The sequence below is a fragment of the Leucoraja erinacea genome, chromosome 19, assembly GCF_028641065.1.
Source record: "Leucoraja erinacea ecotype New England chromosome 19, Leri_hhj_1, whole genome shotgun sequence".
Classification (NCBI taxonomy): Eukaryota; Metazoa; Chordata; class Chondrichthyes; order Rajiformes; family Rajidae; genus Leucoraja; species Leucoraja erinaceus.
In genome coordinates, this window is record NC_073395.1 from 39,482,709 (window position 1) to 39,554,797 (window position 72,089).

Below are 72,089 nucleotides of genomic sequence, written 5' to 3' on the forward strand. Positions count from 1 at the left end.
ATGTGTCAATGGCTCTAATTATGCCTCCAGGCTTAATTCAGATTCATCTTAAACAACAAATAATCCTTGCAAATACAATGCTGGGCGATCAACTCTCGAATTAAGAAAAAAAGGCAATTACTCACAACTTTATAATCAAAGTAATGCATGAATAAATGAAGACTTTGGCTCCTATGCCTGCTCCTTCATTCAGTGAGATCATTGCTGTAACTTCTTGCTCAGCATGACATTCCTGCTTAGGCATTTTGGTGTCTGAAGAAGGGGCTCAACCCAAAACATCACCCATTCCATCTCTGCAGAGATGATGCCTGACCCGCTGAGTTACTCCAGCATTTTATGTCCTTCCTTGACATTTTATCCCTTGAGCCAATAAAATCTTTCATAAGGTCATAAGTGATAGGAATAGAATTGGACCATTCAGCCCACCAAGTCTACTCCGTCATTCAATCATGGCTGATCTATCTCTCCCTCTAAACCCCATTCTCCTGCCTTCTCCTCATAACCTCTGACATCTGTACAAATCAAGAAATGATCTATCCTTGTCTTAAAAGTATCTACTGACGGCCTCCACAGCCTTGTGTGGCAAAGAATTTCACAGATTCACCACAGATTCACTTCAATCTAAGTCAGTCTTTATCTTGAAAGAAGAAGGGTCTCGACCCAAAACGTCACCCGTTCCTTCTCTCCAGAGATGCTGCCTGTCCCGCTGAGTTACTCTAGCATTATGTTTGTATCTTGAATATCTGTGATGGAGGCTCCAAACTGCTCACGAGTAGAGAAATGGTGAGGACATTTCATTTCATCTCCATCCTGAAGGGCAGTACTGTTACTTTGACACTCCTTCCCCTGGTTCTGGAAACACCAGCCAGAGAAAATATCAACTCAGCATCAATGGTGCCATGTCCTCTAAGAATTATAATTTATATGATATATATCCAAGTCCTTCCACAGATGCCGTCTGCAAGCTAAATTCCTCATACTCCTCGCACTTTGTTTTTCCCTCAAGATTCTAGCATCTGCAGTCTCTTGTGCCTCTTAGAATTATGTACATTTCAAAGACTTAACCTGGACTGAATTGGGTGTAAGACGTTGTAGAAGCTGAAATTTTGAGTAAAGACATAAAAGCCTGGAGATACTTAATGGGTCAGTCAGCATATGTGGAGGGAGTGGACAGATATCCAGGGATGGGATACATCTTCTCTCTTCCTTCTATCCTTCTGTTCTGCACCACTTCCCAGAGCCCTACCATTCACTGTGTAGATTCTGCCCCTGTTAGTGCTCCCAAAATGCAGCACCTCCCATTTCTCTATAAGTAGACACAACAAGTCTAAGAGAAGTGGACACAAGGAATTCTAGATGCTGGAATCTTGAGCAAGAAACACAAAATGCTGGAGTAACTTAGAACTTAACAAAATGCTGGAATAACTCAGGCAGCATCTCTGGAGAACATGGATACATGACATTTCGGGTTGGAACTCCGCTTCCCCCCCTACCACTCCGCTTCGTCCCTCTTGAAGAAGGGTTTCAACCTGAAACGTTGCCTACCCATGTTCTCCTGTAATGCTGACTAACTTGTTGAGTTACTCCAGCAATCGTGCATAATTGATTGGATTAAAGGCCGATAAATCCCCAGGGCCAGATAGGCTGCATCCCAGAGTACTTAAGGAAGTAGCCGCAGAAATAGTGGATGCATTAGTGATAATTTTTCAAAACTCTTTAGATTCTGGAGTAGTTCCTGAGGATTGGAGGATAGCTAATGTAACCCCTCCTTTTAAAAAGGGGAATTACAGACCAGTTAGTCTAACATCGGTAGTGGGGAAGCTGCTAGAGTCAGTTATTAAAGATGGGATAGCAGCACATTTGGAAAGTGGTGAAATCACTGGACAAAGTCATCATGGATTTATGAAAGGTAAATCATGTCTGACGAATCTTTCGAGGATGTAACTAGTAGCGTGGATAAGGGAGAACCAGTGGGTGTGTATATCTGGACTTCCAGAAGGCTTTCGACAAGGTCCCATATAAGAGATTAGTATACAAACTTAAAGCACACGGTTTGGGGGTTCAGTATTGATGTGGATAGAGAACTGGCTGGCAGACAGGAAGCAAAGAGTAGGAGTAAACAGATCCTTTTTACAATGGCAGGCAGGGACTAGTGGGGTACTGCAAGGCTCAGTGCTGGGACCCCAGCTATTTACAATATATATTAATGATTTGGACGAGGGAATGCAACATCTCCAAGTTTGCGGATGACACGAAGCTGGGGGGGCAGTGTTAGCTGTGAGGAGGATGCTAGGAGGCTGCAAGGTGACTTGGATAGGCTGGGTGAGTGGGCAAATGCATGGCAGGTGCAGTATAATGTGGATAAATGTGAGGTTATCCACTTTGGTGGCAAAAACAAGAAAGTAGACGATTATCTGAATGGTGGCCGATTAGGAAAAGGGGAGATGCAACGAGACCTGGGTGTCATGGTACACCAGTCATTGAAAGTAGGTATGCAGGTGCAGCATGCAGTGAAGAAAGCGAATGGTATGTTAGCATTCATAGCAAAAGGATTTGAGTATAGGAGCAAGGAGGTTCTACTGCAGTTGTACAGGGTCTTGGTGAGACCACACCTGGAGTATTGCGTACAGTTTTGGTCTCCTAATCTGAGGAAAGACATTCTTGCCATAGAGGGAGTACAGAGAAGGTTCACCAGACTGATTCCTGGGATGTCAGGACTTTCATATGAGGAAAGATTGGATAGACTCGGCTTGTACTCGCTAGGATTTAGAAGATTGAGGGGGGATCTTATAGAAACCTACAAAATTCTTAAGGGGTTGGACAGGCTAGATGCAGGAAGATTGTTCCCGATGTTGGGGAAGTCCAGAACAAGGGGTCACAGTTTAAGGATAAGGGGGAAATCTTTTAGGACCGAGATGAGAAAAACATTTTTCATACAGAGAGTGGTGAATCTCTAGAATTCTCTGCCACAGAAGGTAGTTGAGGTCAGTTCATTGGCTATATTTAAGAGGGAGTTAGACGTGGCCCTTGTGGCTAAAGGGATCAGGGGTATGGAGAGAAGGCAGGTACGGGATACTGAGTTGGATGATCATCCATGATTTTATTGAATGGCGGTGCAGGCTCGAAGGGCCGAATGGCCTACTCCTGCACCTATTTTCTATGTTTCTATAAGGGAAGAACAGAAGGCAGCACCAACACATGATCTTCTTCATTCATGCTAAAGCATTTTTACTCCCTCAATATGGATGGATTATGGAAGAACATTCTCAGGTTTGATACCACAGCATTTATGCTTGCTCATGAAAGCATGTGAGCCATGATCACAATCAACATGTCCACAATAGAGTCAATCTCAGTCAATAAAGGCTGTGTCATTGTCCTGACATTATCCCCGTTCATTCTTGCTGCATAAGACCATAAGACATTGGGCCATTCATGCCACTGTGTCTACCCTGCCGTTCAATCATGGCTGCTCTATTTTTCCTTCTCAACCCCATTCTCCTGCCTTCTCCCTGTTGCCTTTGATACCCTGAAGTCCCTGCAGCGCTGGTGGAAGGAGTGCATCACCACACCACAAACTATCCACCTGTCCGCCCCATGAGGCAGGTGCCTTATCTGTGTAAAAGCTTGTGGTTCACAAATTATTCTCATCTCTCACCCCAAAACCACAAAACGAAAGCAAATCACCCTCACTACTGAGAACTACCAGAGATGAAGATTAACCAAAGGACACTTTGAATACATTGCATTTTATGTAAGAAACGACTATTAGTATCTGCTATTTTTGTCCAGACGTATTCACGCATTTTATACATCTGGTGTTCTTTGGCAACTGCACTTTGAACATTTGTTTCATTTTGTGCTTGGGGCATGTTGGAGCATCGAGCACATTACAAACGTTTTTTTTATATATGAGGACTGCTATTTTTAGTTGCTAAAAGGCATAAGTTATGCAGCTTATTATAATGTTCCATGACATTAAACATTTTGTGTTCTTTATTATTTTGTAACAGATCCAGTTTTAGACTGTATTTTAGCATGGTAATTACAGGCAAATGTCAAGAGGTTCAATCTCAGATCAGGTTAGCTCAATCTCCAATGAATAGATTCTTCTCTTCTATGTCAACTGTGGAACTTTCAAGTATATTTACACTTGACAAGAACTTGGTTATTTAAAGCATGGAGCCTGAAAATGGGAGATTTTTTCATTGTAATTGACACCTGCAAGTGGATAAGTTTATGGGTGATTTTGCACAGTTGCGTTACTTATGCATTAATAAAAGATTTACGCAATGGTTTTGGATCATTTCATTTACAGTTCCATTAGTGTAGTGAATGATGCAAAAATTATATTTAAAAGCTGTTAAGTGTAATTTTCTGAAAAACATGGACATGAGATGTGTAGGAAGGAGCTACAGATGCAGGTATAAGCTGAAGATAGACACAAAAAAGCTGGAGTAAGTCAACGCGTCAGACAGCATCTCTGGAGACAAGGGATAGGTGATGTTTCGGGTCGAGACCCTTCTTCAGACCTCTGTCCGAAATGTCACCTCATAAAAGGATCTTATAGAAACATATAAATTTCTTAAGGGATTGGACAGGCTAGATGCAGGAAAAATGTTCCCGGTGTTGGGGGAGTCCACAACCATGGGTCATAGTTTAAGAATAAGGGGCAGGCCATTTAGGACTGAGATGAGGAAAAACCTTTTCACCCAAAGAGTTGTGAATCTGTGGAATTCTCTGCCACAGAATGCAGTGGAGGCCAATTCACTGGATGTTCTCAAGAGAGTGCTAGATTTAGTTCTTAGGGCTAACAGAATCAAGGGATATGGGGAAAAAGCAGGAAAAGCAGTGCCTAGATATGCTGCCTGTTCCTCTGAGTTACTCCAGCTTTTTGTGTCTATCTTTGGTTTAAACCAGTGTCTGCAGTTCCTTCTTATTGATTTTGGATGGTTAGCCATGATCATATTGAATGGCCGTGCTGGCACGAAGGGATGAATGGCCTACTCCTGCACAAAATTAACATTTTTGCTATGTTTTGTATGCTTCTATTGCTTTTCGCCAGAGATGCTGTCTGACCCACTATGTTACTCCTGCTTTTTCTGTCTATCTATGGAGATGAGATACCAGTGCCTGGCTCATGCTTGTCTCATGAAATTATTCTTGAGATTATTAAAGGATGACAATTACAACAGAGGCTGTCATATGATGTCATGCTAGGCTGCAGTGCATGGCGAAATGGCATGGAACAAAATGGCACCATTTCAACACAGTTGCATTGGCATAGAACTTTAACGGAACACAGAACTAGATATATTTCTGGGTGTCCTGAACAAGTAACTTGCCAGCAATGTCAGTCATGCCATGTGAAGGGTGGAGAAGAGATGTAATTCTAGACTTGGCGTTGTAGAAAGATTTAGTGGCCTTACGAGGGCAAGTTAAATAACACAGGGAAGATAGACACAAAAAGCTGAAGTAACTCAGCAGGACAGGCAGCATCTCTGGAGAAAAGGGATGGGTGACGTTTTGGGTTGAGACCCTTCTTCAGATTGAAAATAATAATACTGGGGTTACTTTCCGTTCTTGTCCTTTAACTTCCTCAGTGGCAGTACATGCTTGTCATACCACAAGGTGCACTTGCATTACTAACTCTTCATCATCCACTGCCCTTGATAACTGGATAGGGGGACCGTGTTGCAGCATTCTTCAATATTGCTATCCATGTCCCCTAACAGCATGGACCTGCACCACCTAAAATCCTTCTTCCAGTATATAGACTGACTGATTGCATACACCTCTTTGTCACATGAGGCACATTCACATCTGCTATTCTTATCAATAGTTAGTCTCCTTGCAAAATTGATATGCAGTTCCCATAAGAATCAGGCCGTTGTCAAAATGTCACAGGCCATGGGAAGAGATCATGGAAGCCTAATGAAAACATTTTGCTCTCGTCTTGGGCAATGATGACATTGGAGCCAACTGACCTACCAATACATCTCTTGTGGTTTTCGTGTGAAGATTGGCATTAACCAGATTCTCGATGTCCCCTTAATCTACTCCATTCTGAGTCCATTCTTATTTATCTATCTCTGTTCCTGATCATGGATCCGAGCAATAGAAGAGACACAAACTTCTTCAAAGTAGGTATACCCACAAGAGATTTTGCAGTGGAGAAGATGAACTGCAGATGCTGGTTTACACCAAAAATAGATGTATATCTACATGATCTCCTGGTTGTTAAACACTTGAACCCCCTCTCCCATTCCCACACTGACCTTTCTGTCCTGGGCCTCCTCCACTGTCAGAATGAGGCCAATCGCAAATTGGAGAAACAACACCTCATATTTCGTTTGGGCAGCTTATGACCCAGGGGATGATATTGATTTCTTTAACTTCAAGTAACCCTTGCTTATCCTCTCTCTGTCCCTCCCCAACCTAGTTCTCCGACTAGTTTCACTGTCCTGATTAATTTTACTGTGTGTATACCTTGTTATCGCTTTCCCCTCGGCCAACAGTGAACCATTCTCATTGTTGGCTTTGATCTGTCATTTTCACACCTCACACCATAGCTCTAGTTTCTCTCTCCCCTGACTCTCAGCCTGAAGAAGGGCCTTGACCCTTTTTAGTTGAGTTTATTGTCATGTTACCGAGGTAAGTGAATAGCTGTTGTTGCATGATAACCAGTCAGCGGAAAGACAATGCATTATTACAATCGAGTCATCCACAGTGTTGGAGTAGAGATTTAAAAACAATTGTAATGCGTGTGTGCAGATTTATGACCAGCACCCAAAGAGTCATCTGGCTTGGGCGCCATCTTGGAAGTGACAGGTTTCTACTTGGGAATTTCTTTATTGATCTATTCCTTCCGATTCCTTCATATCAAAATCTTACATCCTTGACTTGGTATACATATAATTTCATCTGAGGTGAACAGCTCATGGGAGACCACAGCTACCACTAGGTCAACTCATCCAAAAAACCAGTGCTACAAATGGAGTTGAACTCTCTTATAATATGGCCTGGGGCACTCTGCAGAAACTCATGGAGGCAACACTAGAATGACCAGGAAATAGCTTCAAGCAGCAGCTCGCTGCCATAAATAAGCTGCCAGAGCCCAGGATTGCTCAATGTCCCAACATGTTGTCGGAAGGAACTGCAGATGCTTGTTTAAACCAAAGACACAAAAAGGGTCTGAAGAAGGGCCTTGACCCGAAACATCACCTATTCCTTTTCTCCAGAGATGCTGTCTGACCCACTGAAGTACTCCTGATGTTTGTGTCCATCTTATGTTATGATGGAGATTAAGCCATCCTTGCCTCACAAACAGCTGCGGCTGGGTACAGCACATAATGGGAAAGAGAAATAGATTGTTAAGAATATAGTGGAAGCTATGTTTGAAAGAAATGGGTCTCCCAGTATTCATTGTGAAAAAATAAAATGCATGCTTATGTCTCACTTTATTTACAAAGATTCGAATCACACAGGAAAGACCATCTGCCTGCACTGCTTTCAGTTATAGTGTTTTGCTGCCATTTCTAGCAAAGTCACAGCAAGGTAGATCAATAACTGTGGGAATTTATTCCTATGTTCTTCCCCTTACATTAAAATTAAATCCCAATTAGATCTCAGTTCTTCTCTGATCCGAGTGCATTCAGCTGTTGTGAGCAGGCACCTTGTATGCCCTTTAAGTGCAGAACTTCATGTCTCGGGTCCTCCTAATCTAAATATTCCCTTATCTGTCCTATCCATACTTCCTCCAGGTCTTCAGAACCCTTTTCCCAGGGTGGAAATGCCAAAGACTAGAAAGCATAACTTTAAGGTAAGAGGGGCAAAATGTAAAGGAACTTTGCTGTCAAGTTTTTGTTACACGGAGTACAGTTCTATGTTCTATCCCAATGGTCTCAGATTGAGGGGGAAACCTTCCCCTGCCTATGGCCACTTTGGGTTCTGGAACTTCTGTGAAGATAGTTGTTGCTGAGAAAACAAACTAAATTCTATGATTTCAACTGTTAACCATCATCCTTTCACGTTTTGAAGATAGTTGCTTTTACCGCACAAGAATGTCCATAATTCATTAGGGGCGGCATGTGGGGCAGCGATAGAGTTGCTGCCTCACAGCACCCAAGATTCAGGTTCGATCCTGACTATGTACGGAGTTTATACGTTCTACCTGTGACCTCGTTGGTTTTCCCCAGATGCTCCGGTTTCCACCCACATTCCAAATGCGTGCAGGTTTGTAGGTTAATTGGCTTCTGTAAATTGACTCTGGTGTGTAGGATAGGACTAAAATATGGGTGATTGCTGGTTGGCACACACTCCATGGGCATGTTTCCAAACTTTATCTCTGAACTAAACCAAAAGCCAATGAGAAGCTTTTGAAGTGTAACATAAACTGTGAATCGGGGCAGCTATTTTTGCAGAGAAACCTCCTACAAAAAAAGACAATGTAATAATGATAAGATCTGTATTCCAGGGAAAAATATAGGCCAGTACTCCACTAATCCTCTTTGAAATAGGACCATTTTTTACCCAAGAACTGATGGGGCCTCATTTTAACATTCTAAAAAGGCAGAAGTCGTTAGGTTGTGGTCAGGTTGTTCGGTGTTTGGGTTGAATAAACCAGCAATATTTCAATTTGACTCAAGGTGAGTGGTGTGAATTAAGACACAACCACTTGAATAAGGAAATATTTGGATCAAGATTACAATAGTTGGTGATAGACACAAAATACTGGAGTAACTCAGCGGGACAGGTAGCACCTCTGGGGAGAAGGAATGGGTGTTGTTTCAGGAGATATGGAAGGGTAAGGTGTGAAAATGACAGATCAAAACGGACGATGATAAGGAAATGTAGAAATGGCTCATTGTGAGCTGAGGGAAAGGTGACGAGGAGGCATATAATCAGTAATATTAATCAGGAGGACAGTGAACCTAGTCAGAAATCTGGAGTGACGGAGGGAGAGGGGAAGCAAGGGTTACTTGAAGTTAGAGAAATCAATAGTCATACTGCTGTTTTGTAAGATGTCTAAGCAAAATGTGAGGTGTTGTTCCTCCAATTAGCAACGGGGAAATCATGTCAGCGTAGCCTGACTGAGCTGAGGCGTTCAGCAAAATGATCGCCGAGCCTGCGATCGCCGATATATAGGAGTCCACACCTGGAACAGCGGATACACTAGATGACGTTGGCGGAGGTGCAAGTGAACCTCTGCCTCATCTGAAAGGACTGTCGGGGTCCTTGGACGGAGTGGAGGGGGGAGGTATAGGGACAAATGTTCCATCTCTTGCGGTAGCAGGGGAAGGTACCATGGGAGGGGTTGGTTTGGGTGGAAAGGGGCGAGTTAACCAGGGAGTTGAGGAGGGGCCGGTCTCTGCGGAAAGGGGTGGAGATGGGAAGATGCGGCTAGTGGTGAGATCCCGTTGGAGATGGCGAAAATATCAGAGTATTATTTGCTATATACAACGGATAATGGTGTGAAAGGAGAGGACGAAGGGAACTCTGTCCCTGTTGCGACTAGGGGGAGGGGGAGCAAGAGCGGGGCTGCGGGGTACCGAGGAGTCCCATGTGAGGGCCTCATCTATGCTGGAAGTGGGGAACCCCCATTCTCTAAAGATTGAGGACATCTCGGATATATCTACTTTCCCCTGCAACAGTAGGAGATGCAACACCTGTCCCTGTAACTTCCATCTTATATGGGCGGTCACAGTGGCGTAACGGTACAGTTAGTGCCTTACAACGAATGCAGCGCCAGAGATCCAGGTTCGATCCTGACTATGGGTGCTATCTGTACGGAGTTTTGTACGTTCTCCCCATGACCTGAGTGGATTTTCACCGAGATCTTCGGTTTCCTCCCACACTCCAAAGATGTACAGGTTTGTAGGTTAATTGGTTTGCTGTAAATGTAAAAATTGTCCCTAGTGGGTGTTAATGAGCGGGGATCGCTGGTCGGCGCGGACCCGGTGGGCCGAAAGGCCTGTTTCCGCTCTGTATCTCTAAACTAAACTAAATCTTCTTTAATAGTGAACTGGAGCTTTTTGTACAGTCGGCAATCTGTCAAACATGCGCTCCATAAGTTGCATTGCGTAGAGTAGAAATGTTTAAATTCAAAACATAGATTTCCATGAAGCAGTTCATCTTTAAGTACATAATTTTGGTACCTAATATTAGTTGTTAGTTTGTACCCTTATCATTTATTGTTTAAGCATTGAATTAGTTAAATAAACATTAGAAGAGTTCAGCTGAGGCAGTTAAAATGACATGTAAAACAAATTATGTTTTTTTTCTGAAAACAGAAACTAGACATAATATTCCAAAGTTTCAATTTATTCAACCATTCAAAACATTACAATCTCGTCTTTCCAAAGCCATATTGTTGCCATCATAATTACCATCTATTTTCATCCCTGTAGTGTAATATCTCAACTTATTGGATGTCAAAAGCCATAACCACGTTTTTATTAACTGTGCACATGACATCTATAATGCTTACTTCATTCCTGGGATGTCAGGGCTGTCTTATGAAGAAAGACTGGATAGACTTGGTTTATACTCTCTAGAATTTAGGAGATTGAGAGGGGATCTTATAGAAACTTACAAAATTCTTAAAGGGTTGGACAGGCTAGATGCAGGAAGATTGTTCCCGATGTTGGGGAAGTCCAGGACAAGGGGTCACAGCTTAAGGATAAGGGGGGAATCCTTTAAAACCGAGATGAGAAGAACTTTTTTCACACAGAGAGTGGTGAATCTCTGGAACTCTCTGCCACAGAGGGTAGTTGAGGCCAGTTCATTGGCTATATTTAAGAGGGAGTTAGATGTGGCCCTTGTGGCTAAGGGGATCAGGGGGTATGGAGAGAAGGCAGGTACGGGATACTGAGTTGGATGATCAGCCATGATCATATTGAATGGCGGTGCAGGCTCGAAGGGCCGAATGGCCTACTCCTGCACCTAATTTCTATGTTTCTATGTTTCTATGTTTCATCATCCGTCCACCTTCCAACTTCTATAAGATTTAGCTTACTCAAAGCTCCTCCACCACATCCTAAACAGTACAACTCCTCTGTATCTATGAGCTCTGTATCTATGCTCACCTACATCAGCAACCAGCCCATCAGCACCTTAGATACACACAAAATGCTGGAGTAACTCAGTGGGGAAGGCAGCATTTCTGGATAGCTCTTTACATCCTTCTGCTCAAATCTCTCCGAAACCTTGTTCTTTCCCTGAAGTCTTTAATATTCTCAAACACTGCCATCATTGAGGTACCTTGGATTCCTTCAACTCTGGCAACTCCATTAATGACCATTTTAAATGTCTGTACACTCTAACATGTTGCTGCTCACAAAGGGAATAGGTAGAGTTGTCAATAGTATGATTTGTACAGAAGGCACGACAATAAACTCAACTAAGTGTGTGCGTGATATTCTGTGTGGGTAGTTCTTTGATAGATGTGGCACTTTAGCTGTTGCATGAATCCATGTTTGTGCAATCTTCTCTTTCCTTGACCAGGAAGAAATGTGAAGGGGAAGAGAGATAATGTTGTGAATAAGGATGAGAGCAGAAAAGGCTACAGAATGGATGGGGTCGGGGTGGGGGGCAATGTATCATGTTTACACACCTCTCCATTTATAGGTTCATAAGATATAGGGACCTTCTGAACATAATTAGGTCATTCGGCCCATCGTCCACTTTTAGTTTAGTTTAGTTTAGAGATACAGCGCGGAAACAGGCCCTTCAGCCCATGGGATTCGGGTTGACCAGCGATCCCTGCACATTCACACTATCCTACACACACTAGGGACAATTTATTATTATACCAGGCCAGTTAACCTACAAACCTGTACATCTCTGGAGAGTGCGAGGAAACCGGATATCCCGGGGAAAACCCACGCAGGTCAGGGGGAGAACGTACAAACGCCATAAAGACACTACCCATGGTCAGGAGTGAACCCGGGTCTCTGCCTCTGCAAGGCAGTAGCTGCACCATTGTGCCACCATTCAATCATGGCTGATCCATCTCTCCCTCTCAACCCCATTTTCCTGCCTTCACCCCATAACCCCTGACACCCGTACTAATCAAATCTGAGGTTACAACTTGGGAGGTTAATGGAATCAAGCCAAACATGAAAGTACTACTAAGTTTAACTTTGGGGAACAATAAATTAGATTGCATTTTGAACAATTTGTGCATTAAGACCATGCAGCCTAGTCTAGTTGATGAGAGTAACTTGAAATCAGAACAGTTAAATGAGCACTTTGGTTCTGTCTTCACTAATGAAGACGCAAAAAAATCTTCAGAAATACTAGGGGATTAAGGATCTAGTCTAATGGGAGGGAGAAACTGAACAGAATCCACATTAGTCAGGAAATGGTGTTTGGTAGATTGTTGGGACTGAGAGCAGATAAATCCCCAGGGACTGATGGTCTGCATCCCAGAGTACTCAAGGAGGTGGCCCTATAAATTGTGCATGCATTGGTAATCATTTTCCAATGTTCTCTCGACTTTGGATCAGTTCCCATGGACTGGAGGGTAGCCAATGTAACTCCACTTTTTAAGAAAGGAGGGAGAGAGAAAACAGGGAATTATAGACCAGTTAGGCTTACATCGGTAGTGGGGAAGATGCTTGAGTCAACTAAGTGTGTGCATGATATTTTGTTTGGGTTGTTTGATAGTGTATCACAGGCCATAGCAGTGCATTTGGAAAGCAGTGACAGGATCGGTCAAAGTCAGCATAGATTTATGAATGCATTTCGTTGCAATGCAAGTCAGCATGACAATTAAAATTGAATCTGAATCTGAATGAAGGGGAAATTATGCTTGACTAATCTTTTGCATTTAGTTGAGGATGTAACATGTAGAATGGATAAGGGAGAATCAGTGGATGTGGTGTATCTGGACTTTCAACAAGCGTTTGACAAGGTCCCACACTAGAGATTAGTGCACAAAATTTGAGTACATGGTATTGGGGGTAGGGTATGAACATGGATAGAGAACTAGTTGACAGAGAGAATCAGTATCAGATTTTATTCGCCAAGTATGTTTTGCAACATACGAGGAATTTCACTGGCCAGGTCAGTCATACAATTAAAAGCAACAGACTCAAAAACACATTTTAACATGAACATCCACCACAGTGACTCACACACATTCCTCACTGTGATGGAAGGCAAAATAAAGTTCAAGTCTTTCCTTTCGTTCTTCCTCGGTTGGAAGCAAAGACTAGGAATTAACGAGCCTTTTTCAGAATGGTAGGCAATGATTTGTGGGGCTCGGTGCAGGGACCCCAGTTACTTGCAAGATATATTAACGATTTAGTTGAGGGAATTAAATGTGACATCTCCAAGTTTGTGGATGACACTAAACTGGGTGGAAGTGTGAGTTGCGGGGAGGATGTTATGAGGCTCAAGGTGACTTGGATAGGTTGGGTAAGTGGGCAGATGTGTGGCAGATGCAGTATAATGTGGATAAATGTGAGGTTATCCACTTTAGTGGCACGAACAGGAAGGCAGATTATTATCTGAATGGTGTCAGATTAGGAAAAGGGGAGGTGCAACGAGACCTGGGTGTGCTTGTACATCAATCACTGAAAGTCAGCATGCAGGTACAGCAGGCAGCAAAGAAAGCTAATGGCTTGTTGGCATTCATTGCGAGAGGATCTGAGTTTAGGAGCAAGGACTTCCTACTACAGTTGTTCAGGGCCCTGGTGGGACCCCACCTGGAGTACTGTGTGAAGTTTAGGTCTCCTAATTTGAGTAAGAACATTATTGCTATTAAGGGAGTGCAGCGAGGGTTCACCAGGTTAATTCCCTATATGGCGGGCCTGACACATGATGAAAGAATGGGTCGACTGGGCTTGTAGTCGCTGGAATTTAGAAGGATGAGAGGGCATCTTATAGAAACATATAAAATTTTCAAAGGATTGGACAGGCTGGATGCACAATGTTGGCCTAGTCCAGAACCAGGGGTCACAGTTTAAGAATAAGGGGTAGGATATTTAGGACTGAGATGAGGAAAAACATTTTCACCCAGAGAGTTGGGAATCTGTGGAATTCTCTGCCATAGGATGTTTCATTGGATGTTTTCAAAAGATAGTTAGATTTAGCTCTTCGGGCTAGAGGAATCAAGGGATATGGGGAAAAAGCAGGAACGGGCTACTGATTTTAGATGATCAGCCATGATCATATTGAATGGCGGTGCTGGCTCAGAGGGCCAAATAGCCTACTCCTGCACTTATTTTTCTATACTTCTTCTATGTTTCTATAATAATAATAATAATAAATTTTATTTATGGGCGCCTTTCAAGAGTCTCAAGGACACCTTACAAAAATTTAGCAGGTAGAGGAAAAACATGTAAGGGGAATGAAATAAATAGTAGAGACATGGCTAGTACACAAAGTAAAGACATAATTCAATACAAAACACAATACGAGGCAATTAATGCACAGATGAAAAGGGACGGCACGTGGGGCTAAGGATAGGCAGAGGTGAAGAGATGGGTCTTGAGGCGGGACTGGAAGATGGTGAGGGACACGGAATTGCGGATCAGTTGGGGGAGGGAGTTCCAGAGCCTGGGAGCTGCCCTGGAGAAGGCTCTGTCCCCAAAACTGTGGAGGTTGGACTTGTGGATGGAGAGGAGACCGGCTGATGTGGATCTGAGGGACCGCGAGGGTTGGTAGGGGGAGAGGAGGCCAGCGGGATATGGGGGGGCCAGATGGTGGAGGGCCCCGTAGGTGAGGACCAGGACCCTGCAGGTGATCCGGTGGGAGATGGGAAGCCAGTGAAGCTGCCCGAGGACTGGAGTGATGTGATGCCAGGACCCGGCATGGGTGATGAGCCAGGCGGCTGCATTCTGGACCAGTTGGAGGCGTTGATGTAGTTGGAGCTGATGCCAAGGAGAAGCGAGCCGCAACAGTCCAGTCGGGAGGAGATGAAGGCATGGATGAGTCTTTCAGCAGCGGGCGGTGTGAGAGAGGATCTGAGTTTGGCGATGTTGCGGAGATGAAAGAAGGAGGCTCTAATGACATGGCGGATGTGAGGCTCAAGGGAGAGGGTGGAATCAAAGATCACGCCAAGGTTGCGGGTCTGGGGAGATGGGGAGACAGTTGCGCCGTCGATGGTGAGAGCGGGGCCACCTTTCTATGAAATGATGAGACTGGTGCAGAGGTATAATTGGGTGTCCTCTCTATGTACATGGAGGTTAACCACACAATACTTATTATGAAGAGCGGTAAGCCACCAGTACATTGAATAAGTCTTCTACAAGGTCTGCACTTCTATGGTTGGTAGAAATACTCTCCCAAAAAATTAGTCTGGTATGGTTTCGACCCGAAACGTTCCCCATTCCTTCTCTCCAGAGATGATGCCTGGCCCGTTGAGTTATTTCAGGATTTCGGGTCTATCTCCCACAAAAATAATTTAGTTGTTAATATAGGAATATTTTTGCTGGGTTTTTAAGAGAGAGCTTACATTGTAAAATGTGATGAACACATCCACCCTGAAAAATAGTACCCTCCCTCCATTCATCTCACTTTAAGACACCTGTGGCTGAGATTCGCATCTTTGCTGAGTCAGGAATGCAAATCCCATTTTAGAGGCTTGTGCAAGGATGCCTGAGCTGTGACTTCAATGCAGAATGAAGGAATGATACACTGTCAGGGAACAGTTTTTTAAATGAGATTTTACACAACATTCTAACTCATCTTTCTGGCCAATGTATATGAGGCCATCATATATTTCTTAAGAAAAATTTGGGATATTGATTCCTTAACTACAATAAAACAGATTATTTGGTAGCTTTGCTGTGACCAAAATTGATTGCTGCAATTCCTATTGAACAACTTCGGTTCAAAAATAACTTTATTGGCTCCAGAGCTCTTCAGGGTCGTCTGAGATAATGAAACTTCTTGTAAAAGTGCAAATCTGACACATTTCACACAGAGAGTTGTGTATTTGTGGAATTCTCTGCCTCAGAAGGTGGTGGAGGCTGGTTGTCTGGATGCTTTCAAGATTAGATAGAGCTCTTAAAGATAGCGGAGTCAAGGGATATGGATAGAAGGCAGGAACGGGGTACTGATTGAGGATGATCAGCCATGATCACATTGAATGGCGATGCTGGTTCGAAGGGCCGAATGGCCTACTCCTGAACATATTGTCATTTGCCTATTGTCTATCAGTCTGAAGAAGGGTCTCGACCCGAAATGTCACCCATTCCCTCTCTCCAGAGATGCTGCCTGTCCCGCTGAGTTACGCCAGCTTTTTGTGTCTTCCACCCAACATTATTTCCAGTGAAAGGTCTTCAATCTAAAACGTTTTCTTTTCACAATTGCTACCTGACCTGCTGAGTGTTCACTGCACTGTCTGCAGTTACTTGCCTTTATTTTTCTCTTTTGTATACTTGTCGTATACCTCGCACTCTGTCTTTACGACGGACACACTTGAATACAATGTAATTGCTAACTACACTCCCTCACCATTCAGGCTTCCTGGGATTCTCAAATCAGAGATTTTGCCCTGAATTTTCAGATGAATGTTTTAGTGACTGCCTTTGACCTTTTAACTAAAGAAGACAGAAAAGAGAATTGATAAAAGTGCGAAGAGTCTGGGTTAGAATTGCCCCAAAATTTGGCTTGCAGAAACCTTTGCAGTTTGTGGATCAAAGTTGGTCCCAGTTTTATTAATGCCTGAGATGGATTATTATACAAAGGTGGTGAACATATGCAGTGATGACAAAAAACATACAACATCATTGGCATCAAGTAGAACATTTTAACACATGAAAGCAAGACTTATATAACCATATAACCATATAACAATTACAGCATGGAAACAGGCCATCTCGACCCTTCTAGTCCGTGCCGAACACATATTCTCCCCTAGTCCCATATACCTGCGCTCAGACCATAACCTTCCATTCCCTTCCCGTCCATATAACTATCCAATTTATTTTTAAATGATAAAACCGAACCTGCCTCCACCACCTTCACTGGAAGCTCATTCCACACAGCCACCACTCTCTGAGTAAAGAAGTTCCCCCTCATGTTACCCTTAAACTTCAGTCCCTTAATTCTCAAGTCATGTCCCCTTGTTTGAATCTTCCCTACTCTCAGTGGGAAAAGCTTTTCCACGTCAACTCTGTCTATCCCTCTCATCATTTTAAAAACCTCTATCAAGTCCCCCCTTAACCTTCTGCGCTCCAAAGAATAAAACCCTAACTTGTTCAACCTTTCTCTGTAACTTAGTTGCTGAAACCCAGGCAAAATTCTAGTAAATCTCCTCTGTACTCTCTCTATTTTGTTGACATCCTTCCTATAATTAGGCGACCAAAATTGTACACCATACTCCAGAATTGGCCTCACCAATGCCTTGTACAATTTTAACATTACATCCCAACTTCTATAATCACTTAATAAAGGATTGAGGCCTGCTTCTTCGTTAGTTAACGGGTTACACTTTATCTGGTCCTATTGTAATCTGCTCTTATCCTCATCCCTACTGTCATCACCCTGTCACCTGTTGTCTGACTACCCCCCACCAATAATCCATTTGAAATACCCGCCCACCCTCCAATCATCATCGATCCGAGAATCTCCATTTCCACGAGGATTGTTTAACATCTGCCTTCATCCGGCAGCCAGCTTAATCATCAACCATTTTTGCCCGATCAACCACCGCCATCTACCTGGTCACATCTGATATCAACATCTCCATCTAGTTGAAACCCCAATGCATCACATTCCCACATAATCCTTTCTCTGATCTACCTGCCCCGAAGGTCTTCTCTCCAGCTCTACACTATTCCACGCTCTCTACTCCAACCCCCAAATCACATCCTCAACAATGTCGACAAACAGAAGGTCAAGGAGGAGGTCTTGTGTACCGTCGCATCAGTAAAATTAGCCACAAGATGCTGTGGGCCAAATACAAATTGCTTGGGTTAGAATCCCATTCCTATTCCTGGAAGAGTCGGGGTTAAAGGTATTTGACAAAATAAACCAAATGAGACATGTTCACACTGCAAGTAGTAATGATTTGGAATCATCGGAGTACAAACAAGTTTAATGGAGGCTGTCATAAAGTAATTGGATGCAGATTTGAAGGGAGAAAATAGGCAGGGGTGTAAGGAAAGAGCTGAAACTATTAATAGTTAAATTGTTCGATGAGCTTAGTTTAGTTTAGAGATATAGCACGGAAACAAGCTCTTCGGCCCACCATGTCCACGCCGACCAACAATCCTCGCACACTAACACTATCCTACACACACTAGGGACAATTATACTAAGCCAAGTAACCTATAAATCTGCATGTGTTTGGAATGTGGGCAGAAACCGGAGATCCTGGAGAAAATCCCACGCAGGTCGCGGGGAGAACGTACAAACTCCGTACAGACAAGCACCTGTAGTCAGGATCGAACCTGGGTCTCCAGTGCTGTAAGGCAGTAACGCTATTGCCGTGTCACTGTACTGAATGTCCCACGTCTATGCTGCTAAGATCCTATGATTTGGGTTTTACTCTACCACTCAAATGGAAGTACTTTATCTACTGAAACTCATTGCAATTTTAAATGGAGCATCTTCTCAATCCACATTTGGAGGAAAGCATTCCTTCTGGTGATGGTGGCCCTTCAGTTTTGGTTGAATCTTTGCGATTGATCTTGCAACCTTTTGAAATAAACACCAGAACTAAACACACATGTAACGTTCTCTGCGTTTAATCTGGAACAATAAAGTTAATAGTTACTAAAGGAAAAAAAATCTTCTTAATTTTATTTTCTTCTAATTTTTAAAGATGATCTTCAAAACACCAAAACTGTGCATTTCAGAAGAATACTGCACTTCAGAATGGGTTTTACAATTTTTGAAATATACACACAAGGAGCAAGAAATTGTAACTAGACACAATACTTTTAGGAAACACTGAAAGGACATCTGCATTGTACACTTCAGAAGACTTTATAAAAATTACTTTGGGATGTGCGATTTTTACACTTTGATGCAGAAGGTTTGCCCAGTTCTGAAAAAGAAACACGCAAATCGTTAAACAATTAATCTCATAAATTCAGAAGAGCATCTTTTATTAATCCTGCAGAAAAATATCTTCAGCATTTACATGGTATAAAAATCACACATCAACTCGAGTGTAGTATTCTGGTAGGTATAATAAAAAGTATGCCCTGAGGCTGGTTATAATGTAACAGCTAATCTAAGGAGCAAATTGAAAACGCACAATGTTATATTTTTTGTTTACAGTACTCGTATACTCGTACTGTTTTGAAGTCTATACCGATCAAAGTCTTGCCTTCTGTATGTAAATATAAACAATACAATGAGCTATAGAAATAAGTAATAAAAATGAGTGGAGCATGTTTTGAAAGTGGAAGAACAAACAGTGTATTATTCATGGTGACCCTGGAGGGAAATGTGGTATAAGACAGTCGGGTTAATGCTTGCTGCTCAATAACAAGGCAGAGGGGTGCTTTCTTGGTGGTGTGGCATTCATGATAAATACACTATGCAGAATTATTGTTGTCATCAAACTGAAGCAAAGTGACGTCTTTCTAAATAAGTAGCTCTCTGAAGTAGTTGTCACACTTATAATGAAAGAATGGACCAGTCTGTGCCAATTAGATCCGTAAGCATTCCTTGTGAGTTTATAAAGTCTTCTGCTTGGCTCTGTCGGTAGCACTGTTCTGAAGTCTGACTGTAGAAAGATAATTCTGGAGGGAGCTGAGGAGTTGCTGTCCTCACAAACTTCAAGTGAACCATGTTCTACTGATCCAGAAAATGCCACATACTGTACATCAGAATATGCAAATTACAAGGTGAGAATTAGATGCATTTTGATGAATGTTTACAGCTGATGATATCAATGATCTGCTAAGTGCAAATATTGTAATGCGTTAACATGTCCACTCATTAATTTCTCCCAACCCTCATCCTCCCTCCCGCCCCTATCTATCATCATCATCATCATCATCATCATCTCTACACTTCAGCAATGTACTAATTTCTAATGGCTCAATGGTGCCATAGAGGGTACTCTGTTTATTTCAGTGCCTCTTCTGGTCTGTAGCTCTGTTGTAGACAAGCAAGTGTGTCTAATTCACAACTGAGCTGCAGACGAGCAAGTGACCTCAACTGGATTCACAGGGTTATTATTATTAATACCCCTTTGGCTTAAAGATAAATCGCTCAATGTTTCAGAATAGTGTTTCCTTGTGAAAATAGAGGTTATTATGTTTCCCACGTTTAAATATGTAAGTATACCAATAATTTAACAGATTTTATTTTATAGTGAAAATTGTAGACTTCTGATCTATTCATAAAGAATGTTACAATGCAACAATTAACACAACTTTAGATTTGTTTTAAAAAAAAGCTTCTAAATTATAGACGCAACTCTTAAAAGAGAATCGGATATCATTCAGAGAGTTGTATTTTTGGACTCACTCATGACTGATAATCATTGTTCTACTCAAAACTGATTTTGGACATTCCAATAGATGAAAATGACAGCAGAAGAGTTGATTTTGGTAATATAACTATGACTGAATGATTTTGTTTATGATTTCCTTATATTTCTTTATCTTTGTTATTTGAAATCCAATACCAAAGTAAAAACACTCTTCGGAGAATGTGAAGGGTTAATGGTTCTATTGTGTGGAGCATCTGTGGACAAAAGTATGTTTCTATGTAATGTACGACCGCTGTTCACGTTGACACTATGCGGTTCTCTGCTCTATAAACAAGGTTTTCAAAGTTTGGCACGTTATTTTCAACAGGTCCAGACACACCTAGAAAACTCAACAAAGTACCACATCCACCAGGCTCAGAGGCAGCAGGTGAAGCAGTACCTGGCACTGGGCACCAAGTTTTCCAATCAGAGCCCTTCCATTTCTCACGCACACCTGGGAGAGTCTATTGGAGCACCTCCTGTTATGAGAAATGGTCATCTCCCCTCTGGCAATGAAACTAATATGCCCGACAGTCCAATCACACTGCTATCCCTGGGAACCAACCAAGAAAATGAGGTAATCTTTCCTTTACTATATTTCAATGCTTTTCTTTACAAATAATTTTTCTGTGGTAGAAAGGAAAATTGTTGGAGGCTTTATTGTATATATTTTAATTTACGTTATTGTTTGCCAATTACAAATTGCGTGCAAGGCTTCATTGCAGACAATTAGGGGCTTTTCCAGGTCGCACAACAGCTCATAATGTCATACAACATAAGTCTCCGACTACATTCTGTCTCCGACTACATTCTATCTTTGTCCCGCCCACTCCCCTGACATCAGTCTGAAGAAGGGTCTCGACCCGAAACGTCGCCCATTCCTTCTCTTCCAGAGATGCTGACTGTCCCGCTGAGTTACTCCAGCATTTTGTGTCTACTTTTGATTTATACCAGCATCTGCAGTTCTTTTTCACACATAGCAACAGGCCCTCAGCCCAACTTGTCCATGACGACCAAGATGCTCCATCGAAGCTAGTCCTACTTAGCCACGTTTGGCCTATATCCCTCTAAACCTATCCTATCCTGCCCATTGCCGACCAAGATGCCCCATCTAAGCTGGCCCCACTCTCCCACTATTTTCCCATACCCTCTAAACCTATCCTACCTATCTCATTACTCCTCCCTCTTCTTATTCTTATAAAGTTATTCCAGAACAGACAATAGTAATTCAGCATGATTCTAATTTGTTATTTTCACATTCCGAAATGTCACAAATTTCAATGTTATTCTAATAGAAAAATGATCAAACTTTACTTATTTAGCCATTAATGTTGAAGTGACGTAAAATCTGCCTGGCCGTATAATTCTGTCATTTCCATGTGCATTATTCAGACCTCATTGTTCCCACTGAAACAATGTGGTCTGAGTGATGCTCACTGAAGCATCACAGTGTGAGAAACTCAAGTCTTGACAGAAAGGAGTTTTTAATGTATACAAGAGAGAGTTAGATCATGCTCTTAAGGCTAATGGAATCAAGGGATATGACGAGAAAGCAGGAACAAGGTACTGATTTTGGATGATCAGCATGATCATATTGAATGGTGGTGCTGGTTCGAAGGTTCGAAGGTTCTATTCCTGCATCTGTTTTCTATGTTTCTATGTTAATCATGATTTAATGAAATATCCTATTGATCTCATTGGATTCTTTCAACTTTGCAATTGGCAGATGATTAGCATTTGCAAATATGAGCTTGGGAAAGAAGAGCCATGGCAATGGCTCACATTTAGGGATTTTTGATACACTTGTGATACCATTTTGCTTTACGTCTATGAAATATTAATACCATTTTGCTTTACGTCTATGAAATGTTAATTCTCACCTAGGTCAGTGATTCCCAACCTGGGGCCATGGTAAATTTAAGGGGGCCACAGAAATATTTGTGGAGTTATGGGGGCCATTGGTTCAATGAAGGGGGCCACTTTTTTTCTGCTACTAATGTCAGGGAAGTGGGGCCATGAACTAAAAAAGCTTGGGAACCACTGACCTAGGTCACAGTGAACAAAGGCGTTTCCTTTATCATTGTAACTTTTTTGCGAAGCTTTCATTCATTAGTCCTATATCTCTCTACACCACCGTCTATATCTCTTTTATAAGAAGGAACTGCAGATGCTGGAAGGTAGACAACGGTGCAGGAGAAACTCAGCGGGTGCAGCAGCATCTATGGAGCGAAGGAAATAGGCAACGTATCGGGCCGAAATGTTGCCTATTTCCTTCGCTCCATAGATGCTGCTGCACCCGCTGATGTTCTCCAGCACTTTTGTCTACCGTGTATATCTCTTGTTTCCCTTTGCCCTGACTCTCAGTCTGAAGAAGGTTCTCGGCCCAAAATATCACCCATTCCTTTTCGCAAGAGATGCTGAATTACTCCAGCTTTTTGTGTCGTATGTTCGGTTTAAACCAACATCTGCAGTTCCTTCCTGCACAACTTATATTTAGTGTTATGTTAAAGTACGGCCACAAAACCCAGAATCCCCAAATCACTCTGTCCTTGCACTGGGCGACAAGAACACAAATCCTGTACGTTTGACATGATGTTTACCATACTGTGCTGAGGAAATGTATAAGAAATGCAAGCCAACTGTAATAGAAATATTGAGAGTCATTAGTTAAACACCTGGGTATGTACAGTACTTGTGCAAGTGACAAATAGCGGTGAATTATGAAGACTCGCGTTTATCATCTGTAAATATAAAATAAATATATGTTAATATGGAAATGAAGCTAATTCAGAAATCATTTAAGAGGGCAACATTGGTGACCAATTCTCATTGACTTTTGGACCAAAGACATAAGGGCCTGTCCCACGAGCATGTGACTCCGTGCGGCAAGCGCGACCTAACGTGGTCGCTTGAGCCGTAGGGCCTCGCGGGGCTGGTCTCCTCTTCGATCGCCGGAGCCGTATGGAGTTGTGCAGAGCTGGTTCCGACATCTCACGGGGCTCCGAAAAATCGACCGTGTTCAAAAATTCCACGTGGCAACGGCCTGCTGGCCTGCAGCCACCTCGACGCCGTACGCAGCGTCTCGATGCCATACACAGTGTCTTGACGCTGTAAGCAGCGTCTTGACGCTGTAAGCAGCGTCTTGACGCTGTACGTCACGCACAAACTTCCCGCGGACTTCGCTCAAACTTCACGTCACTCACTCGACCTCCGCCCGGCCCCCGCTTCCGGTTTGGTCGTGCTCGCCACATGCAGGCGCATGCTCGTGGGACTGGCCCTTTAAATGCAACAGTAAAGCCATCTTGTTAATTTGTACATAATATAGTTGTTTTGTATTACCACGCAAAGCTTTACCAGAGATGTGGGTTATTGCCTTAGCTAATAGCTGAGTTGTAAGTGAAATCCATCAGTTTGATTATCTTTCATTAGTTATCCATATAAATACATTTTACTCAAGGTCCCTGACGTATTGCAGCTCCCAGTCCATTCCCTTTTATTGTCACTTAAAGTGATGTTGAGAGCACCATATCGTGATTGTCACTTTAACCTGCACATCACATTGATTTTTAGATGGATGATGTTATCGATGATATAATCAGTTTGGAATCAAGTTGCTTTAATGAAGATTCCCCCAGCTGTATGGAGCCGTCATCTCTAATGCACAACACAGTAAGTACTGAGAAAGTATGAAGAGGCAACTTTAGTGACCAAACAGCATGCAAGGTGATAAGGGGGAACGATTAGCATTGCAGCATTGTGCTGGGGCAAAATAAAATACAATGATACTGAGCCTGTTTCTGAAAGTAGATGCTTAAAATAGTTTACTGAAGTATCCATTCATAAGGTCACAAGGTCACAAGGATAGTAGAATTAGACCATTCGGCCCATCAAGTCTACTCCACCATTCAATCATGGCTGATCTATCTCTCCATCCTAACCCCATTCTCCTGCCTTCTTGTATTGTATTGTATTGTATTGTATTCAAATTTATTGTCATTGTCTCAATTTGAGACAACAAAATGAATTTCCCTTACAGGCAGTATCATAAAAAAAAATCACAAAAAATAAATAAATAATAAATACATAATAAAACATATTAAAAATAAAATTGAAATTGAATTTAAAAAAAAGCACAAACACAGAAAGTCCACGACACAACATAACATAAATGGCACCAAGGTGAGGATGGCACCATAGTCCAGCCAGCCTCCCCTCCGTGTTCATCCGTGGTCGGGGCCTTCCGAGCACCCGCAGTCGCCGCCCCGGGTGGCCCGATGTTCAGGCCCTCACGCCAGGCTGGTGGAACGCCGACGCCGAACCCCGACGGTGAGCATCCTCCTCCTCAGCGGCCCGGACCTCCTGATCAGCCGCCTCCCACAGCCGGAGTCTGCAGCTCCTGAGTCCGCAGGCTGAGCTGGGCAGAGTCACAGGACCCCGCGCTGTCCATCAGCGCCGCCCACGTTGGGAGCTCCGCAAACCGCAGCTCCATGATGTCGGTGCAGCAGGTCCAGCACTCCGGGCTCCAGACAGCGACCCCCGGTAAGGCATCGCCAGCCCCGCGATGTTCCAGCGCTGTCCCGCCGCTGCTGGAGCTCCAGTCGATCCCGGCAGGAAAGGCCGCGCCAATCCAGGTAGGTAGGCCGCTGTGGGGGGAGGGGGGGGGCGAGGACGCGACTCGAATAATAGTCGTGTCCTCACCAGGAAGTGGCTGAAGGACGGTATCCCCCGCACCGTGCCCTCTTCCCCCACATAAAGACACAAAAAAACACAAAAAAACACACTTTTTACATAACTAAATAAACAAAAGAACAAAAAGATACCGGGCTGTAGGTGGAGGCTGCTGGCACCAGCGCCACCGGAAGTACAACACTTCTCCCCGTAACCTTTGCTACCTGTACTAATCATGAATCAATCTACAGTATCTCTGCCTTAAAAATATCCATTGACTTGGCCTACACAGCCTTCTATGGCACACATGCACCACCCTCTAACTAAAGAAATTTCTCCTCATCTTCTTCCTAAAAGAACGTGCTTTAATTCTGAGGCTATGACTTCTAGACTCTCCCACTAGTGGAACATCCTCTCCACATCCACCATCCTTTCCATATTCCACATAATTCCACCCCATCTCCCTCTCCCCACCACTCATGTGTTTCATCCCATTATATGCCATGAATGATCAGGACCAGGAGCAAGGGGAAAGTCAGGGTAAACCGGCTAAATCTGTTATGTGCCAAGAGATTTGGTTTAGTTTAGAGATACAGCGTGGAAACATGCCCTTTGGCCCACCGAGCCCGCACCGACCAGCGATCCCCGCACACTAACACTATCCTACACACACTAGGGACAATTTACAATTTTACCAAGCCAATTAACCTACGAACCTGATGGCTTTGGAGTGTGGGAGGAAAAAGGAGCAGCCGGAGAAACCCCACACAGTCACAGGGAGAACGTACAAACTCACGAGCACCGTTAGCCAGGAACAAGCCCAGGTCTCTAGTGCTGTAAGGCAGCAGTTCTACTGCTACACCACCGTGCCGCCCCCATTTCCACAAGTTTGGTTTGTCCACTGGCTGAATAAGAGCCTGGACAGGGAACTTGACACTATATAAATGTTGATAATCATTTTTATAGCTTTTGATGGATAAAGCAGTATCATACAAGGTTCCCCTGGTGCTGTTAGAATGTAATTTCCACTGATATACTTCAATAACGTAACTAAGCACCTACAGTAAGAGCTAAGGGTAAGGGTGCATTGCAACCTGCTGAATCTGACCTGTGCTCATTTATATTGTGCTTTTTAAAGGCACTGAATTAAACCTTTACATGCTCCCCCAGTTTATGGTGCACACCCCAGCTCAGAATGTCATAGTCATCGAGTCACAGCATGATGCATGCCCTACCAGGCCAACTAGTCCATTACCACCACGAGTCCCCAGCTAAACCATACCCATTCACTCATATTCACTCATCTGCCTGTACATGATCCATATCGCCTATATTCCCTGCACTTCTTAAATTTGCCAATGCTGCACCTGTTTCCACCACCAACCCTGGAAATGCGTTCCAGACCCCCCCCCCCCCCCTGCTATCTGTGTAAAAACTTGCCCTGCACATCTCCATGAAACTTGTCCCCCTCTCACCTGATAGCTACGCCCTCAGATGCTGGACATTTCCACCCTGGGGAAAATATTCTAACTGTCTACCCTCTCTATGCCAATGTCTACTCTATTTATACCAACTTGCCCCTCAGAGCCTAGAATTGTGGTCACTGGTCCCAAAACCCTCATTCTGTGATACCACAGTCCACAGGTCTGAAGAAGGGTCTCGACTCGAAATGTCACTCATTCCTTCTCTCTAGAGATGCTGCCTGTGCCGTTGAATTACTCCAGCTTTCTGTGCCTATCTTAGGTTTTAACCAGCATTCGTTCCTTCCTACACATACCACAGTCCCTTGTCCAGCCCAATTGCCTAAGAGTAGGTCAAGCTTTGTCTTCCCCCTTGTAGGTCCCTCTACAAATGCTTGAGGAAACATCTGTGAATGCATTTGACCAATCCACCTCATCTAAACCCTTGATACTATGGCAACTTGACAGCTCCTTTGAACACTCTTCCCCTCATCTTCAGGTAATCAAACTTGACAATGAAGGGGACAAAACAATGGTCTGATGTGCTGCCAAAAAACACAGCAATCCCAACAATGTGCAGATGACGCCAGGATTGTGGGACCTAAAGTGTTGGAGTAACTTGGTTGTGTCAGGTCACGCAGGTCACGTGGAGAACGTACAAACTCCGAACAGACAGCACCCGTAGTCAGGATCGAACCCGGGTCTCCGGCGCTGCATTCGCTGTAAGGCAGTAACTCTACCACTGCGCCACCGTGACCGCCCTGATGCACTTTGGGAGGTCAAATGTAGGGAGAAAATGTACAATTCATGGCATGACCCTCAATGGCATTGAGAATGCACTGCCTGGGTTGGAGGTTGAAGTAGATATGACAGTGGCATTTAAGAGGCTTTTGATTTGGAGGGAATGGAGGGATAAGGATTATGTATGATACGATATGATAGAACGTTATTTATCCCAGGAGGTAAATTAATTTGCCAACAGTCATAAATACACAAAATACATGAAACATGAAACATTAAAGTGACAAGTGGTAAGGCTTTGGTCATGTCCAAAGATTGAGGAGGTAGGGGTGGTGAAGGGGGGGAGAGGTCAGTCTCAGGCTCGGTCTACCCCACGACTCCTGTGACATTCTGTGCTGCACCTTGGTGGAACCAGTCTGTTGCTGAAGGTGCTCCTCAGGTTGACCAGTGTGTCTTGGAGGGGGTGAGCTGTATTGTCCAAAGATGCTCTGCAGTTTGAGGAGTATCCCAAGAATCCAATCCAAGAATCCATACCCAGGACGGAGCCAGCATTCCTAATATGTAAAGAGTGCACTTAAGAGTGAAATCAGGAGGGCAAAAAGAGGACATGAGATAACTTAGGCATCAAGGTAAAGGAGAATCCTAAGAGATTCTACGATATCAAGAGGAAGGGCATGACTAGAGAGAAAATGGGATCTCTTAAGGATCAATGTGATCATCTTTGTGTGCAGCTGCACGAGATGGTTGAGGTGTTAAATAAATATTTCTCATCTGTATTAACCATGAAAAAGGCCATGGAGACTAAATAATTAAGGGGAATGAATGTTGATGTATTAGAACATATCCAGTTTACATAAGAGAAGGTCTTTGGCATATTAAGATGGATAAATGCACAGGGCCTGATCTAGTGAATCCTAAGTCATGAAGGGATTCAAGGAAGATATTGCTGGGTGTCTGGTAGAGATATTTGCATCGCCCTTAGCCATGCGAGAGGTACCGAAAGGTTGGAGGGTGTCAAATATTTTGTCTTTATTTAAGAAAGGCTACATAGGCAAACTAGGATCTATCAGCCACTAAGCTTAACATCCGTGGCAGGAAAGTTACTGAAATTATGAGGGACAACACTTGTAAAGACAGGGATTGATATTGGATTGTATGCATGAGCTGGTGCATGCAACATGATATCTAATTACTTTAATTGAGTTTTTTGAAGAGGTAGCAAAGAGTATTGATGAAGGCAGGGCGGTGGTTGTGGTGTACATGGATGTTAGTATAGCAAAGAGTGGCACGGTGGCGCAGCACTAGAGTTGCTGCCTTATGTTCCCTTCCCTATAACATAGCCAGGGTTCCTGAATTTCTTCTCTAGCATCATGCAGTGTCCTCAGATATATCTCAAGAGTTAATGTGTAGGAAGGAACTGCAGATATTGGTTTACATCGAAAATGGACACAAAAAGCTGGAGTAACTCAGTGGGTCAGGCAGCGTCTCTGGAGAAAAGGAAGAGGTGATGTTTTGGGTCGAGACCCTTCTTCAACCTGAGAGTCAGGGGAAAGGGAGACACAGAGATATGAAAAGGTACAGAGAACAAAGAATGAATGATGTGTAAAAATAAATGATGATCAAGAGAAGGTGGAGCCCACAATGGTTCATTGTTGGCTGTGGGGAAGGTGATAATGCGTGATACAAAGAGTGAAACCCAACAGTGAATGTAATATGATGACTATAGCAAGGGAGGAAAGGGGAGGGAGGGGATGCAGGGGTTATTTGAAGTTGGAGAAATCAATATTCATACCGCTGGGCAGTAAGCTGCACAAACTGAATATGAGATTTTGTTCCTCCAATTTGCATTTGGCCTCACTCTGACAAAGGAGGAGGCCAAGGATAGAAAGGTTAGTGTGGGAATGGGGAGGGGGTGTTAAAGTGATTGGCCACCAGGAGATCGTGTAGGCCAAGGTGGACTGAGCGTATACGTTCAGCGAAACGATTGCCCAGTTTGCGCTTGGTCTTGCCGATATATAGAAGTCCACACCTTGAACAACGGATACAGTAGATGAGGTTGGAGGAGGTGCAAGTGAACGTCTGCCTCACCTGAAAGGACTGTCGGTGTCCTTGGATGGAGTCGAGAGAGGGGTTATAGGGACAGGCCTTGCATCTTCTGCGGTTGCAGGGAAAGGTACCTAGGAGAGGGTGGCTTGGGTGGTAAAAGATGAGTTAACTACTGAATTGCGGAGAGAACGGTCTTTCTACTCTCTCTCATCTACCACCTACCATGATATTATGCTACTCTCTAAGATTACCAATCTGTTTGCGCAATCTGTCCCTGTAGCTCAGATGCTTTAGTCCTAGCCACAGCCTTGGAAATAGGCTGTGCACTTGCCAGCTCAAAGGGATCTTTCATATAGCAGGGTGAACAAAACGGAAACAATCCTCCAAAAGTTACCTCACAGGCATCTTGTACAACTGCAACATAACATCCCACTTTGAGCCATAGAGGCAGAGTACAAACAGGCCCTTTGGCCAATTTGCCTATGCCAACCAAGATGTCCCTTATATAGTAGTTCCACTTGCTCCTGTATGGGCCACTATATCCCTCTAAACCTTTCCTTTCCTAATTTTACTTCGGAGTCATGTGAGTGACTACGTGAAGAACCCGTCCAGAATGTATGCGCGACATGAGCGTTCACGAACGGGAGTACGGGCGCTCCCGCTACAAGTTTGAAAGAACGGACCGTCAGGTAAGTACTTACCCACAGGTTCAAATTGACAAACTTTGCTCTTCTTTGTGCATCAGATGAAAGCTGGAAAGAGCAAAACAGCACAGAGATAAACCGCCCCCGTTTGACTCCAGGGAAGGAGTGTTCCATCAGCGGAGGGGGCGAGAGGCGGCACCTGGACCGCACACGCTGCGGACCACAGACACGGGTACCGAGCCGAGCCCAGTCCGCTAGAGCTGCCTGACCAACAGCAGCGGACTGGAGGGAAATCAAGATACAAACCGGCCGGTAATCCCTGCATACTCCGACAAGGAGACTTGCCGCCCGAGAACGGCAGAGGCAGCCGCTTGAGCAAAGTTGGCGACCAATCATCGGGCTGGAGACAGACACACGTAAGATGGACAGGCCAGCTCATTCAGAGAGCCGGCACTTCATACTACCGCCCGAGAGCGAGAAAGTGTCTGTCTCTAAGCCTTAGAGAAAGGTCATGGAGTAAAAAACTCCAGCGAGACTTGCCTCGGGAGCTGGGGCCAGCTCGTCAAGGGAGCACAAACACTCCCGCTCCAGTGCACTAACAGCACTGGCCATCGCATCTCCCTCATCAGAGGGGATCGTTGGCGACCAGGGCTGGGCTGGTCAAGAAGAGGGGTCACTGGCTGATCAACATCGGGAGTATGCTTGAGGTACAGGACCAGGAAGAGCTGCTGGGTGTGAGATACCGCTATGTGGCTACACCACGAGTGAGATGGCCGTTACAGCCTAATCTGGCGGCCAGCTTACTACCTGTTTTTTCTAAAAACCTAACCAAGACAGGTACTCATGAGGCGTTGGACTTTATCATGCCTCCCCAAAATTACATTTACTCGAAGTGCCTACCATTGTTGGGGGTACATTGAGCAGGGCATTTAAAAACCCAAAATCTTAATTTGCAATATTGATACCCCTGACGTCGGCTATCATTTCGCATGCTCATTCCAGGGGGCAGGGTAGTATTGCAAAACACCTGACCCTACTGTTCAACACAGTATGCGATCCGCAACCCTTTGAAGGAAGTTATAAAACCAGCCCTCAACCTAAAATAATTCACAGGACTGTGAGAACGCCGACCTCACAACCACAGATCCTGCTATCTGATAAAGTTACCAAACCAAGCCTAAAAAACTGGACGAAGTATCCAGGATATTCGGCATCATGAGGGCAGGACCTGGAATGAGCAAACCACACAAAACCAGACAGCAGTACCTCCATGCATCCACCAGTAGGCGTCTACTTTATGGTACTGGTGAAAGCTCGGGGCCCGCATGCCATTCCCTGCAAGTCTTTCAGGACAGGGCCCAGAGCGGGCCCCATGGAAAATGCGCCACCCCCCAACAACACCACCCCGACAGACAAGAAACCAGAAATCGAAGAAATGAACACACCACTAACAGTGGAGGTACGTGAGTATGCTTCCTACCATCACATAAAAGGTGAAGGGTTTGTGCTAACGGGGGGGGGGGGGTATATAACTATCACACTCGGTAGTTATATACCAAAAGTATTCAAGGATAAAAATGTTATTAAGAAAACTTGCCACCAGTTCAGCATGCACCCCAAAGGGTTTTTTTCCTCCCACTAAAAAGGAAACATGAGGGACAAGCTGAACTGGAGAAGACATACAAAGGGGTCATAAAGAAGTCTAATATGAACCTTTGGAACCGTATTAGATTTACCAAAAAACCCAAAAGATGGTGAATTTCTCACCATCATTGACTTAACCACTTGAATATTTTCACCAGGTATACACACTTTAATGGAAATCTTTGTAACTGCCAAACATGGATTCCCTAAGGATACTTTATGGAAGGCATCGACTTAAAAGATGCATACTATTCAGTACACGTTCATAAAGATCTTCGGAGATACCAAAAATTTACCTGGATGGGGTAACTATGGCAGTATAAATTATTGACTAATGGGCTAAATATGAGCCAAAACTGTTTTCCAAGATATTCAAACCAGCCCTGACACTATTAAGGAAACATATTGTCATGGCATGTTGATGATATTTAACGACAGACAAAACCATGGAAATAGCTAAATCAGCAGCATTAGCTACTATAAACTTATTTAGCCTGGGCTCTGTCATACAATCCAGATAGATCTACGTTGATACCATCCACAACTATGGACTATCTTGTATTCAATTAACTCAATCCACTTGTCTATAACGTTGCCAAAAGGAGAGTCAGCGTATGGCACAACCTGTAACAAATTAATGGTTAACAATCAACTAACTATTCGACAAAGTGGCAAGAGTAATTGGGAAATTAGTAGCAGCATTACCAGCTACTTAACTTGGACCTTTCCATTAGAGCTAAGGTGCTAGTGTTTAAACAAAATAACCCATATCCTAATCTCTAAGTTTTCTCCCCTTTTCTACCTCATCAGTCAGGTACTACGGCCTCATCAGTCGGGTACTACGCAAAATACAGATGGACTCTGCTTCAGGTATTTTGATAGTACCCGACTGGCCTACACAGCCATGGTTCCCAGTGGTCCACAACATGGTCATCGAAACCCCAATGACATTTCCCAGTAGCCCAGAATTATTAACTCACCCGGTATCAGGCATAAGCCACCCATGATAAAATCAATGGGTTGCAGATTTCGAAAAGACCACTGCTGGGCCTAGGATTGTCTGACAGCACTATCAACACGATGACAGCATCCCACCGCATGTCCACAAGGAAACAATACTTGTCGAACATCAAGAAGTAGGAAAGATACTGTTCAAATACAGGAACTACATATTCAACTACTACAATAACCAATGTACTGGAGTTCCTGGCAGGCCTACACCACAATGAAGGACTCAGCTACAGCGCCATTAACAATGCTCTGTCAGCCTACTTAATTCAGGCACCAGGACAACAGGCCATAGGGTCCCACCCGCTGGTGATCAAACTCATGAGAGGCATATTCAACTCTAATCCCCCCAGACCTAGGTACACCCAAATCTGGGATGTCAGTGTGGTCCTGCCATACCTTAGGGGATGGTCACCAGCCAGGTCCCTCACCCTGGAACAGCCTACCCTGAAGATGGTCATGCTGATGGCACTTGTCTCAGCACAAAGAGTCCAATCCCTCCATTTACTACGATTGGCCAATATGGTTATAACACCAGACCGTGTCACATTTACCATTCAGGGGCTGGTCAAATAGAGCAGACCAGGAACATCTGGTCCAGTCATGGAATTCCGGGCATACCCACCTGAACCACGGTTATATGTCATGACCCACTTATTGAATTACATCGACACAACAAGAAATCCCCGAGGGAGAGAAAAAGCCCCATGGGTCAGCCACAAGAAACCTCATGGTCGGGTGATGAGCTAAACTATCTCAAGTGGCTCAAGCAGGTACTGGGAGATGCTGGAGTAAATACTAACGTGTATAAATCTTATTCCACCAGGGCAGCATCCACATCGGCGGCTAAGAGGATGGACGTGCCTATGGACCACATCCTGGCTACAGCGGGGTGGTCTAGGGAGAAAAACATTCCAAACTTTTTATAACAAACCGCTGGCAGAACCTGTATCGTTTGCAAAAAAAGTATTAGAATCTGCAAATATATAATTTAAGCCCGGGGCAGCATTTTTGTTTTTGTTATTGTTTAATAACACCATTATTATTTTTACAAACAGATCATGGTTGATTACGATAACATACTTCCTCCCTCGAATGACTTCGGCAGTGAGTGAAGTATGAACTGTTACACGGTTTGAAATCACAGAGCTTTAAAATCTTCACGTAGTCACTCACGTGACTCCGAAGTAAAATAGTAAGATTAAACGAGAACTTACCAGTTCGAAGTTTGATCTGTATTTTATGAGGAGTTACGATGAGGGATTACGTGCCCTCCGCTCCCACCCTCAACTATAGAGATCAACTGGTATTTAAGTTCTCCTTTTCTTTACTATGTTTATTTCAATTATTGTGTCTTTCTGTGATTCCACACCGCTGCTTTGAAGTATGTCGCGCATGCGTGCTGGACGGGTTCTTCACGTAATCTCTCATCGTAACTCCTCATAAAATACAGATCAAACTTCAAACTGGTAAGTTCTCGTTTAATCTTACTATTAAACTCCATTAGCCATTCCTCGGCTCACTTGCCCAGCTGATCAAGATCCCACTGAAATTCCCACTTACATTGTGAAAGCGCAAGGAAATTGCACGTTTAGATTGTTGCTCCACCAGACATTATGCTCCGAATTGATGTATTTATGTGGTCTAAATCCTGTTGGAGGCATCCACCTAAAATGCCTCAACAAAGGATCAGAGGATTATAAATTGAACCGCTCTTTACCTACATTTAACACTTACCAATCCACTGCTAAACAGCTATGGTTTGTACCTTTCATGCCTGTAAAGCTAGCAACAATGATCTATTTCCTAATATATTATTTTCACATTGAATGATAGTTTCAAATTATATCATAAACTTACCACTTACAAACTAGTATTATTCCAAGGAAAATCCAAATGATTATTATAAGTAAATATTAAATAATCACTACAACAAAACATAAGCACAAATTCATCTTAAACTGTCTTACTGATGAATTTACTAGAATAAATAGACGCATGATTATTTATGGATCAATGCTCTTTAGTTATTGCTGCATTGGAATCAGATTGGGTTGGTTATTTTTGATATATATCTGTGGGTATTGTGAACAGACTATTGCAGGCAAAATTACCCTTTTGTGCAGCTTGGAAGGAATATTTTTTTAGCAAAACGGGAATCAATGATAGAAATAGTTTGGCAATCATATTGTTGGCCATGGTAAGTTCTAAGAAGCAAATTCCCTAGAATGATCATTCTTCGATTTATCAGACAGTGAAGCACAGATGTATTGATTCTTCATCGTACTATTTAGCTGCTGTTGAAAGTGACTTGTACGCCAGTAAATATTAACAATTGTGTTGCGTGACCTAACATCAAAGAGCTGCAGGAGAAAGTTTGCCAATTACACTCCACATCAGATTAGTGTTAAAGTCCAAGAAGTCAGAGACCATTTGTTTTTTGAACTGATATTCGGCACATGTACTCTAGTAGTTGAGCACATCGCAGCTCTGAGAGAGGAGGGAAGTGAAATGAAGAAGAAAAGTAAAACTATCACTATCGCGGAGTTTATTGAATCACAGAAAATGAAACTGGTAAGAGCTTACCTTGTTTTTAATGAATGGATTACATTTGTAAAATTAAAAGTTCTCTTTTGAGACAAGGGTAGCATGGGACATTCCTACAGTGTCAACATCCCTGCACTAATTACAGAGGTCTAAAATGGTGCACCAAATGTAAAATAGTCACAAACTAGTCGCAAAATAGGCGCAGAAATGCGGTAGCTTTGCTCATTAAGTTAACTCCAAGAATTGGATATACTTGGAAATGTTAAATGTTATTATTTCACCTTTAAAATTTTGTGCAAGAGGATTTAAAAAAAAATGCTGGAATATCTTGTTATAATGTTTACAGAAGCTACAAAGGACATGTGAATGGACTAGGAAGGATAATTCTCAATTGTCCAGGCATTGTAATAAATAGAGCTTGTGAACTGACATTAATGAAGTGGACGATGTGTAGAAATAGCCACAGATATAATGAACAGGGAGAAAAGTTGTGATTCGTATAAATGTAACTTAGAGTTTTCTGTCTGTGTCCTGTGAGGTCATTCAACTTGCAACGTTTATCATTAGATTATAAAGTAACCAAAGAACAAATAGGATGGCAATGACAGATCTTTTATGTTGTAATTATGGATACTGTTTATATTTATGGATTTTGTTCACTGGCTATAAATAATAATAGTTGGTGGTCATGAAATCTAAACTTCATTAGATCTAACAACATTCTACACTACAATTCAAACAAACGCATGTTCAAAGAAACTAAAAATAATTAATATTAATTGATCTTACCTGCATTTTAGGCAGATAATGAAGAGACACATTTAAAGGCCTTCCTTCATTATCTGCATTTGTGTTGGTTGTTTGGCCAACAACTTTGCCTTTGACTGAAGAAAGGTCTCAATCTGAAACCCATTCCTTCTCTCCAGAGATGCTGCCTGTCCCACTGAGTTACTCCAGCATTTTGTGTCTATCTTTGGTTTAAACCAGCATCTGCAGTTCCTTCTTGCAACTTAACCTGTTCTATTCTACATGGATCAGCTACCAACAATATGGCATTATTCATAGGACAGCATCATCTTTTAAAATCCTATACAGTAATTTACTGCATTTCAACAAGATTGAATAGTGTATATCCTTTCTAATTATTCTTTTTAGTGACTGTATTAGATAACTGGTTAGGCCGCATTTGAAGTGCTGCATGGAGTTCTGGTGGCCCCATTATAGGGAGAATGCATAAGCTTTGGAAAGGGAGGAGGAGGTTTACAAGAATGATACTAGGATTAGGGGGTTTTGACTACAGGGTGAGGTTTAACATACTTGGATTTTTTTTTCCCTGGAACACTTGAAGTTGAGGGCAGTCCTGATTGACGTATATAAAATTATGAGGTGGTAGATAGACGAGACGGTCAGAACCTTTTCCCCAAGATGAAGATATTAAATACTTGTGGGCGTAGCTTTAAGGTGAGAGGAGCAATGTTTAAAGGAGATGTGGAGGGTAGACTTTTATTCACATAGAAGGTGGTGAAAGCCTGGAACGTGCTGCTGAGGGTCGTGATTGAGCAGATATGATGGTGACATTTAGGAGACTTTTGGATAGGCACATGGATATGCAGGGACTAGAGGGATATGGGGTACATGCAGGTAGATAAGTGATGCATATGTGATAGCATCACATTTGACACAGGCATTGTGGGCCAAAGGGTCCGTCCCTTTGCTACTGTTCTATGTTCTATATAGGTGTTCAATAACAAAGCCCAAAGTGTTGGAGGAACTCAGCAGTTCAGGCAGCATCTGTGGAAGCAACGTCTTTTATCAGGACTTTTTTTCAGACTAACTGTAATTGGGGCAAGAAAGAAGAAAAAGAAAAAGAGAAGTGGGGCCAGTTTTCCAGCTTTCTCCCTCCCTACTTCAATCAGTCTGAAGGATGGTCCCACCCTGAAAACTCACTCCACAGATGCTGCTTGACCCACTAAGTTCCGCCAGCACTTTGTGTTTTGCTCAAGATTCCACCATCTGCAGTTGCTTGTGTCTCTGTAACTGTTCTTTGTTTAATTTTAAAGTTATTTCTCAGCAATAATTCTCTTTCAAGAAGAGATGATGAATCATTTCTTGCAATTCATCAATGTGGAAATAATGGTCACGTATTGCAAAATAGCAGAAAAGAGCTTCATGGGTTAAATATAAACACAAGATTATAAATCAAAACATTTGAGTCAAAATTAAACTAGAAACAAAAATGCACATACATGGCACAATTGGAAGAAGAGGAGAGATGTCCAAGTCCTGGTCAATTGCTATAAGTAACAATGAATACCTTGCAAGACTTCACAACATCCTGCAGTGTCCTTCCATAAATGCAATGGTTTTCTTTGGACAGTGTTACAGCAAAGAAACACGTTTAAAGGAAGCAAATTTCATAGCTTGTTTTTGTGCAATCTGTTCTCGCTATTCTTTAGTGCTGACTTCATCACTTCTGAGTTAAAGGCTGTGGTTTTAAGCTCCATCTAAAGATCTGAGCCCTTAAAGGACCTAAAGGCAACACCCGAAGAGAAGCAAGGAGGATCACTCAAATCTTAGCTGATGATTATTACTCAATCAGCTTCACTAATGCAGATTGTGCTGGATCAGGCTGGGCAAGGCTAACTTTGTCACTGATTGCCAGCGTTTACCCCAGTTACTTCCCCCTACCCCTAACATGAGCAGGAAGCTCAGGAATCCTGCATAAATGCGGAAGTCCCAAACTTGCTGAGCTCTGCTGCCAGTTTGCTGGCTGCACTCTGATCTTGGACTCAATGTGGAAGCATGGAGTTGGAGCATGGATTTGCTGCAATTCCCCAGTACTTACAATGAACCTGTGCAGATTAGAACTGGGGCAGGAAGAGTGAGTCCTTTCCTTTCCATTTGAATGGAGAGGAACAACTGCAAGGAGTATGGTTAAGTATAAAGAATCCTGTGTTTGTTTATATTAATTGAGCTTGCACTAGTCTCAGCTCCGAGACTGGGAACTGTGGCCTAATACTTGGTCGTAGTTATACCTAGTGTGAGTGCTGCAGCCCTATTGAAATGGAAGATATAATTACTAGGAGATTAAGTAAATTTGTAATGAATGTTTATTTTATTATTCGAGTTTCTTGTGTTAATTTTAACATGCATTTGATGTTGGTGACAGATCTGGGGTATATGAAGGGAATTTGGTGGTGATCAAAGGCATTCTGAGATTTACAGCCTGCCACTTATATTGTGATCTCCCCTACATTGCACTAGGGGGCACTGAATTTTTTTTGTGAGCTCAGAGCTGACCCTTTCAATCAGAGTTGCAGTAGGGACTACATTGTATTCCAAGGTTAGGGCAATGGCGATCTTAATAAAACATTGGAAGAGACTGAAAGACGTTGGAAGATAATGAAAGATTTCCCCTATGTAATCAATATTGACTTTGCATGCCAATCACAGCAGAATGAAATAAACCCGCTCACATGTAATAAATAGCTCAGTCAAAATCTCCCTGTACATCTGCAAATGACTCATTAAAATCATTTCCACATAATGATGAATTAAGATCAGCTGCTTTGCTGGCATTACCATGCACTAAATGTTATTCCCTTATCATGCATCTATAGACTGTAAATGGCTCGATTGTAATCATATATTGTCTTTCCACTGACTGGATAGCACGTAACAAAAGCTTTTCACTGTACCTCGGTAGTTTAGAAGGATGTGGGGGAATCTTATAGAAACATATAAAATTATAAAAGGACTGGACAAGCTAGATGCAGGAAAAATGTCCCAATGTTAGGCGAGTCCAGAACGAGGGGCCACAGTCTTAGAATAAAGGGGAGGCCATTTAAGACTGAGGTGAGAAAAACTTTTTCACCCAGAGAGTTGTGAATTTGTGGAATTCCCTGCCACAGAGGGCAGTGGAGGCCAAGTCATGGATGGATTTAAGAGAGAGTTAGATAGAGCTCTAGGGGCTAGTGGAATCAATGGATATGGGGAGAAGGCAGGCATTGGTTATTGATTGCAGACGATCAGCCTTGATCACTGTGAATGGCGGTGCTGGCTCGAAGGGCCGAATGGCCTCCTTCTGCACCTATTTTCTATGCTTCTATGTTTTTATGGTACGCGTGACAATAAACTAAACTGTACAGAGTTTGGGAGTCAGCAGCTTAGCAATGAATATTAGCCAAACCACGGGTGGGCAACCACAATGTAAAAAGATTTGAGTGCAGTGATGCATACTGTATATATATTTGAACTTGATTAAGTGATTGGGAATGGCGGGAGTGAAGCTGAATGTAATAATAGAACATTAGGCCATCCCAACTTATTGTGCATATGCGGCAAAATGCTCCACTATTCACTTTGTCTGCAACATGTCTCATCTTCATTGGATAGATTAATGATCATAGACCCATCATACTAATTGATTGATTGATACCTGAGAACAAACTTGGGGGGAATAAAAACATGCATTTTAAATTGTTTCAACTGTGTCTTTTAAAGATGCGATTGGCTTCCATCAACGTAAATGGAGCTTAAACACTGTGTATATTGTGTACCTTAAATGGAGCTTCACTTGGTTTAGAAAAATGTGGCAATTATTATTGTTTAAGAAAGAACTGCAGATGCTGGAAAAATCGAAGGTAGACAAAAATGGTGGAGAAACTCAGCATCTATGGAGCGAAGGAATAGGCGACGTTTTGGGTCGAGACCCTTCTCCAATTGATGAAGTGTCTCGACCAGAAACGTCGCCTATTCCTTCGCTCCATAGATGCTGCCTCACCCGCTGAGTTTCTCCAGCATTTTTTTCTACCTTTGGCAATTATTGAGTGGGTAATAATTTTTGAACTAATTTAACATACTATGCTGGGTTATATCCATTGGTAGTTAGGATTAAGTGCTTCTTAATTTGAAGATAATCCTAATGTTCCTTACCCCCAATTCTGATGCGTGGATATAAATGTGTTATGCTGGGTGCTTACAATTTCAATCAGCAACTTCCTGGTGCTTCGGTAAATGGTTTTTCATCTTTCTTTATTTTCTCTTCCGTTTGATCAGTTGCCGTTGTGTAGCAGTATCTTGGATGTCTATGGTGGTGATGATGGTATGAACACAACTGATATTGGACTCACACACGGTTCCTGTTCTATGAACCTTCCAGTAAAAAGGGAAATCACAGTTACTCACTCTAGAAGTAAGTATTTAGTAAATCAGTATATTACAAATCCTTGGGACTGATGAGGTTCCAGTAGAAAATGTCTGAAACAAAATATGCTTATTTATATTTTTAAAACCCTGTGTGTTATGATTGTGTTCTGAGAAGAAAGGCATCAACTATTGGTGTCAGTGGAAGCAATTGTGTTGGTCTAGTTGAGGAAATTAATGTAGTCACACTATTTTCAGAAGCGGTATCGTGCCTACAAAAACGATGCAGTTCAAATTCATTTTTGCTGTGGAAGAAAGCATACTTCCTGCTGACTGGTATTGGTCCTTTTTTCCACTATGGTATGAATCTATTTGACACAATGAGATCATATCTGTAAAATACATCCTATTTAGTACTCTTCTGTAGGCTACAATATTGATGTAAAAGCTATTAAGCATGGTTTGATAACTTAAAAGAGCTACTCTTAACTGCTACATATTGTTGCCCAGGACAAGAACAATTCCTAGGGGAAATGTTGGCCTCTTAATCTTGGCCTCTGGGGCAATTGTACATCTTGACAATTTGTCTTCTAACATTTTACAAAAAAACACCAACCATTTTCAATGTTTGAAGTTATCTTCAAATAACTGGACAACTGGCAGAGATTGATCTTTTCAGATATGTTTTTGAAGAGGACAGTGTAAATATTTCCTCTAGGAATTGTTCTTGTCCTGAGCAACAATATGTAGCAGTTATTCTGTCTTCACCTTTGTCTACACTGTTCCCTTACTGACATTCTTAACTTTAGTATTTCCGTCAACTTGAATTGAAGCTTCTTTTTTACTGTAAACGCTGACTCTACACACTATCTTGAGCAGCTTTTGTTTCCTTATGAATTTCCTATGCTACATTTCAAGTACAGCATGGAAACAGGCCCTTCGGCCCAACTTACCCATGCCAACCAAGATGCCCCAACAACACTAACCCCACCTGACCACATTTGTCCCATATCCTTCTAAACCTTTCCTATCCATGTATCTGTCGAAATCTGTCATTCATCCTATCTATTCCCTTCATGGTTTTATACACCACTATAAGATCAACCCTCATCCCCCAGTGTTCCAATGAATAAAGTCGTAGCCTGCCCAATCTCTCCCTATAGCTCAGGCCCACAAGTCCTGGCAACATCCTTGTAAATCATCTCTGCACTTTTTCCAGCTTAATGACATCCTTCCTATAGCTGTGGAACCTAATCTGTGGAATTCTCTGCCTCAGAAGGCAGTGGAGGTCAATTCTCTGGATGTTTTCAAGAGAGAGTTACAGTAGATAGAGCTCAAAGATAGTGGAGTCAATGAATATGGGGAGAAGGCAGGAATGGGCTATTGATTGTGGATGATCAGCCATGATCACAGTGAATGGTGGTGCTGGCTCGGAGGGCTGAATGGCCTACTCCTGCACCTATTGTCTATAACAGAATGAGCATAGAAACATAGAAACATAGAAATTATGTGCAGGAGTAGGCCATTCGGCCCTTCGAGCCTGCACTGCCATTCAATATGATCATGGCTGATCATCCAACTCAGTATCCCGTACCTGCCTTCTCTCCATACCCTCTGATCCCTTTAGCCACAAGGACCACATCTAACTCCCTCTTAAATATAGCCAATGAACTGGCCTCAACTACCCTCTGTGGCAGAGAGTTCCAGAGATTCACCACTCTCTGTGTGAAAAAAGTTTTTCTCATCTCGGTTTTAAAGGATTTCCTCCTTATCCTTAAGCTGTGACCCCTTGTCCTGGACCTCCCCAACATCGGGAACAATCTTCCTGCGTCTAGCCCGTCCAATCGCTTAAGAATTTTGTAAGTTTCTATAAGATCCCCTCTCAATCTCCTAGCACAACTCAGCAAAAACACAACTTCAAATACAGCCTCACCAGTGTCTTGTACAAATGTTATAAAATATCCTTTTATACTCAATACTCTGGCTGGCAAAGGCTAATGCACAGAACACCTCTTTGCCCACCCTGTACCTGTGACACCACTTCCAAAGAACTATGTACCTGTACTCTTAGATCCATCTGCAGTATAAAAGGCATGTCCCACTTTCACGACTTCATTCAAAACCTCTGCCGAGTTTAAAGGACCTAAAAAAAGATCAAGATCGTGGTAATCTACGAACTCCTATGAGTATGTCTACAAATTCCCACGATTATTGCGATGCCCTCCTTACGAGTAAAAAGTTGCAATTTCTTTCATCCTGACCATTTTTTTACTCGTGGACATTTTTTATCGGGCTGGAAAAAACGTCCCGACTTACCTGATGCCACGAGTACCTACGGCTGTCATAACGAGCCGCTACGATATATCTACAAACTCCTACGACATCGTACGGACTAGTTACGAACATTCTGTGAGTTTGAATCGAGGGGAAAACTCAGGAGAATTTGTGAATTACCTCGTGAAAGTGGGACTGGTCCTTTACACTTCCCAGGGCCCTGCCATTCACTGTGAATGTTCTGCCTTGGTTTGACTTCCCAAACACCTATGACCTATCTGCATTAAGCTCCATTAACCAATCCTTCTCCCATGTCCCCAATATCAAGATTCTGCTGTGTTTTTTGATAACCACCTAACCTTCCAGAGCAGCCTAACATGCAAATCCATATCAAATGCCTCGCTAAGTCCATTTCAACAAAGTCTATGGCTTTGCCCTCATCAAACTTTTTGTCTACTTCAATGTTATCAGAGAAAAATTAAACAGCTATAATGTAATGCTTTGTGGCCTGTGTTCCTCTTGCAATTAAAAACATATAATAATAATAATAATAATAATAATAATAATAATAATAATAATAATAATAATAATAATACATTTTATTTATGGGCGCCTTTCAGGACTCTCAAGGACACCTTACAGATTAAAACAAGCATATGACGAACATATAAACAAAATGAAACAAAAAAGTAGCAGGGACATCAACAATACACAATTCAAATGTTCTTGCCTACAATTGTTTTTTTTTGTTACTCTTCCATTTGCCCTCCCATCTTTAAAGCATCAGTTAAAGCTTTGATTAGGGCCGTTACTGAACATGCACTTGGCGTCATGTTGCTCTGTAGGCTTCAGGGCTTTCCATACCTGGAATGATTGGAACTGGCATTAGGAGCACAATTGCAGTGTTGGTGGAAATAACACAACATACAGGATTAAAATTAATGTCGGAGGTAGACATTGACCTGTAACTGTGAATGTTCATGCCGTGTTTATATTTCAAGTGAAACCTGGCACTCCATTCAGCAATCCTGATTGTCTCTTCAACCACAATGTCCTGATCGCCTTTTCTCTTGAACCATCCTTGTTTCTTTTTTCTGTAGAAACCTGCATTGAATTTTATATTTTTCTTTCAGGTTCAATCTGCAATGACACCTGCAAACTATTCTCTTTTTGTCTTTTCACAACCTGTCAGTGTGAAGTTGCACTTGTATTATGATCTTCTTGTATTAAAGCTTTTGACTTGTTCTGTCCAAGGTGAAGATATTTTTACCCGTGCACTTTTCACTTGTAACCATTCGGGTTACATTCTCCTTGTGGCTGGTTTGTTTTATCTCCTGTATATTTGTTCTGTGGTGCTGGAGATCAGGGTACTGTCTGTATGTAGTATACACAGTCGACCTGCGACCATGTGGGTTTGCTCTTGGTGCCCTGGTTTCCTCCCATATCCTAAAGACGTAGATTTTAGGTCAATTAGCCTCTGCAAATTGTGAGTGGATGAGCAAGTGAGATAACATAGAACTAGTGTGAACGGGTGATCGAAGGGCCAGTTTCCATTATGTATCTCTAAAATATAACTTTTATTTTTGAAATATATAGGAGCACAGAATAATTTTCACTTTTGGAGCACAGTTCAGGTTTGGCGAATTCTAGGAAAAGACAGTCAATAGAAATTTCATCCATTTTTCCTTTTTCTCCTCAAAGTACTTCAGAAAAAAAGTTTAATCTATTATAGACCAAAAATATTTCTATTACATTCCATTGATTCCTCATGAAAAGGTTGTTTGTTTATTTTTATGGCTACTTTTAGTAACCAAGAATGGTAACTTCTGTGTAACATTTTAATTAGCATCATGCTCCATTAAAGTCTAATTAATTTAGGAAGCTGGGTGATTGCCTGGCTTCAATAGTTAAATCAATACAGCAGTCTTTCAGATTTGTTTTATTCAGAACACTGCCTTATTATGAAAATTCACAATTGCCCTCTTGAGGGAAACATTTTGCTGGTTAACTAGATTAAGATTTGATGCTGTAGCCTTGGATCTAAATATCTGATAACCTCGTGGTGTTTGATTGAGTGAAAGTTAATGAATTTTAGCGATGGCTGTAATGGTAGCATTAAATAATTGCACCCTATACATTCTTCTTGCAGCAATATGTATATTTTAAGATGGCTAAGGTAGGCTGAGGGTGGCTGGCCTAATAATCGTGATCTGTGTTACATTTAAAATAGAACTCGTAGTCACTCAAAACTAACCAACTTCTCATTGACTGCTGCAGATGCTGAAACACATGCACTAGTTAAAGAAAGGCAAAAGAAAGATAATCACAACTTGAGTAAGTGTGGTCGCTGTCTGTCTGCTTAAAACATTCTGTTTTGCTTGGATCATTTTGTCTGAAATCAATAAATGCCATTAGTTACATCCGTACAACTAATTCTCAACAGTTGAACGAAGACGAAGATTCAACATCAATTACCGAATTAAAGAGCTTGGTACCTTAATTCCAAAGTCAAACGACCCGTAAGTATTGATGCCATTTACAAAAAAAACTTGTCTTAAAACTTGGCCACTTTTCTTAGGAAGGAGATAAATTGAACCTCTAGGGACAAACGTTATCAGGGATAACTGGTGACAGAGAGGGAAGATTGTATTGAAATAGAAAATCAGCCATGATTAAATTGACTGAAGGATTGGACACAAGTGGCTGAGTATCCACCAACTGCATCTATTTCTATACGCAGTACAAAATTATACAACTATTGCAAAACGTTATTAAATGATTAGCTCTCATTTCTCAACACACTGCTTCACATTGTGGGTTTCTAATTGATTTAAACACTTCCCATTCCATCTCAATTCATAAATAAGTCGCTGATTCCAACTTTATAAATTCCTGATGCCACTGGTGCAATGATTACTGAAGGGACACTATTATGTACTCGCTTGGTCCGTTTCCGATCTATTATTCACACTGACTCATTGATTATGCTGCCCTTTATGCTCTTTATACTTTGTATAAATTGGGATCCACTTGAAGTCATTCCGAAAACAAAATGCTGCAGGTGCCTATAGCTCTCAGTCAAGAAAAAGATGCAGAAATAAATGTGTTATCCTTCACGGGGAATGATAAAAGTTAGAGAGAAACTGATTAAGAAGCAGAGAAAGAGGAACTGCAATAGGAAACTAAATGGAAGGCCTGCTATCACTCAGAGAGTAAACTACATTGAGAGTAATGAAAACCCCCAAAAATCTATAAATGGGAGTAGCAGAATAATTACCTGAAATTGGTTCAATTGCAAAGAGTGAACAATACATTGAGGATTATAACCATTGGTTTAGAAAGTTTCCTGGCTTTCTGTAAATGTCAGACAATAGACAATAGTAATCCCTGATAGTCAGAGGATATGGCCCCTCGAGCCAGCACCGCCATTTAATGTGATCATGGCTGATCATCCCCAATCAGTGCCCCGTTCCTGCCTTCTCCCCATATCCTCTGACTCCATTATCTTAAAGAGCCCTATCTAGCTCGCTCTTGAAAGTATTCTGAGAAACGGCCTGAGACGGAGAAGAGGAAATTAGAGGAGATTGTTACATTGGATGGCTGTCTCCAAATCCAACAAAATATTGTAATGCAAGAATCACTGCGTTAATCTTGTTTTCATTTTAATACTACTGTTCAATAATTTAATTTTAATATTAATTTGATTGCATTTTTCTTTTTTTTTGATAAAATTCTGCCAAGGCAGACTTTTATTTAAAGATGACCTTTTACTCTGCAGTGATGTGCGCTGGAACAAAGGTACAATTTTGAAAGCAAGTGTGGAGTACATCAAGTGGCTTCAGAAAGAGCAGCACCGTGTTCGAGAATTAGAAAACAGGCAAAAGAAACTGGAGCAAGCTAACCGGAGACTGCTGCTGCGGATTCAGGTTTGCAAAGACCTGGAGTACATGTCCAAACACTTAGATTGGAAAGGAGGATAGACATTCAGTTGTGAAAATTTGAGTTAGAAGTGTATTTCATAGAAAATAAACAATCATTCTTGATTAGTATGGGTGTCAGAGGTTATGGGGAGAAGGCAGGTGATAGGAGGGAAAGATAGATCAGGCATGATTGAATAGCGGAGTAGACTTGATGGGCCAAATAGCCTAACTATACTATTTCTTATGACAATATTGGAACAGGCTTTCGGCCCACAATGTCTGTGCCAAACATAATGCCAAGACCATTTCTTATCTTCCGGCGTCCGGCGGGCATGAACATTGAATTCTCCCAATTTTGTTAGCCCTTGATGTCTCCTCCCCTTCCTCAGCCCTCCTGCTCCTCCTCCTCCCTTTTTCCTTCCTACTCCCCGCCACCCCCCTATCAGTCTGAAGAAGGGTTTCGGCCCGAAACGTTACCTATCTCCTTCACTCCACAGATGCTGCTGAACATGACATAGAAACATAGAAACATAGAAAGTAGGTGCGAGAGTAGACCACCAGGTCCGTCGAGCCCGCACCGCCATTCGCTCATGGCTGAACACTAAACAGACACACTTACCACAAACAGTAGACACAAGACACAGAACACAAGACACTACCCTCCCCTTTATACCGCTATCACCCCTCTCCACCCCAAGAACCTCGTGATCTCCTGGGGGAGGCAAAAAAACGGATAAAAATCCAGGTCCAATTCGGGAAATAAATCCGGGAAATTCCTCTCCGACCCCAATCTAGGCGATCGACACTTGTCCAGGAGATCACTCAGGTCTTACTATACTAACCATACCTAGGTCCATATCCCTGCCCTCTCCCCGTAGCCCCTTATCCCCTTGGCAGCTAAAAAACCATCTATTTTAGTCTTAAATATATTTAAAGTTTCTGCTTCCACTGCTCCCTGGGGCAGTGAATTCCATAAATTAACCACCCTCTGGGTGAAGAAGTTCTTCCTCATCTCAGTTTTAAAAGAGCCCCCCCTTATTCTGCAACTATGTCCCCTAGTTCTAGTTTCCCCGATCATTGGGAACATCCTCGGTGCATCCACCCGATCAAGGCCCCTCACGATCTTATATGTTTCAATGAGTATACAGTAACAGTTACGAATGATACATTAAACATTAAACATTAATAATAAAACATTATTGATTAAGCATGTGAATTAAATGAAATACCAGGGCAAAAGGAGGCTACAGATTTTTGATTATTAAGTAGAGCTACTACTCGTGCAAAAATGCTGATTTTATGTCTGGCTGTGGCAGCTTTGACAGCCCGGAGTCGCCTTCCTGAGAGAAGTGATTCAAACAGTTTGTGGCCAGGGTGAGAGGTGTCAGAGATGATCTTACCCACTCGCTTCCTGGCCCTTGCAGTGCACAGTTCATCAATGGAGGGAAGGTTGCAGCCAATAACCTTCTCAGCTGATCGGACAATTTGCTGCAGCCTCCAGGTGTCGTGCTTGGTGGCTGAGCCAAACCAGACCATGATGGAGAAGGTGAGGAAAGATTCTACGATGGCCGTATAGAATTGGATCATCATTGCCTGTGGCAGATTGTGCTTCCTCAGCTGCTGCAGGAAGTACATCCTCTGTTGTGCCTTCTTAGATCAGTTAATTCATGCGTAACACAAAGATTGGTGGTACTGTTAGCAATAAGGAAGGTCTGCTTAAGCTGCAGATGCATCAATGGGTTCATGAAATTAGTTGGAAATTGGCAGATGGGGTTTAATCCAGACTAATGTTTTGTTTAGTCATTTAGCGCGGCAACAGGCTTATCGAGTTCATGCCATCTAGTGATCCCCACACACTAACATTATTCCACACACACACAAGGGACAATTTGACCATGCTAATTATCCTACAAACCTGTACGTCTATGGGGTGTGGGAGAAAACTGGAGATACTGGAGAAATCCCATGCATGTCATGGGGAGAACGTACAAACTCCACACAGACAGCACCCGTAGTCAGGATTAAACCCAGGTCTTTGTCGCTATAAGGTGGCAATACCGCTGCACCACCGTGCTGCCCTGGCACCCTAAGTTGCGGTGACACATTATTAGGGGGCTAGGACGTAAACCATGAATGGTAGGGTTTCAACAAATATCGAAGGATATGTGCACATCCATGGATCCTATGCAGGGAGATAATGTGGTTAAGAAGGCTTTTAAGATGCTGGCCTTCATTGGCCTGGGCACTGAATATGGAAGTGGGCAGGTTATGCTCCCATTTTATACAATTGTCATCAGACACCAGTCAGTGTATTGCGTACAGTTTTGGTGACTGGTAGAGGAAGAATGTGAGAGTGTTGGTGAAGGTGAAAGGAGATTCACCAGGATGTTGTTGGGGGTGGAGCAGTGCAGTTATGATGAGAGGCTGGAAAGGCAAGGTCTGATCTCTTGCAAGTGGAGAAGGTTCAGATGGGACATGATTGAATTGTGTAGAATTATGAGGGGAGCAGCTAAGATAGATTGCAAGAAACATTCCCCCATATCAACCATCGATAAAAGTAGAGGACATACTGTAGGTTTATGGTAAGAATAATGGTAAGACTGTGCTCCTGGTAGGGCCACCCATGTCACGGGGGAGGTCTCTGACAAAGAGCATTCCAACCAAGACCTCAACAGTGGAACAGGCGGAGGATGATGGCTGACCTTAGTGGAGCGTCACAATGGCTGGAAAGGCAGATGAAGGCTGCAGCAGAAAAGGGTCTCCGGTCGTCTTGGACTCCATGACCCAGATCTGTCAAGGACCGTAGGGTGGCTGTCTGTGCACCAGTCTCCCCATGTTAAATAAAGTCACGCACAAGCACCCTCCATATAGAGAATAGCACCCTGGAGACACCCATGGTCAGCCATGATCGAAGGGGGCCTAAGATGGTAAGAGGAAGAGATTTGAGTGGGACCTCTTTTACCTGCAGTGCACTGCCAAGAGAAAGGTGGAGGCTGGTTTGCTGACAGAATCTAAGAGTTCAGCCAAGCACTTGCTTGGGAATAGAACGTTATAAACCAAGAATTAGGTGATGGAATTATTATAGACATGTGCCCATTAGTTGGTGTTGATCAGTTCTATTGACATTAGAAGCCTGTTATCCCACTCATACTGATTTGAGTATTTCCAGCATCTGTAGTGAGTACTCAGCTTTTGAAACTGTTCTTCTTGTGAATTTACGTGGCCCACTTATCTTTCTAGGTGATGGTGGTGGCCACACCTCACCGAAACCCTAAAGATAAACACAAAACGTTGCAATAAGTCAGCGGGACAGGCAACATCTCTGGAGAGAAGGAATGGGTGACGTTTCAGGTCGAGAACCTTCTTCAGACTGAGAGTCAGGGGAGAGGGGAACTAAAGATATGGAAGGGTAAGGTGTGAAAATGACAGGTCAAAGCAGACTATGAACAATGAAAAAAAGTAGAATGTTAGCTGAGGGGAAGGTGACGATACGAGGGATACGAATATTAAAATGAATTGGGAGGATAGTGAAACTAGTCAGAGAATTAGGGTGGTGGAGGGACGGAGACGGAGAAAAACCCAGGGTTACTGGAAGTTGGAAAATCAATATTAATACAGCTGGGTTGTGAGCTGCCCAAGCAAAATATGAGTTGCTCGTCCTCCAATTTGTTTTTGGCCTCAGTCTGACAGTGGAGGAGGCCCAGGACAGAAAGTTCAGTGTGGGAATAGGAGGGGGTGTTAAAGTGTTTAGCAACAGGGAGATTGCGTAGGCCTATTAAACTCAAGATGCTGGATAACTTGGTGGGTGAGGCCGCACCTGTGGAGCGGACCTTTTTGGTTGGGACAGTTCTTCAGACCCCACTTTAATAGCTGGTGGTGATGATCACAAGGTCATAAGTGATAGGAGTAGAATTAGGCCATTCGGTCCATCAAGTCTACTCCACTCCAAGTCTAATCATGACTGAGCTATCTCTCCCTCCTAACCCCAATGCCATTCAATTTTAAGGTGACTGGGACCTACTCAGCACTATAAAGTCCAATGCGAGTTGAATCGATGAATACTGAAAACATTATGCGCATCGCTCAGCATCTGTGGAAAGGGAAAGAGGCGCTACCAATAATTGTTTTTCCAATCGGACATCTCTTGATCTTGTCTTGAACATAGAACAATACAGCGTAACAACACACACTCAGGCCTATCCAGGCCTACAATATATGTGCCAACCATGAGGTTAATTTTAAACTAATCCCATCTGCCTGATGTGGTCTATATCCTTCCATCCCCTGTCTGTTCATGCGTCTGTCTAAATGCCCCTATCATATATATTTCACCTGGCAGTGTATTCCAGGCACCTACCACTCTGTAAAAACAAAAACACTTGCATTGCACATCTGCTTTGAATGCTCCCCACTGACCATAAAGCTATGCCCTCTAGTGTTTGATCTTACCACCCTGAGAAAATGATTCTGCCCTTTCTCTGCCTCCCTTAATTTCATGTGGTTCTATCAGGTCACTCCTCAACCTTGACTGCCCCAGAGGAAAACCAATCCATGTTTGTCCCTCCTCCTCACAGAGTTGGATGATCAGCCATGATCATAGTGAATGGCGGTGCAGGCTCGAATGGCCGAATGGCCTACTCCTGCACCTATTTTCTATCTTTCTATGTTTCTATGTTTATTCCTACTACCATGTTTATGCATGATTCCACCATTTGCTACACTATATTCCATCTTCCACTTCTCTGCCCACTCTCCCAACCTGTCCAAGTCCTTCTGCAGAGTCCCTGCTTTCTCTACACTACCGACCCCTCCACCTATTTTCGTATCATCCGCAAACTTGGCCACAAAGTCTTCAATCCCCTCGTCCAAATCATTAATATACAACGTGAAGAGCACTGACCCCGGCAAAACTACACTAGTCACTGACAGCCAACCAGAGAAAGCCCCCTTTATTGCCACTCTTTGCCTTCTGCCATCCAGCCAACCTGCTATCCATGCTAGTGTCCGCCCTTTGATACTGTGGGCTCTCATCTTCCTTAGCAGCCTCACATGCGGCACATTATCAAAGGCTTTCTGAAAATCTAGGTAAACAATATCTACTGACTTTGTCTGTCCTGCTATTTACTTCTTCAAAGAATCCCAGCAAATTTGTCCAGCAAGAGCTCCACTTCATAAAGCCTTGCTAACTACAGCCTATTTTATCGTGAACTTCAAAGTACTCCGTAAACTCATCCTTTATAATGGGCTCTAAAATATTACCAACCACCAAAGTCAGACAATTCTCCTTTGCTCCCTTCATGTGCAGCGGGATAATATTGGCAATTTTCCAATCATCTGGGTTCTCTACTGTCTCTAGTGATTCTTGAAAGATCACTATCAATGCCTCCACAATCTCTAAACCCTCCTCTTTCAGAACCCTAGGGTGCAGTCCATCTAGTACAGGTGACTTATCCACCTTCAGCCCTTTCAGCTTCCCAAGCACCTTCTCCCTAGTAACAGCCACTCCACTAACTTCCACCCCCTGACTCTCTTGAATTTCAGGCACGTTGCTGGTGTCTTCCACTGTGAAGACTGATGTAAAAAAGTTATTCAATTCCTCTGCCATTTCTTTATTCTCCATTATCCCTTCTCCTGCATCATTTCCCAGTGATCCAACATCCACTCTTGCCTCTTTCTTACTCTTTATATAACTGAAGAAACTCTTGCCATCCTCTCTCATATTATTGGCTAGCTTACCTGCGCATTTCATCTTTTTCTCCCTTATTGCCTTTTTAGTTACCTTCTGTTGTTTAAAAGCTTCCCAATCCTCTGGCTTCCCAATAATCTTTGCAATGTTATATGCCTTCTCTTTTAGTTTTATACTGTCCATGACTTATCAGCCTTGTCAGCCACAGTCGCCTCTTTTTCCCCCGAGAATCTTTCTTCCTCTTTGGAATGAAAAGATCCTGCATCTTCCGGATTATTCCCAGATATTTCTGCCATTGCTGTTCCACCATCACTCCTGCTAGGATCCCTTTCCAGTCAATTTTGGCCAGCTCCTCCCTCATGCCTCTATAGTCCCCTTTGTTCAGCTGTAATACCGACACATCCAATTTCATCTTCTCCCTCTCAGTTTGCAGATTAAAACTTTCATGTTGTGGTCGCTACCGCCTAATGGCTCCTTTACCTCGAGTTCCCTTATCAAATCCGGTTCATTACATAACACTAAATCCAGAATTGCCTTTTCCCTGGTAGGCTCCACTACAAGCTGCTCTAAGAACCCATCGCGGAGGCTTTCGACAGACTCGCTTTCTTGTGGTCCAGTACCAACCTGGTTTTCCCAGTCTACCTGCATGTTGAAATCTCCCATGACTCTGAGGGGTGACCTTATTCAGGTGTATAAAATCATGAGGGAGTAGAATGCAGAGCTTTTCTCCGCACAGTAGGGGAATCAAGAACTAGAAGGCACAGATTCAAGATGAGATGGGGCCTGATTTGATGGGAACCTGAGGGCAACTTTTTCATACAGAAGGTGCCGTTGCTGAACTGTCATAGATGGGCAGATATAATGATAGCATTTCAAAAAAATTGGACTGACAAATGGATAGGGAAGGTATACATGGGTATGGGTCAGGTGTGGGGAAATGAGCTTGGATGGGACATTGACATTGGCATGGATGACTTGGGCCAAAGGGCCTGTTTATGTGCTATCTAACTCCATGATTCTATGCTGGCAATGCTCTTCCGATCAGGCAGCATTTGTGGAGAGAAAATCAGATAACATTTCTAACCTGTGATTTTTTTTATCATAGCTGCAGAAAATGCTGATATCAATCCAAGTTTCATTGAAAGGCTGAGGGCTGGAGAGAACATAAGTTCTTTGCTAGGTAGCAGAAACTGAATGATGTTAGTGAAAGGCTTGGATAGTGTGGATGTGGAGAGGATGTTTCCACTAGCGGGAGAGTCAAGAACTAGAGGTCGTAACCTCAGAATTAAAGGATGTTATTTGAGGAGACATTTCTTTAGTCAGAGGGTGGGGAATCTGTGGAATCCTTCACCATAGAAGGCTGTGGAGGCCATCAATGGATATTTTTAAGGCAGAGATAGATAGATTCTTGATTAATTCAGATGTCAGAGGTTATGAGGAGAAGGCAGGAGAATGGGGTTGAGAGGTGAGAGATAGATCAGCCATGACCGAACGGCGGAGTAGACTTAATGGGCCGAATGGCCTAATTCTGCTCCTGTCACTTATGACCTTATGACCTTATGATATGTGGGTGATAGAAAATGGGCGATGAAGACGGCTGCTTGGAGATGTCTGAAATGATGGAATGGAGAAAAAACATTGGAAGTGTGAAACATGGTGTTGTGATCATCTGAGCAATCCTAAACATGAAGGTGATCATTTGGAACTCCAGGTTCTGAGGTCTTGTACATTCCTGAATTTGGTTGCTCCACCATTGAGCAGCCATTGTTTGACCTCCAGCCTCCGAGTTGTCTCCGCCCTGAACTCTGTTGCTTCTCCAACTGTTTTCGCCTCCTGTAGGATGCGATTAAAACCCACTTCCTTTTGAACCAACTGTAAGTCTTCAGTCCTAATGTCTGAAAACATTTCTTAGAATTGGACTTGTCTTCCACATTGAAGCACAAAACTGCTGATGCTGGAAATCTGAAACATGAAGTAAAAGCTGGCAATAATCAGCAGAACAGCTGGCAATTGTAGTGAGGTTGATGACATTTCAGATTTAGCCTCCGGTATGCTGCTTTTTCTGGCTAATTTGTATGCATCATCCTTCGCTTTGATACTATCCCTGATTTCCCTTGTTATCCACGGATGCACTACCTTCCCTGATTTATTCTTTTGCCAAACTGGGATGAACAATTTTTCTAGTTCATCCATGCAGTCTTTAAATGTCTTCCATTGCATATCCACCGTCAACCCTTTTAGAATTAATTACCAGTCAATCTTGGCCAATTCACGTCTCATACCCTCAAAGTTACCTTTCTTTAAGTTCAGAACCATTGTTTCTGAATTAGCAATGTCACTCTCCATCCTAATGAAGAACTCAACCACATTATGGTCACTCTTGCCCAAGGGGGCACGTACAACAAGACTGCTAACTAACCCTTCCTCATTACTCAATACCCAGTCTAAAATAGCCTGCTCTCTCGTTGGCTCCTCTACATGTTGATTTAGATAACTATCCCGCATACATTCCAAGAAATCCTCTTCCTCAGCACCCCTGCCAATTTGATTCCCCCAATCTATATGTAGATTGAAGGCACCCATTATAACTGTTTTTGCCTTTGTCGCACGCATTTCTAATTTCCTGTTTGATACCATCTCCAACTTCACTACTACTGTTAGGTAGCCTGTACACAACACCCACCAGCGTTTTCTGCCCCTTAGTGTTTCGCAGCTCTACCCATACCGATTCCACATCCTCCAAACTACTGTCCTTCCTTTCCATTGCGTTAATCTCCTCTCTAACCAGCAACGCTACCCCACCTCCTTTTCCTTTCTCTCTATCCCTCCTGAATATTGAATATCCCTGGATGGTCAGCTCCCAGCCTTGGTCACCCTGAAGCCATGTCTCCGTGATCCCAACTATATCATAGTCACCTGCAGTGGTTTCCTCCCACATCACAGACTTGTGGGTCGGTAGATAAATTGGATGCTGTAAACCTCAGTGAGTGGTAGAATCTGGGAGAAGTTGGTGGAATTGTGGGGAAAATAAAATGGGATTAGTGTAATTGGGCGCTGATGGCTGGCATGAAGTATGAGGCATGTTTTGGCCTCCGATTCAGATCAACAGTTTTCTGGAGCTGGAATTATATTTTGGTTCTCCCTCGCCACCTTTGAAATTGCAATTAGTTTTATGTAAAATAGAAGTTTAGTTCAGCATGGAAACAGGCCCTTCAGCCCTGATCACCATCCCCGCACATTAATACTACCCTACACACACTACATAGAAACATAGATTTTAGATGCAGGAGTAGGTCATTCGGCCCTTCGAGCCTGCACCACCATTCAATATGATCATGGCTGATCATCCAACTCAGTATCCTGTACCTGCCTTCTCTCCATACCCCCTGATCCCTTTAGCCACAAGGGCCACATCTAACTCCCTCTTAAATATAGCCAATGAACTGGCCTCAACTACCCTCTGTGGCAGAGAGTTCCAGAGATTCACCACTCTCTGTGTGAAAAAAGTTCTCCTCATCTCGGTTTTAAAGGATTTCCCCCTTATCCTTAAGCTGTGACCCCTTGTCCTGGACTTCCCCAACATCGGGAGCAATCTTCCTGCATCTAGCCTGTCCAACCCTTTAAGAATTTTGTAAGTTTCGGACAATTTACATTTATACCAAGTCAATTAGCCTACAAACCTGTATGTATTTGGAGTGTGGGAGGAAACCGGAGTTCCCAGAGAAAACGCACACGGGTCACGGTGGGAACGTAAAAACTCTATACAGACAGCACTCGTAATCAGGATCAAACCAGGGTCTCTGGCACTCTAATGCAGCAACTCTACCGCTGTGCCACTACGCTGCTGATATAACCGCCCAGAACTGTCCATGGATTTGTCTTTTTTAGGAGATTTCAGAAAGGGGGTTGTAATTTGTTCCTGACCCACACCTTTAGCCCAACAAACTAACTAAAAAGGTGTTTAAGAAGGAACTGCAGATGCTGGAGAATCGAAGGTACACAAAAAAGCTGGAGAAACTCAGCGGGTGCAGCAGCATCTACGGAGCGAAGGAAATAGGCAACGTTTCGGGCCGAAACCCTTCTTCAGACTGAAGAAGGGTTTCTCCAGCTTTTTTGTGTAACTAAAAAGGTGCTTGTACTAATGCAATCTTGCCCATGTTATCAGGACGATCAAATATTAGATGATGTCTTCTTATATTAACTAGGACAAATAAAATTCCTTGTTTATTTAAACATGGATTGTGGTGTTTTCTTTTGTAAATTTGATCCAACAGAATTTCTTGTTAAAATTTCAGGAGCTGGAAATGCAGGCTAGAGCTCATGGTCTGCCCACCATGTCTTCAGGTCTTAGTCCTATGGAGCTGGCTGCCCACCTCGTCAAGCATGAATCCCACCAAGGGGGAAATGGTTCCGATTATCTGCAGCAAGCAACATTGCCTCAGATGTTGAGTGAACTCAATGAAGGGTCCTATAACTATTTGGATCCTTTATCTCATTTCACAGACTTGTCCTTCAGTGCATCTTTAAAACAAGAGAATCGGCTTGATGAAACACTAATGGACAACACCATCTCCGTGGGCTCAAATCATATGTCTGCGACATCACCCAGTGCATCTAAAGGTAGCAGTAGGAGAAGCAGCTTCAGCTCGGATGATGATGAATTATGATCGATGCAGTGATCCAGTAAAGGACTGAGATTGTTCTATTTCTCAAGAAAAATGATTAAACACAGTCAATTTGCTTAACTACTGATTTCATGCGAGCCATTTGCACATTGGTATTCCAAATCTTCACTGTATAGGGTCAGAACTACTTCCTCATCCATGTTCATTTTACTCTGGTGCTGCTAATCCTTTATGAGAAAAGATGGAGTTCACAAATAGCCAAGTTAAAATTGTGTATTTTCAGAAGCGATATAACATTTTGTATGAAGAATTAACATGGAATGTAAATCTTCCAACTCTTCCTTATTTTATTCTCAAAGGGCCAATTGATTCATTTACTGAGCACTAGGTGGGAGAATTTTATTTGCCTGTTAATTTAAAAATGTAATTTTGTGGAAGGGTGAAGGTTACCGTGGTTGGAAATAATTGGAGGCAGCACCAAAATCTGTCAAACTAAGTCTGACAAATATACACAAAACTAGATATGTAGTTGTCCTGTCCCAATGGAATGATTGCAGATGCAACGTGGTTTATTGAAGGATCTGACAAAAATGTATTTCAGAAAAAAACATTATTGAATGTGCCTGCTAAGAATTTTAAGTCAGAAATGTTTTTCTCCTTGGTCAAACTGTAAGCATGTGCTTTGAGGATTTTTTTTTTAGGTTTGTCAAATCTTGCTTAATGGGGTGTGGAGCAGAACAGTGAACTGCTTCACATTTTTTTGTTATTTAAAAACGGAAATTGAGCAAAAGGGAGATTTTTTTAAAATTTGAGAAATACCCAGTTGATGCAAAAAATAACCACATTCTTATGATAATTAATCCACAGCTATGGTGAATTAGTTGTATTGTGCACACACAAACACCAATGTTTAGGGTATAATTAGTATGTACGTTAGTTTGTGAGAATTGTAATGCATTAAGCTAATGCAAAAAATAGAAACATATGTCAGGTTTTTCTTAAGTTGGATAGGAAGTGGGACAACAAAATAGTGGAACAAATCAATTGAAGAAAAATATGTTTAATTATGTTTATATTAAGTAGAAGTGTATCAGTGTGTTACTTCCCATTTTTGTATTAAAAAGGTAAATAGGTTGTCAAATTTAATTTCTACCTATTGGAGTTGACCATTATTTTTATATGCTATTTCAACATCTCAATGCAAGGCATTTTCTTCACACAAATGTACATTAATCAGATGATAGAACTGTTCTCTCCATAATGGATCCATTTGTTAATGGAATACGAGTGTCATAACATTGTTGCATTAAAAATATAGAGGTAAAACAGAAGCCCTTCAAACATATGCCTCCGTCTTTCTTGATGAGCAAGGGAATCCTAAAAATAAGGCACTGTGCTACAAGATATTGAGAATGATGTGGTCAGATGGAGATGAGTTCTAAGAAGAGTTTTAAGAGAAAGCAAACAGAGAAACGAAGGAAAGGAGATATTTCAAAGCTCAAGACCCTGCTGACAATATGTGTAAAAACAGAAGAAAGCCAGACATGGAGAAATGTTAAACTTCAAAATGTGTCTTGAGGCTGGATGAAATTATAAACATGGGACGTAGTGAGATTTTGAAGGGACTTAGACAGGAAAGGGAATTTTAAATGTACTGATGATTTAGAACTACATTTGGCTAGCAAAAATGGAAGAGGCGGTGGTGAGCAGGACTTGATGCAGATTAGAATGTGGTTAACTAAGTTTGAATTAACTCTTAATTGATGCTAATGGTCTTGTTCCCGCTGCTGAATAAGGCTTTGGATCTGCTGGAATGCTATATTTTGTAGTCTGCAACTTGTCGTAAATTAATGGGATATAATGGTGGGGTGAGGTGGGTGGGGGAACTTGTGTGACACCATTTTTGATCACTTGTAGTATAGATTAAATCATAACATGGGAACTGTAAGCAGCAGTATGTCTTTTGGCTCTTTGCATCTTATCCCTTGAACCTTGCTCTTTGTTGTCTTTGACGGCTGATTCCACATTCTTGCATCATTCCCCACCCCCTAATATTCGTTAATTTTTCTTGGTGTATAGTCCATTATTCTCAGTCTTGAATATACTCAACATTCACAGTCTGTGGGAAATTCCAAACATTCATAACAATATGAATGAAAACATTTCTACTTTTTATTCTGGTCCAAAATTGCTAATATCTTTTTCAGAGCCAATGCTTTACATCCCTTGTTTTGGAAGGACATCCTTCAAATATCCAGACATTTTTTAAAGTAATGAGCATTGATTGTGTATGAATCATTAACATTTACTGTAAGGTTTGGAAAAAGTTGATTTCATGATTCATTTTGCTGTCATTTAACAATGTTATTATACATATTTTTCCAATTAAATTTAATTTTCAATGGGAGAGAATATTTGTCATCATTCCTTTCTGTATAAATGGGTTTACAATTGTTACAATATACAGATCAGTTGACCAGCTTTGAGAATGAATGAAGAGATGAAGATTTTGACAGTTTTTTAATGTGTAAGGCAAATATGTTGTGGAAGGGTTTTGGGTCTTAAGCGTTGACAATCATGAATATTTTTGACTTGTAAGCCTATATCCAAGACTACAAACTATTTTCAGAAATGTACTGTTATTGTATTTCGAATTTTGTATGAAATAACATTTTGTAAGATTTGTACATATTAATCTTTTGTGAAGAGTTTTTGTGTGAAAAATCATGTACAGTGTTTGTTTATATGTGACCACTGTCTCTGAACTATTCCTGAAGCTAGTAAATTCCTCAAAAATAGCATCAAACTTGTGATCCACTTTTTTTTTTGCTTGCAGTATTCAGACTACTGTCATATGATGTTTTCCCAAAATAGAAATAGCACTAGTTCTCATTTGATTTGTTCTTACTGCAGACAGTAATTCAAACACCAACGTTATTTAAAAAGGAAATCAGAATTATGGCATTTTTAGCTTCCAAATACAATCTGAAAGATCCTAAATATAACTTACTGATTTCCCTTTTAAGAGATTATTTATTGATTGTTTTAAATAACTTTGCTTCTCAAAGGCTGTAGACTTGTGTAATGCCTGCAAGTTAATCAATGAGCAGTTTCTTGATCATAGTATTGCAACACTCTTTTGACCCTGTTCTATTTGTGAGCGTCGGAAGATAAAACAGAAGGCCGTTTCTTTGAGCTGCGAGGACATTTGTAGAGGCGCAAGTAAGAAATACTTTGAAGTCTTTATTTTATTTGGAGTCAAGTAAAATGTACATATGATGTGGGATAATTTATTCCATCCACTATTGAAATGTGGATACAAGAAAGAGAAAGTAAGATATTCAGGAAGGATTAACAATATACAACCAAAAACAGCATCTGCCACATGCATTTATTAGGATTGGTGATAACTCAATGGGCTTCTGAATTTCCAAATGATTCAAAACTTGATTATATTTAAACCCAAGATAACAGCTTAATTTTCCCAATTTCATTTTAAGTAAGTCACATGCATGTTTTCAAACAAAATAATCAAATTGAGTCATTTCTAAGTTGGAGGAGACGGTATAGATCTCAAAGTGTTTGTTGCTGTGGAACAATAATACAAGATGGAATATTACAATTTTGAAAGGGGCAAATGCAACTATGCATCCTGACAAGCCCAGTGAAATGGTAACCAATGTACTCAAAGGAGTGGAAAAGGAAGTCAGCAAAACGGAGTAAAGATATGATTTTTGAGTAGGGGTTCATGGACATGACCATACAATATAACCATATAACAATTACAGCACGGAAACAGGCCATCTCGGCCCTACAAGTCCATGCCGAACAAATTTTTTTTCCCCTTAGTCCCACCTGCCTGCACTCATACCATAACCCTCCATTCCCTTCTCATCCATATGCCTATCCAATTTATTTTTAAATGATACCAATGAACCTGCCTGCACCACTTCCACTGGGAGCCACCACTCTCTGCGTAAAGAAGTTCGCCCTCATATTACCCCTAAACTTCTGTCCCTTAATTCTGAAGTCATGTCCTCTTGTTTGAATCTTCCCTATTCTCAAAGGGAAAAGCTTGTCCACATCAACTCTGTCTATCCCTATCAACATGAACAGTAAATTAATATTTTGTTTGCAGGGAATATGTTGATGGCTATTAATTTTTATCAGGCCACCATTAATGAAATAACTATGAGTGGACCTACCTGTGAATTATGCCATGAAGAAAATATTTGAGATGCCACTGTGTAAATTATGTATCATTTAGGATTATTATTCATATGCGCAGGCATCAAATTAAACTACAAATTGAGAAAAATATTTCATAATTATCTAGCTCTTGAGACAATGGATGGCAAAATGTAATTCTAATTTAGTGCCAACAACACATTTCTGGAAATTCAGCTAATTGAAAGGTCTGAGTGGGCTGCTTGAAATTGCTTAGTACTTGGTGACTCACTTGGGAACAGTTGGTCATCTGAGCCAATTTTCTCTGAAGTGAAGTGATCCAAATTGATGGTCTAAAAGCTTCTGAGAACAGATAACCCACATGCCCAAATTTCTCTGAAATTTCTCTCAATGTTCTTGATTTCTTTGTCTCCATCACAGGTATGAGATTATGAATTGACATCCACTGTAAACTCACTGACTTCCATCCTGTCTCTTGCAAAGAGGTCATCTCCTACTCTCACTTTCGCTGTCACTGCTGAATCTGCTCGCAAAATAAGGCTTTCCATCCCATTCCTTCAGAGATGTCCTCTTTCTTTAATACACATGGTTTCCCACCCATACTGTTTAAGTGGATTGTCCACCTGTGCCTTCTGTGCCCTGTAAATCAGTTTTTAATCCTCCCCCCCCCTCCCCCAAATAGAACAAGGATAGACTTATTCTGGTCCTAGCCCCACCAATCTCTACATCTAACACATCATTCTTCAACATTTTGTGTCACCTTCAATGTGATCCAACATCATTCACATCTTCATATCCTCTTTGCTTTCCATAGAGTGCCCACTCTGCAACTCAATGGTCCATTCATCCCTTCCCACCCCTTCCACAGGTACTTTTCCCTGCAACTGCAGGAGATGTAACTCGATGTCCCTATACTCCCTTTACATCCATCCAGGGATTCCAGTTTTCCTTCCAGGCGAAACGGAGGTTCACGAGCACCCCTTTAACCTCATCAGTTGCATCCTGCACTCCCAATGTGGCCTCCTATACATTGGTGAGACCAAGCGTAGATTGGGCGATTGCTTTGCAAAACACTTGTACTCGTCTTGCTGGATCTCCCGGTTGATAACTATTTTAACTGCCCTTCCCATTCTTGTTCTGACCTTTCTGTTCTGGGCCAACTTCTTTGCCAGAGTGAGGCTACTCATAAACTGGAGGAACTCCTATTCTGCTTGGGTAGCCTACAAGCCAACAGTATGAAGATTGAAATCTCCAATTTTTTATATATAACCCTCCTGTCTTCCCCCTGTCTTCTCGGTGCCTCACCTGGATATACACCCATTTCTCCCTTTGTCTTGGTCCCAGTCCTCCTCCACATATATTCCTTCCTCTGGTTTCATATTTCACACCTCTTCCATCCTTATCCCACACTTGTGTAAGAAGGAACTGCAGGTGCTGGTTTAAATTGAAGGTAGACACAAAATACTGGTTACTCAGCGGGAGAGGCAGCGTCTTTGGAGAGATGGAATGGGTGAAGTTTCGAGTCGAGACCCTTCTGAATCGTTACGCATTCCTTCTCTCCAGAGATGCTGCCTGTCCCGCTGAGTTACTCCAGTATTTTGTGTCTATCTTATCTTGCACTTTGTCATTTTGTCTCTGGCCTTAGTCCAACCATCTGTCAATAAAAAACCCTGCCTCCCCTGTATCCACCTATCACTCGCCAGGCTTTTTTTCCACCCCATCTCTCTTCCCCTTTTCTCCGCTCCCTATCACAATCAGTCTGTAAAAGGGGCCCAACCCAAAATGCCGCCTTCAAACGTTTTTTATAGAGATGATGCTTGACCCTCTGACTTACTCCAGCACTTTGTGTCTATTTGGGCAAATCGGCAATCTGCAGTTCCTTGTGTCTACATCCAAAATTATTATTGGGCTGGGTGACTGTTCTGTACACAAATCCCTAATTATTGATCAAGTGACAAATATGCTTGATGTACCAAGTGACAAACAAGTCTGGTCCGTAACCCTCCTTCATTTCTATCATAATGGCGTGAAATAACCTAAGAGATTGCACAAATTGCTAAAATGCTGAACCTGACATAATGAACAAATGGTGATATTTTGCCCATGCCAAGAAGCAGCATAACGTGGAGGCAAGCTAAGTCTGAATAATGGTCTTGACCCAAAAGGTCACCCATTCCTTTTCTCCAGAGATGCTGTCTGACCTGCTGAGTTGGACTCCAGCATTTTGTGTCTATCTTCAGATTAAACCAGCATCTGCAGTTCCTTCCAACACAAATCCAATTGTCTTAGTAGACAGTCTGTTTGTTTACAAAGCTGTCATTTTCATTTAAAATTGATTACAGCTTTCACTGTAGACAATGCAGATATACTGAAGACTGGTTCTTGATTTGAATTAGTGCCTGCCAATTCCACATAATCTTTTATACCTTGAATAATCCCCAACAGATCCAATTGATATTGATGTCTAAATCTTGAGTTGGACTGTAAATTATTTTGTTGTTACTGTTTATTATGGTGGGCAAGGTGAAAACACCAGCAAGGCATCCTTTGCTCGCCTGAAGAAGGATCTCGACCTACTGCTTTTCTCCAGAGATGCTTCCTGACCCGTTGAGTTACTCCATCCTTTGCTGTGGTAGAGAGGGAGAGTGAGGGGGAGTGGAGAGAGAGGGGGGGGGGGGGAGGGAGAGAGAGAGAAAGGGAGAGAGGGAGAGAGAGGGGAGAGAGAGAGGAGCGGGGGAGATTGAGAGAGAGGGTGGAGAGAGAGAGAAAGGAGAGAGAGGGGGAGACAGAGAGAGAGCTTAAATGGGGTGGGCGATTGAGAGGGGCCTCACAAGTGGAATAGCCTAGGGCCTCTCGTCATCTAAATCTGGCACAGGGTATAGGATAAGACTGTTAGAACAATGTTTCAAAATGTAAGTTTTGCTTGGTTTATACTAGAAGGCTTCTTACATTGTTGGACTGATGGCAGGAGATGGAACAAAAATCATATGATGCATCACTTCAAAATTAATTCTTATTATCTGGCCATTGCTAGCAAGGCTCGTGTTCATTGTCCATGTCCATCAGGTCAACTTGAGAAGGCGATGTTCAACAGCCACCTAACAATATTGCAGTTTGAATAGCAAACACATTTCCTTAAAGCTGCTCACCAGGAGTTTTTGAAGATGCTCAACCCCCCCCCCCCCCCCCCCCCCCACCCCCCCAACATAATATAGGCATAGCAATGCTTTGTCGAAGTCAAGATGCGGGGTGACTTGGAAGGAAAAATTGTGGTAGAACTGATATCTTCTATCTATCTTATCTATCTATCTATCTGTCTATCTATCTATCGATCTATCTATCTATCTATCTATCTATCTATCTATCTATCTATCTATCTATCTATCTATCTATCTATAGAGAAAAGTGAGTGGCTGCCGGCGTCCGTGCTGCCAGCTGGCCGCCTTTCTGCCTTTGATTCGTTGCTACGCCGACACCAGGCCCAGAAACACCGAGATCTTTTCCATTTCGGTAGAGATTTCACTTTTCATTCCAAGTATCCACTCCTGATTAAATCCAGCCCCTCGTTTCCATCGTGTGATGTCACAATGCCCAATGCTCACAGATCTCCAATCGGAATGGATCCATTTACATATGCCTTTGCACCAGACCCAGCCCCCCCCCCCCCCCCCCCCACCGCCGCAGCCTGTGTCTAAGCGTGTCATCATGTGTGTGGGAAAAGAGAAAGGGGATTGGGGGTGATAGGGAATGGGGAACAGATGGACTGTCCCTACCCCTCCCCCTTCCACTCTCCCTCCCCTCTATTTCCCCTCTCTCCCCCACCCCCTCCCCCTCCCTCCACACTATTACCCCTTCCCCACAACTCTCTCCCCCTCCCCATCCCCTCTCTCCCTCCCCCTCTCCATCACTCTCTCCCCCTCTCTATCTCCCTCCTCCTCCCCCCCTCCATCTCCCTCTCCTCTCCCTCCTCCTCCCCTCCCCATCCCTCTTTCATCACGCCCCTTCCCTCTCCCCCCTTCCCTCTCCCCCCTTCCCCCCCTCCCTCCCCCCTTCCCTCTCTCCCCCTCCCTCCACACTCTTCCCCCTCCCTCTCCTCCCCTACCCCATCTCCCTCCTCCCCCCCCCCCCACCTCTCTCCTTCCCCTCCCCATCCCTCTCTCTCCCTCCTCGCCATCCCTCTCTCCTCCCCCTCTCCTCTCCCTCTCCTCCTCCCCTCCTCCTCCCAGTGCATCCCTCTCTCCCCCTACCCCCCCTCCCTCTTCTACCCTCCCCCTCCCCCTCCCCTCCCACTCTTCCCTCTCTCCTCCCCCTTCTCCCATACCTCACCATCCCCCACCCCCCTCTCTCCTCCCCTCCCTTCACTCTCTCCCCCCTCCCCCATCCTTCCCCCCTCTCCCCTCTTCCACTCACTCCCCTTCCCCCTCTTCCAGCACTCCTCCTACCCCTCTCCCCCTCCCCTCTCTTCCACTCTTCTCTCCCCCCTCCCCCCCCCCCCTCCCCCTCTCCTCCCATCCCCTCTTCCCCCCCCCCCCCGCCCCCTACCACTCTCCTCCTCTCCCTCCTCTTCTCCCCCATTCTTCCTCTTTCTCCTCCTCCTCCTCTCCCCTCCGTCCCTCTCTCCCCCTCCTCCATCCTTCTCCTCTCCTCCTCCCCTCCCACCTCCCTCCTCTTTCCTCACCCCCACCTTCACTCCCTCTCCCCCTCCTTCCTCTCCCCCCCCCCCATCCTCTCCTCTCCCCCGCCCCCCTACCCCTGTCCCTCTCTCTTCCCCCTTCCTCCCCCCTACTCTTTCCCTCCCCTCCCTCTCCCCCCCCCTTCCCCTTCTCTCCCCTACCCCCCCCTCTCACTCCCCCCCCCTTCCCCTCTCTCCCCTGTCCCTCATCTTCCCCCTCCCCTACACCTCTCCCCCCTCCCTCCCCCCCCTCTCCCCTTCTGTCCACCTTCCTCCCCTTCCCCTCTCGTCCCTCCCCCACCCCCCTCTCTCCCCCTCCTCCCTCTCTTCCCCCCCTCCTCCTCCTCTCCCCTCCACCCCTTCCCCTACCCCCTCTGTCCCTCTTCCACCACCATCCATCCCTTCTCTCTCCCCCCCCCCCCTCACTCTCCCTCTTCCCTCCTCTGCCCCTCCCCTCCCTTCCCCCTCCCCTCCCCCTCCCTCCCTCTCTCCCCCCCTTCCCCCACCACCCTCCTCCCCCCCAAATTTTCTTCCTCAAACTGCTTCTCCCCATAGAAGCCCCCTCTCCCCTCCTGAACCCTTTCCTCTCGTGTGATGTCACAATGCCCAATGCTCCCTCTTTTGTTGCCATAGAGGGAGTACAGAGAAGGTTCACCAGACTAATTCCTGGGATGTCAGGACTTTCATATGAAGAAAGACTGGATAGACTCGGTTTGTACTCGCTAGAATTTAGAAGATTGAGGGGGGATCTTATAGAAACTTACAACATTCTTAAGGGGTTGGACAGGCTGGATGCAGGAAGATTGTTCCCGATGTTGGGGAAGTCCAGAACAAGGGGTCACAGTTTAAGGATAAGGGGGAAATCTTTTAGGAACGAGATGAGAATTTTTTTTTTCACACAGAGAGTGATGAATCTCTGGAATTCTCTGCCGCAGAAGCCCCCTACCCCTACCCCACTCTACTTTTCCCTCCCCTTCTCTCTCCAGTTTCCCCTCCTCCTCCTCCTCCCCTCCTCTCCTCTCCTCTCTTCTCCCTCCCTCCCCCTCTCCCACCTTTCCCCCTCTCCCACCCCTCCCCCCACCTATGTTTTTGGGGGGTGGTTAGTGTGAGTGTAATGCCGCTTTTTCCCCCCCCCCCCCCCCCACACAACGCGCGTTGGAAAACAATCGGAATGGATCCATTTACATATAACCATCTAACAATTACAGCACGGAAACAGGCCATCTCGCCCTACAAGTCCGTGCCGAACCCCTTTTTTTTTGCCTTTGCACCGCCCCCTCCCCCCCCATCGCCGCAGCCTGTCCTGCGAAGCGCGTCATCACGTGTGCGGGAATAGAGAAAGAGGATTGGGGATGATAGGGAATGGGGAACAGATGGACTGTCCCTACCCCTTCCCCTTCCACTCTCCCTCCCCACTATTTTTCCCCTCTCCCCCACCCCTCTCCCCTCCCTCCCTCCCTCTCTTCCTCCTCCCTCCCCTACCCCATTCTTTCCCCCTCCTCCACAACTCTCTCTTTCTCCCCATCCATCTCATCCCCTCCCCCATCCCCTCTCTCTTTTCCCCTCTCCTCTCTCTCCCTCTCCTCCCCCCTCCTCCCCCTCCTCCTCCCTCCCCATCCCTCCTCTCTCCCCCACCCCCTTTCCCACTCCCCACTCTCTCCCCGCCCATCCCCACTCTTCCCCCTCTACCCCTGCCCCATCTCCCTCCTCGCCTCCCTCCCTCTCCTCCCCCTCCTTTCCTCTCCCCCCTTTCCCCTCTCCTCCTCTCCCCTCCCCACCCCTCTCTCCTCCCCCTCCCCCCCTCCCCTCTCCTCCCCTCACCCTCTCCTCTCCCCTCCCTCTCCCTCCTCCCATCCCTCCCTCCCCCACCCCCTTCCCTCTCTTCCCCCCCCCCCCCTCTCCCTCTCCCTCTCCCCCCCGCCCCTCCCCCTACCCCTCCCTCCCCACCTTCACTACTTTCCACCTTCTCCTCCCCCCCCACTCCCTCTGCGTCCCTCACCCCTCTCTTCTCCACCTCTACCCCTCCCCCCTCCTCCCCCCTTCCCCCCCCCTCTCTCCCTCCCTCTTCTTTCCACCCATCCTACACCTCCCCCTCCCCTCCCCACTCTTCCACTTCCTCCCCCTCTCTCTCCCCCCCCCCTCTCTTTCTCTCTCTCTTCTCCCCACCCCTCTCCCTCCACAATATTCCCCTCTCCACCCCCTCTCCCCCCCTCCTCCCCTCCCTCTTCCCCTCCCATCCCTCCCCCATCGCTCTCTCCTCCCCTCCCTCTCCCCCCTCCCCTCCCTCCCCTCCTCCTCTTCTCCCTCTCCCTCTCCTCCCCTTCCTCCTCTTCTAACCCCATCCCTCTCTCCCCCCCCATTTCTGCCTCCCCTCCTCTCCCTCCTCCCTCCACACTCTTCCCACTATCTCCCCTACCCCATCCCCCTCCTCCCCCCTCCCTCACCCCTCCCCCCCCCCTCTCTCTCTCTCTTCCCCTCCCCCCCCCCTCTCTCCTTCCCCCTCTCCATCTCCCTTGTCAAATACATTCTTGCCATAGAGGACGTGCAGAGAAGGTTAATTAGACTGATTTCTGGGATGTCAGGACTTTCATATGAAGAAAGACTGGATAGACTTGGCTTGTACGCGCTAGAATTTAGAAGATTAAGGGGGGTCTTATAGAAACTTACAAAATTTTTAAGTGGTGAATCTCTGGAATTCTCTGCCACAGATGGTAGTTGAGGCCAGTTCCTTGGCTATATTTAAGAGGGAGTCAGATGTGGCCCTTGTGGCTAAAGGGATCAGGGGGTATGGAGAGAAGGCAGGTACAGGATACTGAGTTGGATGATCATATTGAATGGCGGTGCAGGCTCGGGGCCAAATGGCCTCCTCCTGCATCTAATTTCTCTTCTTTTCTCTTCTCTCTCTCCTCACCCCCTCCTCCTCCTTCACCCATCCCTCTCTCTTTCTCCCCCCCACCCCCACCCTCCTCTCCTCTTTACCCCCCCCCCTCCTCTCCTCTCCCCACCGCCCCTATCCCCCCCCTCCCCCCTCTCCCCCGGCTCACCCACCCCGCTGTGAGAGGAAGGCCTTGTCGCCTTCTGGCCCCTCTCTCCCCCTCTCCCTCCCCCCTTCCCTCTCTCCCTCCTTCTCTCCCCCCCCCCTCCTCCCTCTCCCCCCCCCCTCCCTCTCTCCCTCCTCCCCCCCCCCTTCCCCCTCCCCCCCCTGTGACCCTCCCCACCTCCTCCTCCTCTTCCCCCTCCCACTATCCCTTCCCCCCTCTTTCCCCTCTCTCCCCTTTCCTCTCCTTCCCTTTTCCCCCCCCACCCTTCCCTCCCCTCCCCTCTTCCCCTCCCCTCCCTCCCTCCCCTCCCTCCCCCTCCCCCCCTCCCCCCTTTTCTCTCCTCCTTTCCCTCCCCATTCCCCTCCCCCTCTCTCTCTCCTCCTCCCCCTCCCCCTCCCTCTCTTCCCCCCTCTCCCTCTCCTCCCCCTCTCATCCCCCCCCTCTCACCCCTCACCTTCCCTCTCCCCCCCCCCTCCTACCCATCTCCCTCGTCCCCTCCCTCCGCCCCCCCCCCACTCCCTCCCTCCCCCTCCCCCATCCCGCTCTCCTCCCCCTCTCCCCCACCTCTCTCTGCTCTCTTCTCCTCACCCCTCTCTGCTCTCACTCTCCTTCCCCCCCCCCCCCCGCAAACGGCGTTGGTCAGGCCGTCCGTCAGTGCAGTTGCTTGCTGGCCGCCTTTCTGCCTTTGATTCATTTCCTACGCCCTCTCCAGACTCAGAATCGGCGAGATTATTTCAAATTCAGTAGAGATTTCACTTTTCATTCTAAGTATCCACTCCTGATTCTTTCTTTGTTGTGTTTACACTTTTTAATCAAATCCTTCCCCCCCCCCCAATATTTCAAAAAAAAACTGGCTTCTCCCCCATAGAAGCAGCCCCCCCTGGTGAACGTTCCATCGTATGATGTCCCATGCCCCAATCTCACAGATGTCCAATCGGAATGGATCCATTTACATATGCCTTTGCACCAGCCCCAGCCCCCCCCCCCCCCCCCCCCCCCCCCCCCCCACCAGCCTCCTGGTCGAAGCGCGTCATCACGTCTGCGGGAATAGAGAAAGAGGATTGGGGGTGAAAGGGAGTGGGGAACAGATGGACTGTCCATTCCACACTCTCCTCCCCCCCCTTTTCCCCCTCTCCCCCCACCCCTCCCCCCTCCCTCCCACACTCTTACCCCTCCCTCCCCTCCCCCCCCATCCCTCCCCCCTCCCCCACACCTCTCTCCCTCTCCCCCACACCTCTCTCCCCCCTCCCCAATACTCTCTCCCCTCTCCATCTCCTCTCTCCTCACCCCTCTCCATCTCCCTCTCCTCACCCCTCCCTCTCCTCTCCCTCCTCCTCCCACCCCCATCCCCCTCTCTCCCTCCCCACCCCCCTTCCCTCTCCCCTCTTCCCTCTCTTCCCCCCCCCCCCCCCCCATCCTTTCCTTTCCCTCTCTCTCCTCACCCCCTTCCCCCACCCCTCTAGCCCTCCCTCCACACTTACACCTCCCTCCCTTACCCCCATCCCTTCTCTCCCTCCCTCCCCTCCCCCACACTTCCAGCCCCCTCCCCATCCCTCTCTCCTCCCCCTCTCCATCTCCCTCTCCTCACCCCTCTCCCCTATCCTCCCCCTCCTCCTCCCACCCCCATCCATCTCTCCCCTACCCCCCGCCTCCTAACCCCCTTCCCTCCCCCACCCCTTTCTCTCTCTCCCCCCCCCATTCTCCTCCCCACTCTTTCCCCCCTCCATCCACTCTTCACCCCTCTACACTCTCCTCACCCCATCTCCCTCCTTGCCTCCCTCCCCCTCCCCCCACCCCTCTCCCCCTCCCCTCTCTCCCCCCCCCCCTTCCCCTCCCCCTCCCCGCTCTCCCCCAGCCCCACTGGCTCCGCCTTTTCCCTTCTTCTTCCCTCTCTCCCCCCCCCCCCCCCTCCCCCCTACCTCTCTGTCCCTCTTCCACCACTCCCCCTACCCCTCCTCCCCACTCTTCCACTCTTCCCTTCTCTCCACTTACCCCACCCCACTCCCTCTCTCCCTCCCCCACCCCTCTCTCTCCCTCTCCCTTCCCCCTCCTTCCCCTCTCTCCCCGACCCCTTCCTCTACCCCCTCTGTCCCTCTTCCATCACTTCTCCTGTACCTCTTCCACCACTACCCCTACCTCTCTCCACCTCCCTCCCCACTCTTCCACTTCTCTCCTCCCCTCCCTCTCCCACTCTCCCTCCCCACTATTTCCCTCCCTCCCCCCCCCCCCCTCCCCCTCCCTCCACACTCTTCTCCCTCCCTCACCTACCCCATCTCATTCCTCCTCCCCTCCCTCCCCATACATCTCTCCCCCCTCCCCATCCCTCTCTCCTCCTCCCGTCCCCACCCCCTCTATCCTCCCCCTCTCCCCCACACCCCCCCCCCACCCCCCTTCCTCCCCTCCCTCCCCACTCTTCTTCCACTTCTCTCCCCCTTATCCCCCACCCATCTCCCTCCCCCACCCCCTCTCTCCCCCACCCCTTTCCCTACCCCTCCGTCCCTCTTCCACCACTCCCCCGTCCCTCTTCCCACCACTCCCCCTGTCCCTCTTCCAGCACTCCTGCTACCCCTCTCCCCCTCCCCCCCCCCTCTCTTACACTTCTCTCCCCCGTCCCCCACTCTCCCTCCCCACCTCTCCTTCCCCTTCCCATCCCACTCTCACTCCCCTACCCCGCTCTGCTCTCCCTCCCAAATCTCTCCCATTTCCTCATCATCCCCCTCGCCTCTTCTCAACCTCCCCTCTCCCCACCCAGTCTCCCCCTCCACCCACCTGTGTGTTTGGGGGTGGTTAGTGTGAGTGTGATGCCGCAGCTCGCCCCCCCCCCCCACCCCCGCAAATGCACGTTGGGGTAACAGACCCAACGGGTCTGCACTTGGTCTAGTATATTACTAAAAGTCTAATCTTGACCGCTTTAGGCTCACTGTGCTGCAATTTCCAAGAGAACACCGCCACCTATGGCTGTCATTTTTGGCCACCTCGCCCAGGGCCCCCCTCCGCCTTCCCGGTCCAGAGGATTTTTCCCATCCATGAGAAATCAGAGAGATATTAATGTTTTAAAAGAAATAGCCATTCTCTCTGCTGCCCCCTGCTGGAGGGGGGGGGGGGGGGGGGGGGTGAACTGTAAAACCAGGAAGTGGTGTGCCTCACTCAGTCTCTGCAAGATGGAGGAAGCCAGAGGGTCATGCCTCTCTGAGCTCTAAATAACTGCAAATGGTTGTTTGGGTTGAAGTAAAATTGCACTGCAAATGGTTGTTTGAGTTGCAGTAAAAATGCACTGCAAATGGTTGTTTGGGTTGAAGTAAAAATGCACTGCAAAGGGTTGTTTGGGTTGAAG

General features: G+C 44.4%; 1 protein-coding gene across 4 annotated transcripts; it reads left to right on the forward strand.

Annotated features, from left to right (window-relative positions):
- The first annotated feature begins 23,778 nt into the window (after positions 1-23,778).
- On the forward strand, positions 23,779-59,972 carry LOC129706515 (transcription factor EC-like). 4 transcript variants are annotated; one of them, XM_055650870.1, is made up of 6 exons: positions 23,779-24,115; positions 40,263-40,398; positions 44,901-44,957; positions 45,067-45,142; positions 46,369-46,549; positions 56,525-59,972. In XM_055650870.1, the coding sequence occupies exons 1-6, from the start codon at positions 24,017-24,019 to the stop codon at positions 56,894-56,896; spliced, it is 921 nt and encodes a 306-aa protein (XP_055506845.1). In that variant the 5' UTR covers positions 23,779-24,016; the 3' UTR covers positions 56,897-59,972. The 4 variants fall into 4 exon arrangements, with proteins under 4 accessions (XP_055506845.1, XP_055506846.1, XP_055506849.1 ...); XM_055650871.1 differs by lacking the exon at positions 23,779-24,115 and adding an exon at positions 33,454-35,231; XM_055650874.1 differs by lacking the exon at positions 23,779-24,115 and adding an exon at positions 33,454-35,231 and having other exon boundaries at positions 46,402-46,549; positions 56,525-59,971.
- The last annotated feature ends 12,117 nt before the right edge of the window (positions 59,973-72,089 follow it).

What these genes read in the sequence shown, in the direction of transcription:
- LOC129706515 (XM_055650870.1), top strand. Translation starts at nt 24,017, where the DNA reads ATGGATGATGTTATCGATGATATAATCAGTTTGGAATCAAGTTGCTTT. An exon ending in CACAGTTACTCACTCTAGAA is followed by an intron (nt 40,399 to 44,900) that starts GTAAGTATTTAG and finishes TGACTGCTGCAG; the next exon opens with ATGCTGAAACACATGCACTA. An exon ending in GAAAGATAATCACAACTTGA is followed by an intron (nt 44,958 to 45,066) that starts GTAAGTGTGGTC and finishes AATTCTCAACAG; the next exon opens with TTGAACGAAGACGAAGATTC.